The sequence below is a fragment of the Bufo gargarizans genome, chromosome 1 (genome assembly GCF_014858855.1).
Source record: "Bufo gargarizans isolate SCDJY-AF-19 chromosome 1, ASM1485885v1, whole genome shotgun sequence".
Taxonomy (NCBI): Eukaryota; Metazoa; Chordata; class Amphibia; order Anura; family Bufonidae; genus Bufo; species Bufo gargarizans.
Window position 1 is genome coordinate 695,584,967 of NC_058080.1, and position 72,089 is coordinate 695,657,055.

Consider the following 72,089-nt stretch of genomic DNA (forward strand, 5'->3'; position numbering starts at 1 on the left):
GTTACGGGACCTCTCTCCTCTGCCTGGGTGCTGGGCCTAAACTTATGAAAATGGACTGTTACAGTGGTGGGTGACGTGAAGCCTGATTCTCTGCTATGACATTAAGACTGATTCTCTGCTGACATGAAGCCAGATTGTCTGTTACGGGACCTCTCTCCTCTGCCTGGGTGCTGGGCCTAAACTTATGAAAATGGACTCTTACAGTGGTGGCTGACGTGAAGCCTGATTCTCTGCTATGACATGAAGACTGATTCTCTGCTGACATGAAGCCAGATCCTCTGTTACGGGACCTCTCTCCTCTGCCTGGGTGCTGGGCCTAAACTTATGAAAATGGACTCTTACAGTGGTGGGTGACATGAAGCCTCATTCTCTGCTATGACATGCAGACTGATTCTCTGCTGACATGAAGCCAGATTGTCTGTTACGGGACCTCTCTCCTCTGCCTGGGTGCTGGGCCTAAATTTATGACAATGGACTGTTGCAGTGGTGGGTGACGTGAAGCCTGATTCTCTGCTATGACATGCAGACTGATTCTCTGCTGACATGAAGCCAGATTGTCTGTTACGGGACCTCTCTCCTCTGCCTGGGTGCTGGGCCTAAATATATGCCAATGGACTGTTGCAGTGGTGGCTGACGTGAAGCCTCATTCTCTGCTATGACATGCAGACTGATTCTCTGCTGACATGAAGCCAGATTGTCTGTTACGGGACCTCTCTCCTCTGCCTGGGTGCTGGGCCTAAATATATGCCAATGGACTGTTGCAGTGGTGGCTGACGTGAAGCCTCATTCTCTGCTATGACATGCAGACTAATTCTCTGCTGACATGAAGCCAGATTGTCTGTTACGGGACCTCTCTCCTCTGCCTGGGTGCTGGGCCTAAACTTATGAAAATGGACTCTTACAGTGGTGGGTGACGTGAAGCCTCATTCTCTGCTATGACATGCAGACTAATTCTCTGCTGACATGAAGCCAGATTGTCTGTTACGGGACCTCTCTCCTCTGCCTGGGTGCTGGGCCTAAATTTATGACAATGGACTGTTGCAGTGGTGGGTGACGTGAAGCATGATTCTCTGCTATGACATGCAGACTGATTCTCTGCTGACATGAAGCCAGATTGTCTGTTACGGGACCTCTCTCCTCTGCCTGGGTGCTGGGCCTAAATTTATGCCAATGGACTGTTGCAGTGGTGGCTGACGTGAAGCCTCATTCTCTGCTATGACATGCAGACTAATTCTCTGCTGACATGAAGCCAGATCCTCTGTTACGGGACCTCTCTCCTCTGCCTGGGTGCTGGGCCTAAATTTATGACAATGGACTGTTGCAGTGGTGGCTGACGTGAAGCCTCATTCTCTGCTATGACATGCAGACTAATTCTCTGCTGACATGAAGCCAGATCCTCTGTTACGGGACCTCTCTCCTCTGCCTGGGTGCTGGGCCTAAATTTATGACAATGGACTGTTGCAGTGGTGGCTGACGTGAAGCCTGATTCTCTGCTATGACATGCAGACTGATTCTCTGCTGACATGAAGACAGATTCTCTGTTACGGGACCTCTCTCCTCTGCCTGGGTGCCGGGGCCTAAATATCTGAGAATAGACTGTTCCAGTGGTGGGTGACGTGAAGCCAGATTCTCTGCTATGACATGCAGACTTATTCTCTGCTGACATGAAGCCAGATTGTCTGTTACGGGACCTCTCTCCTCTGCCTGGGTGCTGGGCCTAAATATCTGAGAATGGACTGTTCCAGTGGTGGGTGACGGGAAGCCAGATTCTCTGCTATGGGACCTCTCTCCAATTGATTTTGGTTAATTTTTATTTATTTAATTTTTATTTTAATTCATTTCCCTATCCACATTTGTTTGCAGGGGATTTACCTACATGTTGCTGCCTTTTGCAGCCCTCTAGCCCTTTCCTGGGCTGTTTTACAGCCTTTTTAGTGCCGAAAAGTTCGGGTCCCCATTGACTTCAATGGGGTTCGGGTTCGGGACGAAGTTCGGATCGGGTTCGGATCCCGAACCCGAACATTTTCGTGAAGTTCGGCCGAACTTCTCTAACCCGAACATACAGGTGTTCGCTCAACTCTAGTTATACAATTTATTGACTAAACATTACCAAGTCAACTACCTATTATCATTATTTTGGGTTCCTCCATGCAAAGGCTGTGCTGAGACATATGTTAGGCTGGCGCTATCTTGGAGTAGGGTGATAATGGATAGATGACCTTGTGAACCGCCCTGTGTAGATTGTGTTATATATTGTATATGGATAACTCAGTGGTGGCTATTAAAAAAATAAAAAAAAAAGGCTGAGCTGAGTCAGAAGTCAATGTGAGGGTCATGCCACAGACATCCATGTGCCGTTAGCACATTCCCCAGAGGGGATATTTTAGGAGTTCTAACAGACCTCGTGGTGAGATGCAGGCCAAGCCAAAGATTGAGAGACAGTGCTGTAGATTCCTGCATGTAGCAAGCTAGCAGTGGAGGTGTGTGGAACCATCCAATCTCTGGGCTTAGATAGTGCTGTGTGAGAGATAGGCTTTATATCTCTATATAATGTGGTGTGAACATTCTGTAGTACACATTTTTGTCCACTAGATGGACGCAAACCATATGTAGGAGAAGGTCAATAAAAGAGGGGGATAATAGGGATTACATTACAGTTTTCAAATATACCTATGAACTTAGTTGAAGTTGCTGAAACCACTCCTATCAGGTTAAGAAGCCAATAGTCTCTTCTTAAGGAACACCCTTTTTGTGATGTCATGTCTGCTATTTAAGTCAATGTAATGTGAATAAAGCTCTCTTCTACCATGGCTCAGGGGGGAGGAGAAGATGCTTTCATGAAACCACCTAGTGTGTCTGGTCTCATTATGAAGGAAGTATGATACGTACATACTTATACTTCTAATTGATTTGGCACCACACAAACAAGATGAGAAGCGCATGAATTGCGCTGACAGCTGTAACACAGCTGAGCATCACAGAGGAGTAGAGGCTGGAGCCTAAGGTGAGAAATAGGTGCCTAGGTTCTCCATCCTGATAGCAACCTTCATAACATTGCAGGCATGTGACGAAAAACAGCCAGTCACAGCCTAGTGTGCAGAGCAGTGCAATACTGTGCCAAGGGTTTAGAGATGCCACAACCTGTGTTACCCTGTGCATAGTGTGCTGAACCATGCTACATGGAGGAACCCGCTGACATCACCATCATAATTTCTGCCAACCAAAGGATACTTCAGCCAGGTTGTCAATGTCACAAAAAAGAAAGAATATATGCCAGGAAAATAATGCCCACCATAAATAATCAAAAATACATAGAAGGCTTTATTAGACAACAAGATTAAATTAATTATAAAACAACACAGGCACAAAACAGGAAGTCTCAAGGAAAATGTGAGAGAACCTCCCACTACAGCACTGCTTCTAATAGGGCAAAATCGCCAACTGATATAAATACTGTATACATACAAGAGGTAAAAACTAAAGCGCAATGAACAAACAAATACTTGAAATCTCAGGGAAGACAAGAAAATTGCCAAATGCAATACAGTAATAATTACACATATGGATTCCCAAAAAAGATAAGGAGCTACCAAAATGTCATACAAGAAGCCACCAAAAGAGCAGAATCAAACATCCAATAATAAATAGGTACAGAAATCACCTATAATGAAAATCAGAGAGATAGCACACTATCCCTAAGTAGTTATGTGACATCACATATAACCGAATATACACTCACCTAAAGAATTATTAGGAACACCTGTTCTATTTCTCATTAATGCGATTATCTAGTCAACCAATCACATGGCAGTTGCTTCAATGCATGTAGGGTTGTGGTCCTGGTCAAGACAATCTTGTGAACTCCAAACTGAATGTCAGAATGGGAAAGAAAGGTGGGCTACAACAGCAGAAGACCCCACTGGGTACCAATCATCTCCACTACAAATAGGAAAAAGAGGCTACAATTTGCACGAGCTCACCAAAATTGGACTGTTGAAGACTGGAAAAATATTTCCTGGTCTGATGAGTCTCGATTTCTGTTGAGACATTCAAATTGTAGAGTCCGAATTTGGCGTAAACAGAATGAGAACATGTATCCATCATGCCTTTTTACCACTGTGCAGGCTGGTGGTGGTGGTGTAATGGTGTGGGGGATGTTTTCTGGGCACACTTTAGGCCCCTTAGTGCCAATTGGCCATCGTTTAAATGCCACGGGCTACCTGAGCATTGTTTCTGACCATGTCCATCCCTTCATGACCACCATGTACCCATCCTCTGATGGCTACTTCCAGCAGGATTATGCACCATGTCACAAAGCTCGAATCATTTCAAATTGGTTTCTTGAACATGACAATGAGTTCACTGTACTAAAATGGCCCCACAGTCACCAGATCTCAACCCAATAGAGCATCTTTGGGATGTGGTGGAACGGGAGCTTCGTGCCCTGGATGTGCATCCCTCAAATCTCCATCAACTGCAAGATGCTATCCTATCAATATGGGCCAACATTTCTAAAGAATGCTATCAGCACCTTGTTGAATCAATGCCACGTAGAATTAAGACAGTTCTGAAGGCAAAAGGGGGTCCAACACCGTATTAGTATAGTGTTCCTAATAATTCTTTAGGTGAGTGTATATTGTGGCAGTGGAGCTGCCAGAAGGCCATAGGAACGCCACTCAAGTGGTGTATCTCACCTAGAGCAAGCTGGGTGAGAACAAGAAAGCCTGGGAAAATAGGGTTTTCCAATTGTCTGCAGCAGCTAGGCTGGTAATGAGGTTAATTAGCAGCCAGCTGAGGAGCCCGAATAAATCTGGGCTGAGCTCCTCAATCAGGGCTCTCCCAGTCTGGGAAAGGAGCAGGCTGTGTAAGGGTAAGCACTGTGATGTGATTTGGGGAGCTGGGTGGTAGACCCAGATCCCGATAGAGAGGGAAAAAAACTGTTTAGACAGTGGTCATATGGCTAAGGGTTTATGTTTTGGTTGCTGTTTTCTGCTGATGTGCTTAAAAATAAAAGCATCTTTTGGACTTCAATCTGGTGTTCGTGGAGAAGTCTGTGAGAATGACCCCCGAATAAGAGACGATCCTTTACTATATATATATATATATATATATATTTTTTTTTTTTTTGTATTAGTGCACGTGCTAATATGTGCAAAAAATAAATAAATGGTTAGAATAGGTGATATGACCTATCATATAAGAAAATCACCAAATGTGCTGTAGGTTAAAGGGGTTTTCCAGGAATTAATAAAATAAAATCATTAAAAATACTTAAATCTTACTTTATTAAAAAAAAAATCCAAATACCTTTCATTAGTTATAATGGCTTGTTTTGTCTAGTGGGCAATCATGAATGGAAATAAAATGGCCGCTGTCCTGTTAGTACACACAAAACCTGTCCTAATCACACAGGGGTGTGTTTGTTCACAACACTGGGGTGAAGAGCTGCCTCATCCTCCTCTCTGCTCTGCTCATTAGGGATTATCATCCTGAATACAAATGATAAGCTCTTCAGCTAAATCTCTGTAGAAATGGAGTTCTTAAGGAGATGTGAGATGGGGAAATAGCTCTCATTGTTTGAACACTGTTTGTGTGGATTAAATTAAATGTTCTGGACTGACATTCTGCTGTTTGGCCACAAGATGCTGCTGTTTCCTGAACACAGCTACAGACTGCATATATATCTCCATATTCATGAGAGAGGTGGGGTCTATAGAGAAGAGAAGAGAAGAGAGGGCAGCCATCTTAGAGGGAGGTGAAAACTAAGGAACATTGTGAGAAGAGAATCTGACGGCATCCAGGTGTGAAAGCATCCCTCAGTGACCAGAGCTGCAGCTAAGTGAAGCTGATCGTATCCAAAACCCTGTTCCTGTCTAGAGGAAGGAAGATTGCTGCCAGGAATGCTGATGAGAGCAGAGGAACAAAGCAGCATACACTGCGGTACCGCATGCTTGTTGGAGAGATATTTGTTCTGTTCAGAGTCACCAGCGGATGCGGAGCAGACCCGGGTTGGTAAGATTGTGCACGCACCTCATTACAGTATTGGTGCCTAGAGACTTAGACCAGGCCTGTAGTTAGTTAGGGTTTTTGTTTGTGTCAGGCCACAAGTGTTACTACTGCTCATTGCAAGGAGACTGTTGGCACCATCAGGAATGGGGAAGGGGTACTCCAACCCTACCTCTGGCCCCGCATACCAACCCCATCTAAACCTTTTAATAACGAGACTGACACCGTTCAACTTTCAACCTTTTATTTTGTTGGGTGGTAATCGGACACAGCTTTATTCCAACGGCAAACCATAACTTTTGAACCGTGCTCTCCGCCAGCCGCTGGTCTCCCAGCGGGCGGATTCGCCCATTTTTTCTCCAACACCTTTAAGCTGTAATAACTTGCCGCCACGGAGGAGAACCGCCCTCAAACGGGGCTCCGACCACCACCCAACAAAAACATGGCCTGCTCCACCCCATCCTGAAGACCGGAAAGGAAAATATCCAAGCCGATATCCGTCAGATGCACCCCGTCAGGTCTCATCAACGAGCGATTATCGCCCTCCAGCTGTCGGTGTCTGACCACCACACCACCCCGGGACCGAACAAAACGGGAGATACGGGCATTAATCGTCCTCCTACATCTCTCCACCGCCTCCCCACCCTGCCATACCACCCGAAGGACAACCTCGGACCACACCAGTACCACCTCACGAAAGAATGAAGGGAAACGCTCCAAATCAGACCTAATGAGGGCCAACAATTCCACCAGGGGAACAGAACCTATATCGTTCCCCCCCGCATGCAAAACCAGAATCACCGGGCCACTGGCCTGCAAACCAATGTCGACCACTTGGGACAAGAGCTGAGTCCATCGCAACCCACGGATTCCTCTCCAGGACACGTCCACCTCCCGGAAGCCGAGGGACCTCCCACCGGGCCGGCAATCGGCTCTCTGAGCCGCCCAGAACACATATGAATGGCCTAGAATCCACACAGCCGGACGCCCAGGACCTGCAAGAGAATAGAATTAGCACCAAGCAAATACCACACAAAACCAAGAGATTCCTGCAAACAAAAAGACATGTCAACAAAACATCGCATAAGTACAGCACCTAGAAACAAATAAGCAGCATAAAATGATTTTTTTTTTTTTTTTTTTTTTTTTTTTTAACATAACAGAAGGTCCGGTCTAATATACCTAGCAAAGCAAGCGGACTTCCCCTGCCAATCCTCATAACCTCCGATTCGGGTAAACCTGCCCTGGCTGCTTCCGTGGCCGCCCCAATCCGGAACGAATGAGTACCGAATTCGCTGGGATTCACCCCAACCAACTCCAAACAAGACCGCAAGACCCTGGTGAACTGGAACTTGGTCAAGGGAGAACCATCCGCATGCGCAAAGAAATTACCGCTCACCGGGCGCACCGCACTATAGCTACCCACCAACCGGACAGGGCAAGAAATACCCGCCACCGGATACAGAGGAATCCAGGCACCCCTGCCGAACTGGTCAGTCTTAGACCGCCGGACCCTAATCCTCAACGAATCACTGCCTAACACCACGTCCTGATACGAAAGGCCCCCCGGTTTGCTACAAGAGGGGGAAACTAACTCGCCCAACCGCAGTGCCGCAAAGAAGGCTACGCTAAAACAACACGAGAACAACGCAGTCTCAAAGGGCGAAGCGCAAACCGCAGGAAGCCCGGCAATAAGCCTACCTAGCAAAGCAAACGAGATCGGCCTCCGGCTCTCACGAGAGACAAACTCCCTCCTCCAACCCCTCAGAGCCTGACGGATAATAAACTGCTTGGTTACATCTACCCAACCGCGCAACTTGAAATGAAAGGCAATACCTGCCAAACGCCGCTGCGCGACCGCCGCAGAAACGCGCGCAGCTCGCAAGCGCAATAGCCATTCCGTCGTGACTTCCAAGCGCAGGTCAACCCGGGAAACCACGTCTCTGCCATCCACCATTTCCAACCACTCACCCCACGCCTTACCATGCGCCTGCCAAGTAGCCGGTGTAATCGATGATCGGACCAACGACATCAGCTCCTGTCCACCAGGTCCCACAGGTACGACGGGCACGTCCTGCCCTCCAAATCCGCCCCCGGAAGAAAGGACCTGAAATCCTGCCAACGAAAACGGGAGAGAGCATCAGCAATCTTATTATCCACTCCTGGAACATGACGAGCCCTAAAATAGATGTTACATTCGAGGCACCGAAGTACAAGATGACGAAGCAAAGCTAGAACCGGGAGGGAAGAGGAAGACAAGCTGTTGACAGCATAAACCACACTCAAATTGTCAGTCCAAAACGAAACATGCTTATTAGCCAACCGGTCCCCCCATAACTCCACCGACACAATAATCGGAAACAGTTCCAACAACGTGAGGTTCTTGCACAAACCAGAGGATCGCCAAGTGTCAGGCCATTCACCGGCACACCACTCGAAACCCAAAATCGTACCAAAACCACACGAACCGGAAGCATCCGAAAACAGAGACAGCTCAGAATTAGGGGTCACCTCAGACATGTAGCAAGTATGACCATTGAAAGAGCGCAGAAAAGCCTTCCAGACCCGCAAATCCTCCTTCAGAGACGCAGTGATCCTAATGCGATGATGGGGAGACCGCGCACCCCTGGTAGCGAGAGACAAACGCCGGGCAAAAACCCGGCCCATGGGCATCACCCTACAAGCAAAGCACAAGAGACCCAAAAGAGACTGCATCTGCAGGAGGGTAACCTTCTTGACCGCCAGGAACCCATCAATCAAACCCATAAGCTTCTGAAGCTTATCACGCGGCAACCGGAAAACCATGCTGACTGTGTCAATTTCAATGCCTAAAAAGGACAAACACGTAACCGGGCCCTCCGTCTTCTCCATAGAAATCGGTACCCCAAACCGAGCCATCCTCTCCAAAAACAGATTCAGCAATACCAAGCGACCCTCACCGGACCCTGGAGAAACAAAAAGAAAGTCGTCCAAATAATGCAAAACTGACGTAGAGCCCGACTCATAACGGATGACCCATTCCAAAAAAGAAGCAAACAACTCAAAATAGTGACACGAAATGGAGCAACCCATAGGAAGACAGGTATCATAGTAAAACTTACCGTCCACACAACAACCTAGCAAATGAAAACAATCCGGGTGAACAGGAAGCAGACGGAAAGCAGACTCAATATCCGATTTGGCCAAGAGAGCCCCTTGGCCCGCCTCCCTAACCAACGCGACCGCACGGTCAAAGGAGACGTAAGACACCGAGGCATCCTCTGGGCCAATGGCATCATTAACAGACGAACCCTTCGGGTGGGACAAATGATGAATCAACCTGAACTTACCCGGTTCTTTCTTAGGGACAACGCCAAGCGGGGAAACCCGTAAATTAGGAAACGGCAACACCTCAAACGGCCCCCTAATCCTACCCAACGCAACTTCCTTAGAGACCTTTTCCCGAAGAACCTCCGGCAACTCCCGGGCGGATTTCAAGTTATCAGAATAAACCGGTAAGCGGTTAAGCACAAAAGGGATAAAAAACCCATAGGAAAAACCAAAACGGAGCTGGGCAGAAGCTTGTTTATTGGGGTACCTGTCTAACCAGGGGCCCATCTCTGCCACGCTCACCGGGGTCCTTAACTCCCCCTTGGTCAAACTGCCTGGAAGGCCTAATCGCGGGGCGGGAGCACTTACCAGCCGGGTGAGGGCCGCCACAGGCGGAGCACTCATGTTTGAATCTACACAATCCGGCAAACCTGCAGTTCCCCTCGTTGAACAACCAACAAGACCCTGGGCGGCGGACGGCCACCGGTCCATGGGAAGGTGATCCCCCTGAACCAGCGGCCGCCGCTGGAAAGGGAGAGGGCCTCTGCGCAACCATTAACCTCAACCACACGTCCGTCGCCTTCACCCCCCACCCCATCTCCGGATGTAACGCCAACCGACGACGAAACTCCTCATCATACCGCCACCAGGCGCTGCCCCCGTGCGACTTATAAGCACTATAAATAATATCCTGATAGACAAACAGCTCAGAACAACGCTCAGGGTGGCGCTGACCCATAACGCAACCCAAAACCGAAAAGGCCTGCAACCAATTATTCATGGTCTTGGCCACCCGGGGCCTACGCTCAGAAGGTCTATCCGAGAAACGCCGTTCCTTGTCAACCGTGTGTTGGTCAACCGATATGAGGGACCAAACATCCACATACTGGTTAGCCCACACCTTTTCCCTAACAGCCTCGTCCAGGTGGGAACCAAGGAGGCTAACCCCACAATAGCACGAATCCTTGTGCACCCCCGCCAGAACAGGCGCTTGTTTAACGCTGGGAGGAGGGGGATCCGGAACCTGGGCAGGCGGTTGCAAACGGTCCAACAACATCTGCAATAACTCCGCCGTGTTCGCATCACCCGCCCTCTTAGACACATCGGCCGCGCTCGCATCCCCCGCACCCGCCCCCAACACACCCACAGAATGGTACTCACCGGACTCAGAAACAGGAACCACTGGAGGAACAGGCATCGGAACCGCAGGCTGAACAATCGCCGCAGGAGCCAGGCAACGGACCCTGGATGAGTGACGCCGCGACCGTCCACCGCGACGCGAACGTGCTGCACGACCAGACTCCTCCGACGCAGCCAGCGACCCCTCAGAGGAGGACGGCGAGCGCCATCTGGAGGATCTGGAGCGCCTGCTCCACGCCGAGCCGCCTGACCTGCGGCGGGAGCGACGACTGCGGGAACCGCGCCGACCACGTCTCCTGCTCTCCGGAGAGGAGGACGACGAGCTGGATTGAACCCTGCGCCGGCGTGACCCCGGGGGAGGGGGAGGGGGGGGAGGCAGGGAGAAAGAATCGACAGCAGGGGCAGGAGGAGGATCCACCCGCGCCCCATCATTAGTGTGAGCAGGAGGGGGGGGGCACCTCCACAACTGCCGCAGATGGCAGAGCCCCATCCACCTGCAGCTGCTCATGGGGGACCGGAGGGGCCATTTGCTGGGAAGCTGGAGGAGTGGGAGGGAGACTATGGGAGGAGGAGCTGCTGGCCAGGGCACCCATCGCTGATCCGCCGCTCCACGCCGCAGTAACACAAGCGGCAGCAGGACGGGACACGAGGTGAGAGGGAACAGGAAGGGGCGGAGCCACCAAAGCCTCGGCAGCACAGGGGACATGCCGGCCAGCCTGAGAAGCAGCAGCGCCGGTGGCAGCAGACAAGGTACGGGGAACTGGAGGGGGGGGACTGTGCCTGAACCGAGCGGGGGGGCGGGTGAGCCGAGCAGACCGCCTGCCCCCCACCACAGAACCGGGATCCATAGCCATTACCTCCCCAGGGTGACACGCCAAGCCAGGGGAGGAGGAGGGCTGAGGGGAACCGAGGCTGCTCAAGAATGAGCGCAGCCATCCCTCACCCCCCTCCGCCATTCTCGCCCTCAGAGCCTCCATCAGGGGAACGTCAGAGGCGGACATCTTCATGCGGACAGAGCACAAATCGCTTCCGCTCAAAGAGGAAGAGGGGAGGCGGGACAGTGGCATATAAGCCCTCCTAGGCGCCCGCCTCCTCTCCAAAACGGATCCTCACATTAACCCCTAACTGCCCACATGAAAAAGGGGGTGCCAGCAGGAGACCAAACAAAGGGGGATAAGAGAAAAGGGGGGGGGGGACCACCAGTCCCTGCCCACCCTCCCTAAGCTGTCGGGTGGCCACCACTCTATAACTTAAAGTGACATTTCACATTGGAGAGCTGATAAACTTCTCACAAACTCAAGCCAGGCAGGCGTTTTTGCTCAGGAGGAATACTTAGACACGTGCTACAGGACCAGTTATGGCAGGGGGAATACTGTAGAGCTTGTTAAGATTGTAAGCTGTTGTGCTGCACGGCAGGCTAGCCCATACCACACACCCATAAAATGGTTCTTGTTTTTAGGGTAATAACAGGTAAGGTGTGGCAGTTTAGTTGTGCCCGCTAGTAGGTAAATTACTGCACTTTCTCCCTGCATCCATCAGAGAGCGCCGTGCTATGCAGCACAAGGGTCTCAGCCTTTGGACTGGGTGTAAGTAAATTTATTGTATGTTCCCAGCATTTGTGGTTGCGCTTGCTTAATACTCTGCTTTCTTTCTTTAAGCTGCACAAAATTCTGCTCCTTGGATGGGGTGCCGTCGACTGTTATTCCACTCCTGACACTCAGTAAACAACTTATTTTCAGCTGAAGAACTCTTCCACTTGGTGATTTCTCTTATGGTGGCCGAAGAACTATTCATCTGGCCCCTATGGCTTCCAGACATCTTTCTTCATGGCCAGCAGAGTTTAGGGTGCTCTGGCTGGCGTAGGCACACCCGTGTGTTCCCCTGCTCACACTCCTCTCCTGTCTAGCTTAGGGGCTCTTACACACCTGCGTTCTTGTCTTCCGGCATAGAGTTCTGTCGTCGGGGCTCTATGCCGGAAGAATCCTGATCAGTTTTATCCTAATGCATTCTGAATGGAGAGAAATCCGTTCAGGATGCATCAGGATGTCTTCAGTTCTGGACCGGAATGTTTTTTGGCCGGAGAAAATACCGCAGCATGCTGCGCTTTTTGCTCCGGCCAAAAATCCTGAACACTTGCTGCAAGGCCGGATCCGGAATTAATGCCCATTGAAAGGCATTGATCCGGATCCGGCCTTAAGCTAAACGTCGTTTCGGCGCATTGCCGGATCCGACCTTTAGCTTTTTCTGAATGGTTACCATGGCTGCCGGGACGCTAAAGTCCTGGCAGCCATGGTAAAGTGTAGTGGGGAGCGGGGGAGCAGCATACTTACCGTCCGTGCGGCTCCCGGGGCGCTCCAGAGTGACGTCAGGGCGCCCCACGTGCATGGATGACGTGATTGCATGGCACGTCATCCATGCGCATAGGGCGCTCTGACGTCATTCTGGAGCGCCCCGGGAGCCGCACGGACTGTAAGTATACCGCTCCCCCGCTCCTACTATGGCAACCAGGACTTTAATAGCGTCCTGGGTGCCATAGTAACACTGAACGCATTTTGAAGACGGATCCGTCTTCAAATGCTTTCAGTTCACTTGCGTTTTTCCGGATCCGGCGTGTAATTCCGGCAAGTGGAGTACACGCCGGATCCGGACAACGCAAGTGTGAAAGAGGCCTAACTCTCCCTGGAAAATTCTGCAAGCAGGACTGGCCCACTTCTGCCCAAAGGGGGGAGAATGGAATGGTAAGTTCCATTCTCTCTAACTATAGCTCTGCCATTTGCACTGCCAGCTGCTGGTGAACCAGGCACATTACATATAATAAAACAGTTGCTTAAAGATATTATCATTGCACCATGTAGGGGACCTGAACAGAAATACACAGATGACATTCAGGTTAGTCCATTAGAGATAGTAGCCAGGTGCAATAGTGGTAAAACCACTTTGGGGTGTTACAGATCCGCCAAAGTTATGTAGAGGCGCCAGCTTCTACATAACTTCGGCAGATCCACTGCCGCTTTTAAATGTAAGACAGCTTCCGAGCTGTCTTACATTTAGACCATTTTCTACGCCTAAAACAGGCATAGGAAATAGTGAATGAAACCACGCCCACTTTTTTTTATACCTGGCGTGTGGGGGGAAAAGTCACAGATTGCAGCGCAAAGGGTTTGCGCAGCAATCTGTGCCAGAAAAAAAAGTATTTCTGTTTTATATGTGACCCCCATAATTCCTGATATGTAGAGCAGAGAGGAGGATGAGGCAGCTCTTCACCTCAGTGTTCTGGAGTAACTTATCCTCCTATGTAACAGGTAAATAATAAAAGTCAAGTTCCAAATCAATGTTCCTACTGTGAGCGCTGCAGGTCTCCAGGTAAAGCACACAAAGTTTTAAACAAAAGTAGCAAAGAGAACCCGCGCTGCTCTTAATATCCAGAGAAGAGTCTCGGCCACAATTGAAGGTATAAGAAATATCCTGATGTAGTCAATCACTAAAGAAGCAAGTAAACTCCACACTCCTCTCGAATCCCATGTCCTGAAGACCACCAGAAACAGGGGAGCAAAGATAGTGAAGTACCGCAGATAAAGTTAAAAACTCCAACATTTATTGTACTTACAAGATCCTTAAAAAACAAACAGCATATCTTAGTTAAGACGGTTTCTTGTTTTTAAAGGATCTTGTAAGTACAATAAATGTTGGAGTTTTTAACTTTATCTGCGGTACTTCACTATCTTTGCTCCCCTGTTTCTGGTCTTCTACAGGATGTGGGATTTGAGAGGAGTGTGGAGTTTACTTGCTTCATTAGTGATTGACTACATCAGGATATTTCTTATACCTTCAATTGTGGCTGAGACTCTTCTCTTTGCTACTTTTGTTCTTCTATGTGAATAGGACAGGTTTTCTGTGTACTAATAGGACGGCGGTCATTTTATTTCCCCCTCATGATTGCTCCAGAGACAAAATGAGCCAACTAATGAGAGGTATTTGGGAATATATTTAGAATAAAGTATTTTTAATATAAGTATTTTTTTTAATAAGAGAACCCCTATAAGCCCTCACTCATTTGCTGCCATTAGTGATGCAGCTTCCTCAGGCGTTGTGTGGACAATGAATTAGGTCTATTAAATAGCCAAAACAATCAGTCCATAATAAAAAAAATATAACATACTCCACATATTTAAAGTATGACTGCAATTTATTTATTTATTTATTCTTTTCTTCTAATGTGTAGGGAGAGTGATAGGGAGCATTTTTTATTACACTTTATTTAGTAAATTTTACATTTATAGGAGAAAACCTGACCTGAAATGTCCCTTAGCAGTGCTCTCTAAATGAACATTGACTAAGGCATAGAACAGAGCAGTACTGACTGCCGTGACTTCTCCCTCATATACCCTGGATATTACCATCTGTACACTAAATAAAGTGTATTTAGAAAAATGTTCCCTATCACTGTGCCTACACATTAGAAGAAAATATAGATACAGCTATACGTTAGACGAAGATGTCTAAAGTCTTCAGCACATGTCCATGGTGAGGAGTGGGAGACCAAAAGGCGTTCCAGTGGAATTTATTTTTGGATGGTTGATCCTGCTATTTTGGTGTCTTTATGTATGAAATTTTGGTCGCTCCTCATCGCTTTTGGGAGCCCATATATGCAATAATTATATAGTGTGTGCTGGAAATGGTCTGAACTGTGGTAAACTGTAGCTTTAAGGCCGGACAGGCTGTGTCCTTTCTGTCTTTCATATGATGTTGCAAAAGAATGCTAACCTTGAAATAAGATGCTGCACACACTTTTTAACTACTAAGATGCTGTTAGTATGGTCAGGAAGTATTGCCTTATATCAGGGTTGCACAACCTTTTCTGGCTGGGGGCACATTGTCAGACTGAACCAAACAGAAGGGCCGAAAATAAAACTTAAAGGGTTATTACCATCTGAAATACTGTATTTATGGCATCTGTAACATTCAGTATATACCATAAATGTCTAGTTACTCACAGGACTCCCATCTAAAGAAAGCATACATGAAAGATACATGTGAGCAGCCACAACACATAGACCTACATGTTTGTTACAAGATGGTTGGGGGCTGCACAGAATGGTGTCGAGGGCCGCATGTGGCCCCTGGGCCGCAGTTTGTGCACCCATGCCTTATATGAATAACAAATCAAATTACTAGTTTCCATTTCCACCCGCTTGGCATTGTGCCTCCTTTGTATCCATTACCTATAAGACTATATGTTTTGATAATAAAGTTGGGAAATTGCTTGAGACCATAGCTGGGTCTTGTGTATTTCTCCCAAGCTCATATATTCTATTATCTAATCAGGAACCCTGCTGGGAGGGCAGAAAAGCGCAGATTGTGTCAGTTTTCTTGTCTTTCCTGAGATTTCAGGATTTTGTTTGTTCATTGCACTGTTACTGTATTTATATCAGTTTGCTATGGTGGGAGGTTCTCTCATATATTCTTTGAGACCTCCTCTTTTGCATCTGTCTATGTTTTTTTTTTCATTGATTGTATCTTGTTGTGTCTAATAAAGCCTTCTATATGCAATATATTTGTTTTAAAATATAATAGCAGCATATGTACTTATGTGCACATGGTAACAACAGACAATATTCATAGCCACCAGTAGATGGGGCTGGTGTCACCCTCTATATAAATTAGAATACTTAGAACATTGTAGGTAGTTAGCAATCTAGCCTAGTTAACGCTAAGAGAAGGAAGTGTAGTGTACGGGAGAGTAACACCCCGTCACTACAGAAGGGTCACTTGTGTGCTGTCGTTCCCCCTGTATCTATGGGGAGGTTGGTATAAAACATCTTGCTAATGTAATGCTATGTACTTCCTGTTACTGTGAAATGTGCATGTGCAGGCCGGCTAGGGGTGTTATTCCAGCTCTGAGTCACTAGAGGGAGCTAGGGAACCCTAGTTTATATAAGGCCCAGTCAGGGAGTAGAAAGCAGCAGACAGTGGGAGAAGGAGTCAGAGATGATCCTGTGTCTGAGTCAAGGCCAGGCCATGGGCCTGTGAGAGTAAAGCAGGCCTGGAGCCTGCCGACTAGGAGAGGGTAGTATAGGCCCTGTAACCGGGTTCCTGATCCGAGGAAAAGGTTCCCCTCCTGAGTCATCAGCCGTTTTAGCCGAAACGTCATATTCAACCAGCCGGGACACAGAATAAAACAGAGGCCAACCTGATAAAGCAAGAGGTACTCAAGGTAACAGAGGAGGTACTTGATAAAGACAGATTCAAGGATACGCCAGAGATAGGGCATCAGACCTTGGAGAATAGGTTCCATATTTTCAGGACCAGTTAGGAATAGAGTGCAAGCCGCCTGTACTGCAACTCCTGTGATTAACACTCTGAAATGCACCTTGCTATAACCGGCCAGTCTGTAACTTCTATGAACCAACTGTCTTCATATGCAAACCAACTGTCTTCAATGGAACTGCGCTTCCAATTATGTCCATGCATGATTACTATTGAAAATTCCAGTAAAGTTCCAGTTTTGGTTGGCTATCACGTGGTTACTCCATTATTCCACATAACATTACACGGCGTGTCACTGTTCAATTGACACTGGCGTCACGAACATTTATGAACTGCCTGTTCCAGTCGCTGCCCAGATTGAAGACGACAGTGAATCCCAGGTTAGTGGGTTGCCCTGCACTACAAAGCCCAGCATACCTAAAGCTACACTACTGACCCCCTGGGACACTGCAGAAGCACATGTATAATGCTGACACTCAAGCTCATCTTGGACCTGGTACCAACCGGACAGCGTCAGGACCACTACAAAAATTGGACCAAATGTAATGAGAAGTGTACAGGAAGTCAAGTAAAGTTAAGTGTCTAAAAAGAACTCTATGGCCTTGAAATGCATTTAAGCAGCTTGGTCCCCTGTGAGAATCTTCACATCCCAAGGTGGATATTGTAGTAGTGTACTATAAGTGCAGTAACTCTCTGGTTGCTTTGTATTATCTGAAATATACACCCCACATCTGGATGCTTCTGTCAGTGTCAGCTAGTGAAGCGCAGATGGAGAAAGAGTACCTTAAAAGACACCTCTTGTCCTGTGCATTCTGTGTATCAGCTGCTGATCCTGACATGATAAGAACTGTCCTGATCTGTTTGCATTTGAATTCCTCAGTAAAGAACTGTCTTTTTCATTACTGCCTCTTCATTGCTTCCTGCACTACTATTACACTGAACAGTGCTGGTGTAAACACAACTGGGATCCTGCTTTGCACCTCAAACGCTTCACCACCAATGGTACCTTAATTGTCATCAGGCAGGAGAACCTCAGAACCAGTGTGTGCCCTGACTGCATCACTGCACACCGGCCCAGGCAGTGTCAGAACTGTGAATACAACTACTACTACTATACCCACTCAGCCAGTCGCTCACACACATGCCGCTGCAGCCTGGTTACCACACATGGGCCTGCAGGATCTCTGTGTTCCTCTGTATAGGTTCCCTACATGCAGATCTGCTGTGTTTATGAGACAGTAACTTCTTCCAAGTTTATTCTTGGACAGTGTGCTTGGACTTGTGTTATTGCCGAAGTACAGCTTGAGAAGAGCCATGACAAAGAGGTCTCCTTGCCTGGAGGTCAAGTAGTAAGTTCAGAGTCTCGTGGGAAACCTTCCCTTCTCTAAAGTCAGTGCAGTAGGTGTAATGTTAGATTTTCTTCAGTTTACTATTTTGGTGAACTAAATACTTATTGCTTGCAAGTCATTATATGCTCCTATTATTTCTGTACATATTTTAGGTATTTTTGGGTTGGGTTATGCCACTTCTAGAAGGACCCCTCCCAGTCAGAGGTTCTCCTCAAACAGCATTGCTAGAATGGCTTGCCAATACTGATTGGAAGGTGCTCTTCCATAAGCATTCTAAAATTCCATATTGTGTCCGCTTTTCCAACTACCCTTTGTCATAGATGTCCATGTCTAAAATGCCTTTATGTTGTCATGTCTTGACAACAACACTTTAAGGCTACGGATCCGCTCATATAATGCAGACGGTGGCTCCGCTCAGAACGGATCCGTCTGCATTATATTGTAGAAAAAATTCTAAGTGTGAAAGTAGCTTCAGATGGATCCGTCCAGACTTTACATTGAAAGTCAATGGGGGACGGATCCGTTTGAAAATTGAGCCATATAGTGTCAAATTCAAACGGATTTGTCCCCATTGACTTATATTGTAAGTCTGGACGGATCCGTTTGCCTCCGCGCGACCAGGTGGACACCCGAAACGCTGCAAGCAGCGTTCGGGTGTCCGCCTGCTGAGCGGAGCGGAGGCCAAACGCTGCCAGACTGATGCATTCTGAGCGGATCCGCATCCACTCAGAATGCATTAGGGCTGGACGGATGCGTTCGGGGCCGCTTGTGAGAGCCTTCAAACGGAACTCGCAAGCGGAGCCCTGAACGCACGTGTGAAAGTAGCCTAACAACATTTCATATTAGACATCCGTACTTGAATGAATAAAACATGTTTGGCTGCTGGCTATTTCTTCCGACCTCCCTCACACATGCCTAATCAGCTGGGCATGGGGAGTGGGGAGTAAACTGGTGTCTAGGTGAATCTGGCAGCAGTTTATGTCCCACAAAAACAAATGGATTAGACATGTTGAAATGTAAGATGACCAATCATTTATGCCACTAGGGTGACCACAAAAGGGTCAACTGTACTATCATATTTATATGAATAACATACAGTAGTATAATTTCTATATAGCAGTATAGTTTTTATTATATACAGCAGAATATGGCAGTAACTTAGAGGAAGAGCCCACCATAGTGCAATCACTAGCAGTGGAATAGTTAAAGGGGTCTTCTGGCTTCAGCAAAGTAAAGTTTTAAATGCTTTGGATAATGCAAGTTGTGCAATATTTGACTGTACTTTCTGTGTCAATTCCTTACAGTTTTCAAGATCTCTGCTTGCTGTCATTTAATGTGAGCTTTTATAGTTTACTCCTAGGGGATCCTGTGCCTGTTCTGGAGGACTGCAGCCCATTCAAACAGTTGATAGGTAGGGGTCTGGCTAAGGATAGGCCATCAATATTACAGTCCCAGAAATCCCCTTAACTAAGTGAAATAACACATCTCTTAAAGCTGTTGTACCACCATAAGAAGTTAAAGGGTCATTAACTTTTCAAAAAAGCTTTCATATGTCATAAAGACATATTAAAAGGTTTTATTGTGGGGGTCTGAGTGCTGAGACCCCCACTGATCCCTAAAATGAGGGGAAAGAAGCGTGTGCATAGCGCACACTCTTTCCTTGCTGCTGAATCAAGACTTGTATGGAGCCCATCTCGTGCAGAGAGGAGAGAGAGTGCACCACTCCACCAATCACAAGAGAATGAAGTGCCATTGAACTCTATGGGACTGTTGAGGAGCTGAGTACAGCACTCGGCTATCTCCAGAGGTCCCATAGAGCTTAGAGCAGCGGCAGCACAAATTTGTGACCACTTCTTTGCTCACTCCGGAGACTCCTGCACTCAGTCTTGTGATCATTGGTGGCCAAAGCCTCCGATTAGATACTTCTTATGGTGGGACAATCCTATTAATTCCTCGTATATTTGGGTAAAGGTCAATAAAATAAAATAAAAGCATAAAAAGCAGGAATAGAAGAGTAACAAAGCTCTGGGGCTACTACTTTGTCATTTCATTAATCCAGTCTACATATTCCTTAGTTAGACGAGTATACACAGCTGCTCCTCTACGCTTCCCACACGGCTGACTTCCGAAAGAGAGTATTCCTCTGAAGATGTTGTTATATATTAGGGGGCCTCCGGAATCACCCTGTTTAAATGAAGATCATTTATTAATGTTTTTTTCAATATCCAGTGCAATTTCAGTATTCTGATGAAAGGGGTTGTGCTGCTTTTTGTAAGTGATGGCCTATCCTCAAGTGAATGGGAGCACCGCTCCAGTTAAAAGTGTTGTCTGCTACAGTTCTGACAGTACAGTCCTTCTTATACTGACCCTCTAGAGGTTAATACCTGTAATATCACAAGCGTGTTTTCATTAAATTATAGACAAAAGTCATGTACTCTACTTATTGGGGAGATTTATTAAAGCTAGTGCAAATGAAAAGTGGAACAGTTGCCATGGGCACCTGCAGTATCCGACTGAAGCCCCTTGGCCCACCAGAGGAGATGATTCTGAGGGCCCACACTCTGTGTATATAGGACCATAAGGGCCCTTTTTTTAATTAGAGATCCATTATTGTCAGAGCATGGGCCCACCGGAGGTGTCACGGCCTTTGCTGTTTTCGTCATGACACTTGTGCCATGCTTGCGTGTTGCTGTTATGACATGTGGTGGCAGTGTCTCGGCTTTGGCTGTGTGCGCTGTGACATGGTTGTCACGCATGCTGTTGCCGGTGGCAATGTGTTGCTGTTATGACATGTGGTGGCAGTGTCTCGGCTTTGGCTGTGTGCGCCGTGACATGGTTGCCACGCATGTTGCTGCCGGTGGCAATGTGGTGGCTGGTGTGTGCACTTCCCCTTTAAGTTGTAGCCTTCCCCTGTCTGGTGCTGTAAGGGTTACCTCCCTGATTGGGTGTGGTCGCTTTGGGCTATTTAGCATTTGCTGGATGCCTGTAGCTCAGTGTTCCTCCAGGCTTGGTGTGTGCTGCTGCTTCACTGCTCTTGGCTTTGCCATCTGTCCAGTGAGGGCCACCCTTGTGGTCATACTGTCACGGTGGGGAGTGGGGAAAACCCCCCACTGTACAATGTAAAGGGATAAAGGAGAAGCAGCTAGGCCTTTTGAGACTGCTGTTCATGCATGCCTGGGAAGAACAGGTTGTCTCTCCCCTGCTTCTATGTGAGGGATTATCAGGGCGACTCAGGGCCATAGGAATCCTGGTATGAGCCGTCCTACCATCCAGGTCCGCTCATATGGTGAGGAGTTAGGGTGAGGATTAGGGATGCAATAGGAGGTGACCTGCTCCCTGATTCCGGCATCCTGGCCTAGCTGCTTCCCCTTTATCCCTTTACGTTGTACGGGGGCCAGGAGGATACTCTGGTGGGCCAGTCCGACCCTGGGCACCTGATGCACTATTCATTTGCACCAGTTTGATAACTCTTGCAGATTGCCCACCATTTACTAAAGTGAATGCACTTTGACCTTGTTGTAACATCTAGATTTCTAAGGGGTATAACTTAGCGTGAAAGGACGTGTGGCATAAGATGGAATACTTATGGGCCAAAATTGGGCCAACATGTTGGCACAAAATTCTGTCTCAATGTAAATCAACCAGTAGTTGGACAAGAGTTAGGCCCCTTTCACACGGGCGAGATTTCCGTGCGGGTGCGATGCATGAGTTGAACGCATTGCACCCGCACTGAATCCTGACCCATTAATTTCTATGGGGCTGTTCACATGAGCGGTGATTTTCACGCATCACTTATGCGTTGCGTGAAAATCGCAGCATGTTCTATATTCTGCGTTTTTCACGTAACGCAGGCCCCATAGAAATGAATGGGGTTGCGTGAAAATCGCAAGCATCCGCTAGCAAGTGCGGATGCGGTGCGATTTTCACGCATGGGTTCTAGGTGACAGTCTATTTACTGTATTATTTTCCCTTATAACATGGTTATAAGGGAAAATAATAGCATTCTGAATACAGAATGCTTAGTATAATAGTGCTGGGAGGGTTAAAAAAAATAAAAAAGTTAACTCACCTTATCCCCATGATCGCCTAGTTCCCGGTCGGTCTCTTCTTTAGCTGTGACTAAAGGACCTGTGGTGATGTCAGATCACATGCTCCATCACCACGGTGATGGACCATGTGATTGGAGCATGTGATCTGACATCACCAAAGGTCATTCAGCCCAAGCCCACAGCTAAAGAAGAGACCGACCGGGAACTACACGATCATGGGGATAAGGTGAGTTAACGTTTTTATTTTTTTTTAACCCTTCCAGCGCTATTATACTAAGCATTCTGTATTCAGAATGCTATTATTTTCCCTTATAACCATGTTATAAGGGAAAATAATAGAATCTTCAGAACATCAATCCCAAGCCCGAACTTCTGTGAAGAAGTTCGGGTTTGGGTACCAAACATGCCCGATTTTTCTCACGCGAGTGCAAAACGCATGACAATGTTTTGCACTCGCGCGGAAAAATCGCGGGTGTTTCCGCAACGCACCCGCACATTTTTCCGCAACGCCCGTGTGAAACCAGCCTTAGACAAAAGTGTCTAGTCATGGACCAGATTTAGTATCCATCCTGAGCCCATGAAATAAATCTGGTGCAGGTCTAGACAGCCGGTCTACGCCATCTATATGATTAGTTTTCTAATTTGTCCCTTATGTTTGTGGTATTTTCTGATCTCTTACATATCCATATACTGTAACCATCTCTCTGAACTTACTTCACAGGAGTCCTCTCCTCTAGGTCCCACACTGGTACAGATCCTGTTCTTTGTGATTTTCACAGCTTTGAAAAGTTCCTGACATTCAGTCCTATTCATAACTGAGACACTAACTTCCATCAGAGATTCTGCATTTTCTTGCTTCTCGGTCATTCCCCATCCCGCTGTTTCACAGATCGTCCCGGCTTCCACATCTTCATATGTGTTTGGTAAAGAGATAACCTGTACTTTATTTCCAAGCTTTGCGGCCTTTGATAACTGAAATAAGGAATGTAGGATAAATAAGCCCTTATCTGAGAATCCTTCATGTTGTCTCAGTTGGAAATTTTTACATTTCTATCTCAAAGACTTAAGCGGAGAAGATAGCTTGGTTATTGGTGTATGTTGTGTTGTGTTCTTGGTGTGAAGTATAATGTGAAGGGCAGCATGGTGGCTCAGTGGTTAGCACTGATGCCTTGCAGCGCTGGGTTCCTAGGTTCAAATCCAACCAAGGACAACAGCTGCATGGAGTTTGTATGTTCTCCTTGTGTTTGCATGGGTTTCCTCCTACACTCCAAATGCATACTGATAGGGAACTTAGACTGTGAGCCCCATTAGGGACAATTGGATGCTTATGTTTGCAAAGTGCTGTGGAATGTAGTAGCACTAAATAAGTACATAAAATAATTAATTATAAGATTTTTTCTAATGGCATGAACGGTCTTATTAACAGATGAATGAGTACTTCACTCATTCATCAGGTAATCAGCAGCACCTTTATACAGGTGTTCCTATGAATGCTTGGTAGCGATGATCTGCTGAATGCTTGGGCAGTGTAAAGGGGCCATGGGTGATAGACTAATGCGCTCTATTGAGTCTTCTAGTCTGAGTGGTGGTATAGATCATCATGCCTGATATTGTGTCATTGTCAATATCTATATTTTATGATAAATAGCTTTTAGGGAAAATGAGTGAAAACGAAGAAAGGACGAGGGTTAGTGTTAGATAGGAAACTTATAGCCAATTAAGAGTTAGAAAGTGTACTAAGAGGTGTAGCTCCTCTTATGCCTATTAATGTTTGGATGTTGTCATATAATGTCATAGAACTTTTGCCCAATCAAGAATTAAAAAAAAAAAAGTTTTCTAAGAGGTGTAACTGGTCATGTGAATGAATAATAATGAATTGATGATGCAATGTATGAACGACATTGAAGTGAGCGCGCCGCAGTAAACCGCGGCATTGTAATAATATGTCTTCTGGGGTATAAAAATCTATTGTATGAGAGACGTTACCATTTCATTTAAGCATTCTACCATCCAAGACCATTTCATTCAAGAATATTCTATTATTTTACCAGTTTGTCTGAATTTTCCAGTTACTCTGTAACCTGCTCTGTCTATCTAAAAAATAAACACTTACGTATCTTCCAGAGAAGAATTGTCTCAAGAATCTGCTTTAGCTGCATGCTAAAACTCTTTTAAGAGAAATGTAAACTTGCGTGTCAACTTCCGTGAAAAACTTTTGATATGTCACAGCGACATATTAAAGGTTTTGATAGGTCAGTGTCCGAGTGCTGAGGCCCCCGCTGATCACTAAAATAAGGAGCATTCAGCTGAGTGCTGTCTCTCCTCAATGCTGAAGATGAAAATGAAGATGGCCTCGATAGAAAGTCTGTGAGCCCATCTTCATTTCCGCTTTCAGCAGTGAGGAGAGACTGCGCCTCTAACTGTTTATTTTAGCAATCGTTAGGGGGTCTCAGTATTTGGACGCCCACCGATCAAAACCTTGGATTAAAATTATTAAGACCTTTCATCATTTTTTTCTGGTGACAGGGAGACCAGTCTATAGTACTGCAAAACCAATGGGGCAATACTAGATGGAGTCTACAGTCTAACACATAACATGTGACATGACGTGGTTACAGTTTCTTAATATTTAGGAATTTAGGAGGTTATCGTATAAATTTCTATTTTCTTTTTATTGAACCGAAGCATTTTTAACCCCCTTAAAAGCTATGGACAACTTAGTAGTGATTTTTTTTTATTGTTTATTTGCTTCCTAAATGCAATATTAAGCAATATTCAAAAAAAGTTTTCATTGAAGATGACCTTTCATGGGATTATTTCCTAGAAACTGGTATGCTTACCAGATAGGGTGTTCCCTACAGATGCACTTTTTTTTCTAAAATACTCCACCGTTCCTGCGCTGTGTCCCCCGCTGTTTTTGGCGCCTCATATGTTAATTTATAGTATCGGTATAGGGAGGAGGAGACGCGTCTCCTCCTCCCTGGCTGTAGCGCAGTCCAATCGCAGCGGAAAGCGTTACAGCCAGGGAGAAAAAAACATAGAGACATAGAAGAGGAGACGGCTGGGTTTCTCAATGGGGGTCTCCTTCTTGCTGGCTGTAGCGCGGTCCAATCGCCACGGAAAGCGTCACAGCCAAGTAGAAGGTGAGCAGTTTTTTCTCCCTGGCTGTAACGCTCTCCACTGCGATTGGACTGCGCTGCAGCCAGGGAGGAGGAGACGCCTCCTCCCTATACCGATACTCTAAATTAACATATGAGGCGCCAAAAACAGCTGGGGACACAGCGCCGAAACGGAGGGGTATTTTAGAAAAAAAAAGTGCTGGCATCTGTAGGGGCCGCATGCATGCCAGTTTCTAACAAATAGTCCCATGAAAGGTCCTCTTTAAAGGGAACCTGTCACCATGAAAATGCAGTGTAATCTGCAGGAAGCATGTTTTATAGCAGTAGGAGTTGAGCAGATTGAAATATAGTTTTATAGAAAAAGATTCAGAAAAATGTATAATTTAATCTATCTATCTATCTATCTATCTATCTATCTATCTATCTATCTATCTATAGTATGAGGATAAAATGATAGGTAATTACTTTCATGAGTTGAATGTCATTGTCGTAAGTATTCTTGTCATAATTTGGATGGCTGATGTACTTCACAACAGAAAAGGACTGTCTTCTAGGTTTATATTCATATGGATCAATCTCTCCAAGTATGACCATTGCTGTACATCTGGGCCTAAAAAAACAATATATGGTGAAAAGATCATATTATCTGGAAAAGAAAATTGGTAATTTTAGAACAGTCTGGATTCACAACATGCGTTTTCTCTGCGGTCTACCTGTTCTTTTAAACCAAAGTTGTGAGCAAACCAATATGAAAGAAGAATGAAGAAAAATGTATGGGGACTGGGCCGCAAACACACTGTGTGACCCTGGCTATATGGCCCATGCACAGGACACTCTTGTGTGCATAGACCTGTGCAGTAGCCAAAAGTGGCGGTACTCTATATCAGGGGTACTCAACTGGTGGACCATTTTCTGAATTAGGACCGCAGTAGTCAGATATCTGGACCTATGCATGTCTTGCTCTCAATTGTATCTGTGTCCTCAGGATGCAGATAGAGTTAAATACAATGGGGTAGCAGGAGGCTGTCAGCTCCCTGCTTCACCTTCCCCTGCCACCAGTGTTCAGTGCTGGCAGGTGCGAAGCGGTGACACCATTGCGCAGGCTGCAGAGCACAGAGCGGTCGCAGCAGACATGATTACATGGCACCTGCCAGTGCTAAATCACAGATGGCAAATGGAGAAGCAGGGAGATGACAGTGTGGCAACATTAGGTAGAAGAGTATTTAAAGTGGAGGCATCGCTTAATGTGGGACACAAAGGAGCATCATTCTGCAAACTTTAGGGGGGGGGGCAGTAATGGGGGTATTACTTAGGGTGAACATAAGAGACCATCACTGTGAGGGGACATATAAGAGGGCATCATAATGTGGGAGAGCCACTTAAGGGAGCATCACTCTGTGAGGGAAGCACTTAAGGAGCATCACTGTGTGGGGGACGTTTAATGGGCCTCATTCTGTGTGGGAGTACCTAAGGGATTAGCCTGTTGTGAGGGGGGCACTTAAAGGGTTTGTGTCACTTTAGCAAATGGCACTTGTCATGTAGACAAAGTTAATACAAGGCACTTACTAATGTATTGTGATTGTCCATATTGCCTCCTTTGCTGGCTGGATTCATTTTTCCATCACATTATACACTGCTCATTTCCATGGTTACGACCACCATGCAATCCAGCAGCAGTGGCCGTGCTTGCACACTATAGGAAAAAGCACCGGCCTGTGCACACTCCTACCGTCCTGGCAAAAAGAGAGATTGGCACCTTTTCCTATAGTGTACAAGCACAACCACTGCTGTGGTATTACAGTAGTATCACTATTGTGAGGTGGTACTAGAGGGATGTTCTCATTGTGCTGAGGCCTTAAGCGGATTGGGTGAAATTAGAGGCATGGCTTATTGTTAGGAAAAAATAACTTGCCACAGTGCACTACAAGCCACTGGTTTTGTCCCTCCTTACTTTTTTTTGCAGGCTTGGACCTTCACCTGATGGCAGACCCAGGTGGGTGAGGCTGCACTAAATATTATGGACCCATGGGCACTCCATGTTCTGCCATTTGCTGCCTACGTTGGGCACTTTTTTTTTTTACCCCTAGAAGCTATGGTTTTGATTGATGCATTGTAGCATGCCATAATTTTTCTTCTTCGGGATTCCTCTGCATGCCTTTGCACACGCATTATCCAGCATTATCCAGCAGAAAATACAGAATAATGTTTCCCATGTTTAATTTCTTTTGCCTTCATTCTTCATTTACTTCCATTTGTATCAGATACAATAAGATTTCTATTTACTTACATTTTACAATGAGCTGCAGTCACCACCCATTCTTTTTTTATCAAGCTTCCTCCACATATCATTTCATGTGTCCGATTTTCAACTTTTATGTAAGCCATGTAGGGTCTGGAGTTCTCACCGGCTTCATGTCCATTTATGATCCTTAATTTTGAACCTGTGTAGTCAAGGTAGACAAGTTTTATTGCTGTAAAAAAACATGTTCCCCCTACATATAAGTACCGCGTGTGTGTATACACTTAAGGCTACTTTCACACTAGCGTTCGATCGGATCCGTTCTGAACGGATCCGATCATATTAATGCAGACGGAGGCTCCGTTCAGTACGGATCCGTCTGCATTAATAACTTAGAAAAAATTCTAAGTGTGAAAGTAGCCTGAGCGGATCCGTTCAGACTTTCAATGTAAAGTCAATGGGGGACGGATCCGCTTGAAGATTGAGCCATATGGTGACATCTTCAAGCGGATCCGTTCCCATTGACTTACATTGTAAGTCTGAACGGATCCGCCCGCCTCCGCACGGCCAGGCGGACAGCTGAACGCTGCAAGCAGCGTTCAGCTGTCCGCCTGTCCGTGCGGAGGCGAGCGGAGCGGAGGCTGAACGCTGCCAGACTGATGCAGTCTGAGCGGATCCGCATCCATTCAGACTGCATCAGGGCTAGACGGAGGCGTTCGGGTCCGCTCGTGAGCTCCTTCAAACGGAGCTCACGAACGGACCTATGAACGCTAGTGTGAAAGTAGCCTAAGGTGCGCCTACACATTAGACTAAAATTTATGAAAATGGACAATCTCAACATTCCAAATGTTCAACGGGTGAAATTGATCAATGACTGATTGCTTTAGCTGACTGATGGTAGACCATCACCTGGAGGAAGTTGCTCATGTTTGAATTTTTTATTCGATAGTCAATGAAAGATCTTTCATTCTTACAAAACATCTTTCATCCATTAACAATCTTTCGTCCACCAGATGTACCATGTATGGCCAGTTTGAACTATTGTAATGGGCATCATTGACAAGAATGTGGCTCCGTCTGCGAAATGATGGATCACCAGATGATCCTTCATTCAGCAGCTGTTCAACCATCAACCTACCTCTATACAATGTATATGGCCACCTTTAGGGATATACTGTATCTATAGGGTCACACTTGAGCCCTGGAGCCTAATGAGATTTATGGACTACACATGGTAGATAGGAGGCTTTGTAACAGATTTTCCTCCAAGTCACATCCTTGGGGATATTCATGAAACATAAAAAAAACTATCTTATTTCTATATCACAGTCCATACTATTTTCCAACATTCAGTTTTAACAAGAAAACGACTGCCCTAGGAAACATAGGCCAGCCACACGCTTGTTTGGCAGACGGCTATCTTTCCCAACCATCTGTACACATATACCTCTAGATGGAGACCTCGGATAGGCACTGCATAGTCATTGTGGTTAGAGCCTTATTTATGAAGGCATTTGCCTGCAGAATCAATACTACATGTACGTAGAAGCAATGCATGGGACATTCCATTATTTTATTTCTCTCAGATTGTTTATAGAACTACAAATAAAGTCTCCACTTGAAAATAATCCTACTCAGGTACAGTGTGGGCCCCATAGACCTATATTGGTGCATAGGGGTTTACCAATAATCAACTGGATAAGTGACAAATGTATGATTGCTTTGTCCTCCGGGACCCCCACCGATCAAGAGAACAAGGGAATCCTAGTGTAAAGGTAGTGGTGGTGCTCATAGGACTGACAGAGATAGCCAAATGTTCTACCTGGCATATGGACCATGACTCCACTGACACAGGGGACTCAGGGACCCCAGTTTTTGTGATTGATAGGTTCCCAGCAGCTGGACCTCCAGCAATCATACATTTATCACCTCTCCTATGGAGAGGTGATAACTGTTGATAATGGAAAAAAAGCCTTTAAGGGTCCATAGAACCCAAGAGCTTGTCCAGATGAAGCACAATTCCTAATTGTATAAGGATACGGCGATTTCAGTAGGTTATCAATCATATAGTTCTTACCTTTAGAGATGAGCAGACAAGCTGCAGAGAGAAATAGAAGTAGAAAAAGTTTCATTACTCTTACTGGACAGTCTATGTGCCTGTGTCGGGCTGTAGGTCGTTAAATACTGTAATATTTTTATCTAGACAATCTACCACAGAGGTACTGATTAGAAAAGGAAATGGAAAATATGCTATGTGCCCAAATACATGCTGGTTTCAGTCTGTGACTTTTATGGTTAGTCCTAAAAGTTCAGAGAAAACCCACCTACACAAACGCCAGTGAAGACACCTAGACAAATATTGTACAAATTGTACCGTAAAAATACTAAAATATAATAACATCATAAATTAACATATAAGTAGTGATGGACGAACATCTGCCGGGACGGTTCGCGAACTGCAAGTTCGCGGCGGGTCCCATTCATTTTAATTGGAGGCGAACCTGAAAAACCTTCAGCTCATATTTGCAGCCAAGAAATAATTACTAGAAGTGCACAAATAGTCCCACAACATGGACAGTGACATACCAGATGTATTCATCTCCATTCATTAGTTTTTCAATGCGAAATATCGGCAATATAATTTTCGCGTACCGCACATCGCCGGCACTAGAATAGAAAATGCCTAATCCTGTCTGCAATTGCGGACCAGAATAGGACATGTTCTATTTTTTTCCGGGAATGGAAGCACGCACGTGGAAGTGCGGATCCGCAAATGCGGATGTGGATCCGAAAATGCGGATGCGGACAGCACATTCCGGCCCCATTGAAAATGAATGGGTCTGCACCGGTTCCGCAAAATTGCGGAACGGATGCGGACCCATTTTGCGGATGTGTGAATGGAAAAGATATCCCTCAAAATGAAAATAAATAAAATGATTAAAGTTAAGCAAAAAGCATAGATGTGTAGGCAATAACAAGTGCTCGGCGGCACTAAATCAGAAACCATATGTGCTATCACAATCCGGGGGGTTCCAGTGCACATCCATGAATCCCGTAGGGAAAGCAAAAAACACCTATCCCTGGGCTAGATGATGCTGTGGTATTGAAGGACAGGGTGGGCAAAGAACTGTCCCTGATATTGCCCTACAGGGGGGTGCTGATAGACTAACCACAGACCACCCTCCCTGATAAGAGCGACCCCATCCGGAACCTTACCCTATATAAAAATGGCCCCTAGGCTCCTAACTTCCAGGTGATCATTATATAGATCTATGTGTTTTTGACTCATTATAAAAGTATATTATAAGTATATCACAACCCTCTGTGTATCACACATATGGATAGCACAGCTATACCAGTCCTTAAAAAGACTTTTGTGGCCCTATTAGCTAGCATTTGGTGTCCATAACAGCCTGTCCCTGCTCCACACAGCAACCTCTCCCTACACTGGCAAAACACTGAATGTAAAATGGTAGCCAGATCAGGTTTATTTATAAGGTAGGGGGGGTGTCCATGTGCAGAAACGTCTCAATTGGCTGTCCTGTACCACCTGATGGATGTGTCATGGGTCAAAGTTCTTCACAATGTAAAAGAATATGGTGGGCGCGAATATCTCCATATGTTCGCATGTTCGGCGAATTGCGAACACGCAAAGTTCGCCGCTAAATGACCGCCGGGTGAACCGCAAGGCCACCTCTACATATGAGCACAAGTCAACCTAAATGGACATGAAGGGGTCTTTGGTGCTATGAAAATCTAGTGGCAATCAGTCCACTATATTTAACTAGAGATGGCCTTGCGGTTCGCCCAGCAGTCGTTCGGTAAATTTGCTGAACATGCGAACATATGGCGATGTTTGCATGAGCCATATTCTTTTGTATTGCGCCGAACTTTGACCCATGACACATCCATCAGGTGGGACAGGACAGCCAATTGAGACGTTTCAGCACATGGACACAGCCACACCCTATAACAGAACCCGATCTGGCAGCCATTTTACATTCTGTGTTTTGCCAGTGTAGGGAGAGGTTGCTGTGTGGAGCAGGGACAGGCTGTTATGGACACCAAATGCTAGCTAATAGGGCCACAAAAGTCATTTTAAGGACTGGTATAGGTGTGCTATCAATAGGTGTGATATACTGAGGTTTGTGATATACTTATAATATACTTTCTAACATAGAAGAAGTAGCAACGGCCGCCACCCAGCGGTCTGACGACTTTACCCAGATCAGCCCAAGGAGGGTGATCCCCGCTATTGCTGCCTACTCCGAGATCTCTAATGTCAGTGGTGGTGAAGGTGACGATGATAACGTGTTGATGGACGTCACGTGGGTGCCCACAAGAGAGGAAGAGGAGGGGAGTTCAGAGTGAGAGACAGAGCAGCTGATAGGGAGGAGAAGGAGGAGAAGCAGGCAGAACTCGCAGTGCACAGGAGACAAAAAGCAGACTGCAAATCTGGAGCGAGCCATCCACCTTACACGGTCACACCTTGCGCTTCCAGGACACCGGCACATGGCTCTGCAGTGTGGGCTTTTTTTAACGTGTTAGCTGACAATAGTGTTGCTATCTGCAGCCTGTGCTGTCAACACATAAGTCGCGGTAACCCAGGGACGACCACCTCAAGAAGGCACCTGGCCTCCCATTACTGAGCCCAGTGGGAGCAACGCCGTCATAACCCACAAAGCCACACTCCCGGCCCTCCACATCCTGCCTCTTCTCTCCTTCAATTTGTCTTCCACTCCACCTTACACCGTCCGTGCCGTCTTTGCGTTAATGTGAGAGAAGGCAGGCTTTCGTGGCCCAAATGTTCGAGTGTAAAAAGTTGATGATGCTGGATAACCCTCTTGCCCACGGCTGACCACTGGCTTGTTGGAACTGCCAGCCAGCCAACTACTGCCATATAAACTGGTAGACTCTGAGGGTTGTAGAAAATTTTTGGCCATTGGCACACCGCAATGGAAGGTCCCCGGAAGGAAATATTTCTCCCCGAAGGGCACCCCAGAGCTATATGGCCACGTTCAGCGGCAAGTTAATGTATCTCTGGCACACAGTGTCGGTGCCAAGATACATCTGACCACAGACACGTGGTCTAGCAAACACAGGCAGGGAAGGTACATAACTTTTACTGCCCACTGGGTGAACCTAATGACAGCCACTGCTTTCCACTGCTACCGCTTCTTCCGCTGCACCCCCCCAAGCTCCCCAGAACCTATTCGACGTGCCAGGTGAGACATTGCCATGCTGTGCTGTGGCTATTGTGCCTGAAAGCCAAGAGCCACACCGGTCCTGCACTGCTTTCAGCTCTGGGGTCACAGGCTAATCAGTGGCTAACCCCACTCATTTTGACAGTTGGTAAAGTGGTGTGCAACAACAGTGCCAATCTGCTGAGTGCGCTGAAACAGGACAAAATGACACACGTGCAGTGCATGGCTGCCATCCTGAACTTAGTCGTGCAGCGATTCATTGCCAAATACCCCGGGGGCCAGGATGTCTTGCGGCAGGCCAGGAAAATTTCTGGCCATTTTAGAAGATCTTACACGACCGTGGCTCGCCTTGCTGACGTTCAGCAGCGACACCACCTGCCCGTCAGATGTCTAATTTGTGACAGCCCGACGCGCTGAAACTCCACCTTGTATATGCTTGATAGGCTTCTCCAGCAGAAACGTGCCGTTAACGACTACCTGTACAAACTCTGCGGCAGGACAGGTTCTGGGGAGCTTGGTTTCTTTTCACCGTGCCAGTGGCTGCTCATGCGCGATGCATGCAGACTTCTGCGGCCATTTGATGAGTAATGTAGAAATTGCAAGAGCAAATGGAACACCTACAAACCAATTGTAATGAGAATTCTATGAGAATTGCAGGCCTCCAGAAAACTAGAGACGAAGGGGTGGGCCGTTCACACCAAGAAGGTCAGAATCACCCACAACCCTACTGGAGGGGTGAGGATAGGACCTACCGAAGGGGTCCCAATAATGTAGTACAACTCTCAGGAGAGAACGATGGGGCTTACTGAAGGGGCCCAAACCGATGGCCAGAGCGACGGGAAATACGCTGCTGGGATTGTGGACGCGTGGGCCACATTGCTGCTAGATGTCCAGAGCAGCGACAAGCTTATGAGAGACCGCCGTTAAACTGAAATCCCCTGCTGCAGTAGGGCGGGCAGTAGGGGAAACTGAGAAGGAGTCTATGAGAGGAGAATGCCCTGAAGAGGATCTGATCGCTGCAAGTCCCATCATACAGATGGAATTGGAAGGTATTCCGGTTACCGGGATGATTGACACGGGTTCCCAAGTAACGACCCTGAGTAGAGACTGTTACGAACGGTATTTTCAGCGACATGTGAAATATGATCCCCATACATTCATACGAGTGGTCGCAGCTAATCAGTTACCCGTACCGGTGGTGGTCACGGTTATTGGAGAGAAACCACTAGCCATCGGTCTACTCAAACGGCCTTCCAGCGGCTGGTCCGAACAGCCGGAAGAAGTGTTGATCCACTAGTAGCCCGTTCCTTGGCAGTAGTCCGCAATGGGAGAGTACCCCTCCGATGTGTGAACACTCAGGATCAGAGTGTAGACCTAGCCCCAGGAAGGCTGCTGGCTAACCTCTATGTGACTCCGGAGGAAGTGAGGAAAGCGACCCCGATGCAGTTGAGGCCGGCTGAACGAGGTGAATGGGCCGTAACCGTGTCTATGGGGGAAGGCGAGAACCCCATCCCTAAATGGAATGACGGTGCAATTCGAGAACAGATGAAGATAGAGACTTCTTCGTGTTCTCTGGAACAGATCGGAAGGTAGATGAATTGTTATGGGAAAACCGCACAACCTTTGCACGTCATGCTGAAGATTTTGGATGTACAACAGGGATCTACCATGAGATTCCCACAGGAGACACCCTTCCAATCAGAGAGCGCTACCGACAAATTCCTCCACAGATGTATCAGGAGGTGAAAGAACTGTTGACCCAGATGCTACAGAGTGGGATCATTCAAGAAAGCCAAAGTCCCTGGGCAGCTCCAGTGGTACTAGTAAGGAAGAAAGATGGGTCCATTCGGTTTTGCGTAGACTATCGAAAGTTGAATACCTGCACCGTACGAGATTCCTACCCGTTACCTCGGATTGAGGAGTCCCTTTCGGCACTAGGAAGAGCGCGGTACTTCTCGTCACTAGACCTGGCTAGTGGGTATTGGCAGGTGCCAATGGCCGAGAAAGATAAGGAAAAGACAGCCTTTATCTTGCCCATGGGACTATACGAATTTAACCGGATGCCCTTTGGGTTGACAAATGCACCTGGGACGTTTCAACGATTGATGGAGAAATGTCTTGGTGACTTCAACTTTGAATTCACTCTCATCTACTTGGATGACATTATAGTGTACTCTGCAACCTTTGAGGACCATCTCCACCAGTTGGGACAAGTATTTCAACGATTGCGGGAACATGGGCTCAAACTGAAACCCAGTAAATGTCGGTTGTTCCAATCTGAAATTGATTACTTGGGTCATTGTGTATCAGGAGAAGGGGTGAGGCCGTCAAGGGACAAGATAGCGGCTGTTCAAGACTGGCCGACACCGACTACCCTGCGAGATGTGAGGGCATTCCTGGGAGTAGCCGGCTACTATCAACGGTTTATTAAGGACTTTGCTAGAGTAGCAGCACCACTTAATGCTCTCCTACGAGGCACCGCCGGGGGTCCGAAGAACCGGTCCGTGAAATGGGGCCCTGAACAGGAACACGCCTTCCAGGCATTAAAGGATGCTCTTACAACGGCCCCAATCTTGGCGTATGCTGATTACCACTTGCCCTTCCAGCTATATACCGATGCAAGCCTGTATGGTCTCGGAGCGGTGCTCTCTCAGTTCCAGGATGGCCAAGAGCGTGTCATAGCGTATGCCAGCCGATCCTTGCGAGATTCTGAGAGAAACCCTGACAATTATAGTTCATTTAAGTTAGAACTGTTGGCACTGGTATGGGCCATGACTGAGAAATTCTCTGAGTATTTGACCGGAGCTGAAGTCTTAGTACTGACTGACAACAACCCATTGGCTCACCTGGAAAATGCCAAGCTCGGGGCTTTGGAGCAGAGGTGGATAGCCTGAATGTCTAAGTTCAATTACCGCATTAAGTATCGGTCCAAGACAGAGAACCAAAATGCCGATGGACTTTCTAGGGTAACTACCCAGGCCCCCAGCGGAGACATGGATCATGAGTTAGAGCATGTGGAAGTGCCTGACTTCAGCAGATTTTCACAAGCCTTGGTCACTGCTATGCAGTGTGCAGTGGAAGGGACCGAAACGGCTCCTTTCTTTGGCCCCTCACTACAGGAATGGGTGCAAATACAGCAGGCCCATGAGGGGCTGGCGAAAATGATCAAGTGTGTTGAGAAAGGCAAGAAGCCCTGTAAAGAGGAAAGAGAACGACTGACACATGAAATGCTATCAGTCCTGAGTCAGTGGGAAAAGTTAGAGATGAAAAATGGAGTGCTATGCCGAAAGGTATATCTACCTTCTGAAATCAACATTTGTTACCAAATCGTAGTGCCTAGTGAACTGGCTCAATCATTGGCTCTTGAGGCTCATAATAAGAATGGACATTTTGGTCATGAGAAGACCTTTCATTGGCTACAGCGACTGATTTACTGCCCAGGCCTCCGTCAAATGGTCGAAGAAGTATGTCATAGATATCGAACTTGTGAGATCCATAAGGCAATAGAACAAAGAGCTCCCCTGCAAACCATAGTGACCCAGGAACCTTTGGAGATCGTCATGATAGACTACCTAATGGTGGGCCCATCCAACAGTGGGCACCAGTACTGCCTCGTAATGGTGGACCACTTCACCAAATTTGCGGTGGTGACCGCCACCAAGGACCAGACCGCTGAGTCGGCAGCTCGAGCCCTATGCCAAGATTTCATCCGAGTGTACGGGTGTCCACAACGCATCCACTCTGACCAAGGGGCTTGCTTTGAGGGACATGTAATGAAAGAAGTTCAACGTATCTATGGGATAAAGAAGTCGCACACGACTCCATACCATCCCCAAGGAAACGGAGCCTGCGAACGATTTAATAGAACTCTGCTACAGATGGTGCGGACTTTGGAGGGGGACAAGAAGTTACAGTGGCCTCAGTTCTTGTCTGAGATGGTGTGGGCCTATAACAATCAGGTCCATTCTACAACGGGGTATTCTCCTTATACTCTCCTCTTTGGACGGTCTGGGCGAAGTGTCGGAGAGTTACAGTTAAATGATGTGGATGGGTTCCCTCCAAGAGATCCAGCCTCCTGGGTGCGAGCACACCGGCAGAGACTTGAGACAGTTCATCGATTGGTGCGACAGCGTCTGCAAGAAAATTCTCATCCTGATAAGACCCCGGTGCAAAGGGCACCATTGCAGCCAGGTGACCTGGTGCTGGTACGTGTCAAGAAGCCTCAAGGAAAATTGGAAAGCAGGTGGGAGGCTGTGCCATATCGTGTAGTTGCCCGCAAGTATGCAAATGAGCCTGTGTACGAAGTCCAGAAGGAAGGAACTGATTGTGTTCGAGTACTTCACAGAAATATGTTGTGCCTGTGTCAATCTGAAGAAGCAAATTGTGATGGAACTGATAATGTCAACGAGCTCCCACAGTCCGAGACTGGTGGTGTGGAATGGGCTTACGATGATGAAGATGATTGTTGGCCAATCCCCACTCCTGAGGATGTTCCACCTGTGACTATTGTGCCCCCAGCCTGTGCCCCCTCTGGTGCGGAGTCTGCTGGTCCTTCTCAGCCTATGGCTACAGTACCCCAGAGTATACCAGTGGCTCTCAGACGCACCACTAGACCAAATGCTGGCACTCCCCCTGTTCGGTATGCGCAGGACGAGTTTATTTGGCCTGCTATACAACGGTACATTACCACTCTACGTATAAGAGTACAGCCCTCTGGATATTCAGTCATTGGCAGGGACTGCCAATCTTAAAGTGGGGGGGAATATGTAAGAAACAGTCATGTAATGTCTCTAAGTTTCAGTATCCTGGTAAACTGTGTTAAAATTTAATGTATAATGCTATTTCAGTAATACAGATAAATGTAAAATGCCTGCAGTATTCGTTTGGTCAGTAGATGGCAGCATAGGACCAATTTGCATTTAAGTTTACCATAGAGAAAGTGTATTAATGTGATACTGGCTCTTTAAGGCAGCAGTTAAGTGTTGAAGTGACACGCCCCTTATGATGTCAGCCTGCCTCAGTGTGAGCAGGAAGAAAGAGAAAGAAAGACTGGAACTATAACGGCTGCCATATTGGCTAGATAGAAAACAAGTTCTGTGCTGTGTAAGACGTGTGTGGAGATGCTAAAGGACTTTCCTGTGCAGCCAAGCTGTGTGAACTTCAGTCTAGAGACGGATGGAGTATAAAGGAACCGTGCATTTAGTGAAGCAAAGTTAAAAAGGACTGTGCAGCAACTAACCTGTGGAGCCGAAATTGGGCTGAGTGGATTGCCCCAAACAGTAAAGAGACTCACAGTGCTGTCGAGGTACCGGACAGTAACTGTAAAATTCTGGATTATATTAATCTGGTTTTCCGGCCTGCTGAGGAGGACTTCTTTGTTGCGGATCCTGCGCTGGTTAAAGGAAAAGGACGACATCGGGCCCCACCGTGCACTTCCACAAACTGTAAGAGGTCCACTTGGACCACTGGGATAAGGGGGTGCGCACCCGCTTGAAAGTTAGGGTCAGTTAGGGATAGTTCCTGGGACTGTTATTTCTTAGTGTCTGCACTGCGAATACGGACACAGTAAAGGTGAAAATTGTTGCAGTATCTGACTTGTATTGTTTATACTGTTTTGAATATTTTGCTTGTCTTTATCTCTGTAACTTCACTGTTAACCTGCTCTTATTAATTTATAGTAAATGCAATTTTCTTAATCTTGACTTCTGCGTACGCACTCTTTTCTGGTTGCGGAGTCAAACCACCTGCCTTGCTCTCGGTTCACAGTGGCTTGGAAGAGGAGGAGGAGAAGCAAGAAGAGCAGGCTTTAAGGGGGAATTTACACTTTTCGGGGATCCCTGGTGTTGTTTGTGGCTGGGGGGAGGAGACAGAGGACGAAATTTTCCTGGACGATGAGCAGGAGCCAGGGCGCTTCACTGCTTCCAATTTAAAGCAAATGGGGGCTTTCATGCTCTAGTGTTTGAAGAGGGACCCCAGTATAAAAAGCATAAAGGGCAAGGACCAGTACTGGGTGGCAACGTACTTAGACCCCCGGCACAAACGCAAAATGGCGGACATGTTACCAGCATCACAGAGGGCTGTCAGAATGCAGCATTTCCAAGCCTTGCTGTGAGAGATGCTGCATTCTGCTGTTGTAGGTGCTGGCAGAGGAATTTCCACCCACAGCGAAACAGGTGTGGGTACCAATCCCACTGTGCCTGCAACAAGAGGGCGGTTTGAAGATCTGGTGGTCACTTCGGATATGAGATCATTCTTGCAGCCAACTCATCGACAGCCGCCCTCCGGATCCAGCCTCAGGGAAACCCTAGACCGACAGGTGTCCGACTACAACGGGTTAACGGCCGATGTGGATGCTCTGAGAAGTAAGGAACCCCTGGACTACTGGGTGTGCAGGCTTGACCTGTGTCCAGAGCTGGCACAATTTGCCATGGAACTCTTGGCTTGCCCCTTGTCGAGTGTCCTGTCCGAAAGGACGTTCAGTGCAGCAGGGGGGATCATGAGCGATAAGGGCACCTTCCTATCTTACGACAGTGTGGGCTACCTCACATTTCAAAAAATGAATGAGGCATGGATCTCAGAAGAATTCAACACTTGTGACGACCACGTGTAATTGAATTTCCTTATGCCAGCCCACACATATCCGCCACCACCCAGAACAAAGAATGGTCCTTGTCTTATGTACGTATATACAGCAGCATAAAAGGCCTTTTCTGTCAGGTGAATGCCTAATGTTTGGGGCCTGTACTCCAGTGGCCTACAATAAAATTGTTATCCACTGACAGTCTAATATACCTCCAGCCACATAATCACTTGTTCTTTTCTGTCCGGTGAATGCCTAATGTTTGGGGCCTATACTCCACTGGCCTGCAGTAAAATTGCTATCCACTGACCGCCTAATATACCTCCAGCCACATAATCACTTGTTCTTTTCTGTCGGGTGAATGCATACATTTTGGGGCCTGTACTCCACTGGCTTACAGTAAAATTGTTATCCACTGACCGTTTAATATACCTCCAGCCACATAATCACTTGTTCTTTTCTGTCAGGTAAATACCAAATTTTTGGGGCCCATACTCCCATGGCCTAAAATAACATTTTTCTAGGCTCCAGCAGGGCATATTTTTGAGAGTTTCCCTTTAAGATGCATAAAAATTGCCCCTGATTAAAATACATATTTTTTGTGCGAATTTTTGCTATTGATCCCCCTCTGGTATGTCACTGTCCATGTTGTGGGACTATTTGTGCACTTACAGTCATGTGAAAAAATCAGGACACCCTTTGAAAGCATGTGGTTTTTTGTAACATTTTTAATAAAAGGTTATTTCATCTCCGTTTCAACAATACAGAGAGATTAAAGTAATCCAACTAAACAAAGAAAACTGAAGAAAAGTCTTTTCAAGATCTTCTGTAAATGTCATTCTACAAAAATGCCTATTCTAACTGAGGAAAAAGATAGGACACCCTCACATGTATTCCCTCTTAAATTGGCTCAGATCTCACACAGGTATATCACACCAGGTGCACATAATTAGTAGATCGTTACTCTGCATGTTGAATGAGGCTTGCCCTATTTAAACCTCAGACATTTAGTTTGGTGTGCTCCTGACTGTTGAAGTGAGAGTGAGCACCATGGTGAGAGCAAAAGAGCTGTCAGAGGACTTCAGAAAAAAGATTGTAGCAGCCTATGAGTCTGGGAAGGGATTTAAAAAGATCTCAAAAGATTTTGAAATCAGCCATTCCACTGTCCGGAAGATAGTCTACAAGTGGAGGGCTTTCAAAACAACTGCCAACATGCCCAGGACTGGTCGCCCCAGCAAGTTCACCCCAAGAGCAGACCGCAAGATGCTAAAAGAGGTCTCCAAAAACCCTAAAGTGTCATCTCGAGAACTACAGCAGGCTCTGGCTACTGTTGATGTAGAAGTACATGCCTCTACAATCAGAAAGAGACTGTACAAGTTTAACTTGCATGGGAGGTGTGCAAGGAGGAAACCTTTGCTTTCCAAGAGAAACATCGAGGCCAGACTGACATTTGCCAGAGATAAAGTTGACAAAGCCCAGGACTTCTGGAATAATGTTCTTTGGACAGATGAGTCCAAAATTGAATTATTTGGACACAACAGCAGAGGACATGTTTGGCGTAAACCAAACACAGCATTCCAAGAAAAGAACCTCATACCAACTGTGAAGCATGGAGGTGGAAGTGTCATGGTTTGGGGCTGCTTTGCTGCAGCAGGACCTGGTCAGCTCACCATCATAGAATCCACGATGAATTCTACTGTGTATCAGAAGGTGCTTGAAGAACATGTGAGACCATCAGTTAGAAAATTAAAGCTGAAGCGGGACTGGACCATGCAACATGACAATGACCCAAAACATACTAGTAAATCAACCAAAGATTGGCTGAAAAAGAAGAAATGGAGAGTCCTGGAATGGCCAAGTCAAAGTCCAGATTTGAATCCCATTGAGATGCTGTGGGGTGACTTGAAAAGGCCTGTACGTGCAAGAAACCCCTCAAACATCTCACAGCTGAAAAAGTTCTGCATTGAGGAGTGGGGTAAAATTTCCTCAGACCGATGTCGAAGACTGGTAGATGGCTACAAGAACCGTCTCACTGCAGTTATTTCAGCCAAAGGAGGTAACACTCGCTATTAGGGGCAAGGGTGTCCTATCTTTTTCCTCAGTTAGAATAGGCATTTTTGTAGAATGACATTTACAGAAGATCTTGAAAAGACTTTTCTTCAGTTTTCTTTGTTTAGTTGGATTACTTTAATCTCTCTGTATTGTTGAAACGGAGATGAAATAACCTTTTATTAAAAATGTTACAAAAAACCACATGCTTTCAAAGGGTGTCCTAATTTTTTCACATGACTGTATAGTAAGTATTTGGTGGCTGCAAATATGACCTGAAGGTTTTTACGGTTCGCCTGCCATTAAAGTGAATGGGGCCCGCTGCGAACGCGTGGTTCGCGAACATTTGATCGCGAAAAGTCCCCACCGATGTTTGTCTATTTACTACATTTAACCCCTTGTCATAACAACTGCTTAAAGGTTCCAAAACCGCTCGCATAGTCCAAAACCATAAATGACTATTACATATCTAATACTCCCAACCACTTTGGGACCAATTCCAAAAATACTCTAGCTCCATGCAAAACACAAAAGGACTCACTGCAAACATGCAACTATTCTTGATGGTCACCAACTGAGAAATGGAGGCAGTACTGGATTCTTATTCTTTAGACCCACCAGAGGACACCATTCTTGGGGCTAGGGTTCATCCACATCTACACAGTGCATGCCCAATGACTATAATTTTTGTTCATTGCACACAGTTTAGCCAGTCCAACCTTTTAAGGGGAGGGATATTTTTTCTACTCTGCTTCTACAAAAACGGAGTGAAGGCCTCTTTTATATTTACGTTTTTTACCGACAGTGGAAAATGTGGACAGCACAAGCACCCATTGATTTTTATGTGTTTGTTCACACATCAGTTTTTTTTTTTACTGATCACAGACCCATGCACTACTTTGGTCCGTGGTGCGGACCAAACACATTCATTTAAGGCCTCATGCACACGACCGTTGTGTGCATCCGTGGCCGTTGTGCCGTTTTCCGTTTTTTTTCATGGACCCATTGACTTTCAATGGGTCCGTGGAAAAATCGGAAAATGCACCGTTTTGCAGCCGCATCCGTGATCCGTGTTTCCTGGCCGTGAAAAAAATAGGACCTGTCCTATTTTTTTCACGGCCAATGGTTCACAGACCCATTCAAGTCAATGGGTCCGTGAAAAATCACGGATGCACACAAGATTGTCATCCGTGTCCGTGATCCGTGTCCGTGATCCGTGTCCGTTTTTTCCTATCATTTCAATGGCAAACTTGACTTAGATTTTTTTTTCATTTTTCATGTCCATGGATCCTCCAAAAAACAAGGAAGACCCACGGACGAAAAAACGGTCACGGATCACGGACCTACGGACCCCGTTTTTGCGGACCTTAAAAAAAAAACGGTCGTGTGCATGAGGCCTAAGGCCTCATGCACACGACAGTTTTTTTTCACGGCCCGCAAAAACGGGCCTGGCCGTGCGGAGCCAAACGGATCCGTCCTGAATTACAATGCAAGTCAATGGGGACGGATCCGTTTGATGTTGACACAATATGGTGCCATTTCAAACGGATCCGTCCCCATTGACTTTCAATGTAAAGTCTGGAGTTCTTTTATACCGTCGGATTGGAGTTTTCTCCAATCCGATGGTATATTTTAACTTGAAGCGTCCCCATCACCATGGGAATGCCTCTATGTTAGAATATACTGTCGGATATGAGCTACTTCGTGAACCTCAGATCCGACAGTATATTCTAACACTGAGGCGTTCCCATGGTGATGGGGACGCTTCAGGTTAGAATACACTACAAACTTTGTACAAGACTGCCCCCTGCTGCCTGGCAGCACCCGATCTCTTACTGGGGGATATGATAGCACAATTAACCCCTTTAGGTGCGGCACCTAAAGGGGTTAATTGTACTATCATATTCCCCTGTAAGAGATCAGGGCTGCCAGGCAGCAGGGGGCAGACCCCCCCCTCCCCAGTTTGAATATCGTTGGTGGCACAGTGTGCCCCCACCATCGCCCCCCCTCCCTCCCTCTATTGTATTAAATCGTTGGTGGCACAGTGTGCCAACCCCCATCGGCCCCCCTCCCTCCCTCTATTGTATTAAATCGTTGGTGGCACAGTGTGCCAACGACCATCGTCCCCCCCTCCCTCCCTCTATTGTATTAAATCGTTGGTGGCACAGTGTGTCAACCACCATCGGCCCCCCTCCCTCCCTCTATTGTATTAAATCGTTGGTGGCACAGTGTGCCAACCACCATCGCCCCCCCCCTCCCTCTATAGCAGTAACATTGGTGGCAGTGTGCGGTCTCAAAAGTAGAAGATTCATACTTACCTGCTTGCTGCTGCGATGTCTGTGTCCGGCCGGGAGCTCCTCCTACTGGTAAGTGACAGGTCTGTGCGGTGCATTGCTAAAGAACTGTCACTTACCAGTAGGAGGAGCTCCCGGCCGTTCACAGACATCGCAGCAGCAAGCAGGTAAGTATGAATCTTCTACTGTTGAGACCGCACACTGCCACCAATGTTACTGCTATAGAGGGAGGGGCGATGGTGGTTGGCACACTGTGCCACCAACGATTTAATACAATAGAGGGAGGGAGGGGGGCCGATGGTGGTTGGCACACTGTGCCACCAACGATTTAATACAATAGAGGGAGGGAGGGGGGCCGATGGTGGTTGGCACACTGTGCCACCAACGATTTAATACAATAGAGGGAGGGAGGGGGGCCGATGGTGGTTGGCACACTGTGCCACCAACGATTTAATACAATAGAGGGAGGGAGGGGGGGCGATGGTGGTTGGCACACTGTGCCACCAACGATTTAATACAATAGAGGGAGGGAGGGGGGCCGATGGTGGGGGCACACTGTGCCACCAACGATATTCAAACTGGGGAGGGGGGGGTCTGCCCCCTGCTGCCTGGCAGCCCTGATCTCTTACAGGGGAATATGATAGTACAATTAACCCCTTTAGGTGCCGCACCTGAAGGGGTTAATTGTGCTTTCATATCCCCCTGTAAGAGATCGGGTGCTGCCAGGCAGCAGGGGGCAGTCTTGTACAAAGTTTGCAGTGTATTCTAACTAGAAGCGTCCCCATCACCATGGGAACGCTTCTGTGTTAGAATATACTGTCGGAAATGAGTTTTCACGAAGTGAAAACTTAGATCAGAAAAAGCTTTTATGCAGACGGATCTTCGGATCCGTCTGTATGAAAGCAACCTACGGCCACGGATCACAGACACGGATGCCAATCTTGTGTGCATCTGTGTTCTTTCACGGACCCATTGACTTGAATGGGTCCGTGAACCGTTGTCCGTCAAAAAAATAGGACAGGTCATATTTTTTTGACGGACAGGATACACGGATCACGGCCTCGGCTGCAAAACGGTGCATTTTCAGATTTTTCCACGGACCCATTGAAAGTCAAAAAAACGGAAAACGGCACAATGGCCACGGATGCACACAACGGTCGTGTGCATGAGGCCTTAGTCTATGGGTCAGTGAAAAATCACTGACACAAAATGGATGGCATCTGTTTTGTGTCCGTGTTTGGTCAGTTTTTTACAGACCGTTGGTAGGAGATGCTCTGGACATTAACTTCCAGCTGGGCAGTGTCTGTGGAATATGGATGAGACACTGAACACGGACATCTTCATGGATGAAACACATACAGATTTTTTTCACGGAAATGTGAACAAGGCCCAGTATATATCTCAAATCTTTCTCCTGGCAGTGCCTTAATTCCTTGAAGACCATATATTACAATTCTGATAGGTTGTATAGCTTTCAAACATGATTTAGGCTACTTTCACACTAGTGTTGAGCGCGAATATTCGAATTGCGAATTTTTTTCTCGAATATCGCAATTTCGAGATTTCGCGAATATTTAGAATATCGTTCTATATATTCGCGAATTCGAATATTCGTTTTTTTTTTTTTATTATTATATTTTTTCTTTCCCACTTCTCTAAAGTTGTTCTTACCTGTCCTTTGGATTCCTGGCTTCCTGGCTGCTCCAGTCAGTGGCGTTTTCAACTTACTGCTATATTCCATATTAGCTAAATTACAATCTAATCTATATGTGTATTTTACGAAATTTCGCAATAGTCGAAATTGCGATGCAAGTAATATAACACGAAATAATCGCATGAAGATTTCAACTTAGCACTGCTATATTCCATATTCTAGCCTAGTATGGAATATAGCAGTGCTAAGTTGAAATCTTCATGCGATTATTTCGTATTATATTACTCGCATCGCAATTTTGGCTTTTGCAAATGTTCTTAATATTGCTCTAACTTCGTCTTTTAGAATATTACGAATATTCTAAAAGACGAAGTTAGAGCAATATTACGAAATTTCGTAAAATACACATAGATTGTATTTAAGCTAATATACTGCTATAGTAATATTTTTTAATAGTGTACATATTTTACAAAACTTAAGTTCAGAAGAGGCAAAAAAAAATTTGAGGAAAAAAAAGGGATTATAGCACTATATTAGCTAAATTACAATCTATATGTGTATTTTACGAAATTTCGTAATATTGCTCTAACTTCGTCTTTTAGAATATTCGTAATATTCTAAGAGACGAAGTTAGAGCAAATCACGAAATTTCGTAAAATACACATATTAGCCTAGCCATAGTCAATTAGCATAGGAACGTTGCCTTATACTATCAAGATAAATAATCGCAATACGCGGAAAAAAAAATTAGTATATTATTCGCGATAATTGGAATAATTACGAATATTCAATTTCGACGAATATAACACGAATATTCATTCGAATATTCGCGAAATATTGCGAAATCGAATATGGCACCTCCCGCTCATCACTATTTCACACTAGCGTTCGGGTGTCCGCTTGTGAGCTCCGTTTGAAGGGGCTCACAAGCGGCCCCAAACGCATCCGTCCAGCCCTAATGCATTCTGAGTGGACGCGGATCCGCTCAGAATGCCTCAGTCTGGCAGCGTTCAGCCTCTGCTCCGCTCAGCAGGCGGACACCCGAACGCTGCTTGCAGCGTTCGGGTGTCCGCCTGGCCGTGCGGAGGCGTGCGGATCTGTCCAGACTTACAATGTAAGTCAATGGGGACGGATCCGTTTGAAGATGACACAGTATGGCTCAATTTTCAAACGGATCCGTCCTCCATTGACCTTCAATGTAAAGTCTGGACGGATCCGTCTGAAGCTACTTTCACACTTAGAATTTTTTTTACAATATAATGCAGACGGATCCGTTCTGAACGGAACCACCATCTGCATTATATGAGCGGATCCGTCTCAGACGGATCCGCTCTGAACGCTAGTGTGAAAGTAGCCTTATAAGGCCATTTATGGGTCAGTCAGTAGATTTTTCAATAACTAGAAATGCAGTAGGGAAATGTAATCTTAATTAACATATAAGGAAGATGATTCTTTTTGTAGGTATTTTGAGGTATTTAACAATTTACCATTATTTTCTAATTCACTATAACATTTAGATTTTCGATAAATCTGGTAGCAATGTACAATAATACATTATTTTAGGTAAATGGTGATAATGAATAAATGGCAATAATGTGTACAAGGTTGACGGGTTTATATGTGCAGGGGCGTAACTAGAAAGGACTGGGCCTCAGAGGAGGTTTTTGAATGAGCCATCCCCTTCCCAGCTACTTTCCCACAACCCCCTCCTCCTAAGCGTTTTTTATTGGTACATATGACTTTTTGATAGTTTTTTTATTCAATATTTTTTGAGGGACAAGGAGACAAAAAATGGCCAATTGCCCATTTTTATATATATTATTTTCCATAAATGCATTCACTGCACATGATAAATATTTTTATATTTTAAACTTTTGTACATTTGCATACTGATTTTTTTATTTTATGGTTTGTTTATGTTACACCTATACAAAATGGCATGCAAAGGGTAAAGTGCATGTGCTAATCATCCACAACGTGAGTGCCTAATAGGTTTAAAATCTCAAATTGCAAGAAATGGACACAAAAACACTAATAGTACAAGTGACATGCATAAAAAAGGGGTATCTGTGTGTGTCACATTTGGGACTGTATTATGTCTATTTATTGGTTGGACCTGGTTAATTTTTATGCATGTAACTTGTTCTATTAGTATTTTCAGTCCATTACATGCAATCTGAGATTCTGACCCTAAATATGATATTTATTTTTAATACATTTTTGCAGTGTGCTACTTTGATCGGTATTGCTTGTTTATTTATGTGTAAAATTGGAAAAGGGAGGTAACTTGAATTTTTATTATTTTTGTGTTGTTTACTAGGGATGAGCGAATCGACTTCGGATGAAACATCCGAAGTCGATTCGCATAAAACTTCGTTATAATACTGTACGGAGCAGGAGCTCCATACAGTATTAGAATGTATTGGCTCCGATGAGCCGAAGTTATTACTTTGCAAAGTCTCCTGCGAAGTCTCCGGACAGTATTAGAACAAAGTTCGATTCGCTCATCCCTATTGTTTACAGATCTTTAGTAATTTTTTTACCTTAATTTTTAGTCCCTTTAGGAGACTTGTACTTCTGATTGCTTATACTATAGACGGCAATAGAATATTTTTACTATATACTACTACGCAATGTGTGGTGGTTTGGAGCAGAGATGCGAAGTGGAGAGGATGGACAAGGTAGTCATTGTGTGTCAATAAGGGTGGTAGTGGCGATCCTCCTCCAAGCAGTGCACACACACAGTGAAGGGAAGGGTACATCCTTTCTTCCCCTCTTGGTATATCCTGTTTGGGGGTGTCCATCCTGGTGGTGGATTGGGTACCCTTGGTGTCAGAGCATTGCGGGATGCAACTCAGATAGACAGTCAAAAGGAATTACAATGATGAGTCCAGAATTTATTGAAAACCAGTAACCAGTTCTTTACTGAAAACAGTCTATACATACATGTACTGTTAGCAGTATATAGAGTTCTTATTAATAGTTTCCCATGAACTTCTGGCAGAAACAATTTGCCACATCCCACTTTCTCAGTATAGCTACGCTTCTGATCTATTCCAGCCTTGGCAGTGGACTATACTCTTAAAAGGTAATATCCTCTCCTTTAACAGACTCTTGCAATCTGCCTATTTACAATATGACTAGGGGCCTGAGGTTTCTATTGCTAGTCAAAATGCTGTGAAGTCCAAAGCCAGTATTTGTGTGTTACCTTCACATGTAGTCATCCTTCACCAACCATTATGGCTGCTAAACCTGCGATAGAACTGCTTTAAACGTTCTCCGTGTGGATGGCTGTCTGATGTGAAGACCTTAATAGGCCTCAATTACCTGGTAATTTTTCACTCAGGTTTCTGCTGAGCTGCTTCATGCTTGCTTTCCAACTCTAGACTCACATGGGAGGAGGATGAACCCAAGGGGCTGCAAGAGTTAACCATTGATGTGCCTGCCAGGAGTTAACAAAACATTGCCGAACCCCATTATCACATATAAAGAAATATAACTGCTTTCAAACTTGGTAAGGAGGGACAGTAGGACAATTCTCATATTGAGCAGTTACCTAAAGGTCACTGCACTATTGCAGTCTACGGGGGTTTTATTTGCTGCCTGTCAAGCTATGGCTTAATGGGTATCTTGCTGGGACAGGCCTGGGAGCCTTCACAAGGTCATGTTTTGCGGATCTGTGGTTTGCGGTTCAGAGAAAGGATATGGTTGTGTGAATGCACCCTGTCACATAGTAACTGTTTGCAGTATATACAGTATTTTAAAAATACATTTGTAGATGACAGGCAAATATGGCATGGCCTATGTTTCAGCTCTTGTTGAGGTAGATGATTGTGGCATATATGACCTTTGCACACCTTTATCTATGACAATTATATTATTTTTGTGTGTAAACCTCTGCTTTTTATGTTTAAGAGTCTAAATTTCTGCTTGGAACAAACTGTTAGCCACAAATATCTATTCTTACGCAATTTGTACGAAAAATGGCACTTGGGCACAAAAGTGAATGAAGGTGCCCACATGTACAAAGTGCTGAGTGGCATTTTATCAATGTACCATGTGTTTACTTTCAGTAAAAAAAATGGTGTGGGGATTTAGTATGATTTTTTTTAAACCGTACTACCGTATTTTTTTTCTACCGTATTTTTGCACTATAAGACATACTGGACTATAAGACACACCTAGGATTAGGAATGAGGAAAATAAGAATAAAATATATTTTCCATTAGACTTCAGAGTAGACCCCCAAATCAGACCCCCTTTCATCCCTCAAAATACCTCCAATCCTCATCAGACCCCCAAATCAGCCCCTCAACCTCTATCAGCCTCAGATCAGCCTCCCATGAAACCCCCCAGCCTACATCAGCCTCAGATCTGCCCCACATCAGACCTTCTAGTTCCCATCAGACTTAAATAGGACCCCCAATCAGTCTCATATGAGCCCCAATCAGCCTAAGATCAGACCCCCCGACCCATCAGCCCCATCGGACACCTACCACTCCCATAATGGAAGAGGTCATTAGCATTCGGCGGGTGGGTTCACATCACTTTTTTCCCCATCCTTTTAAGGCCTCTTTCACACTTGCATTGTCCGGATCCGGCGTGTACTCCATGTGCCGGAATTACACGCCGGATCCGGAAAGCATTTGAAGATCCGTCTTCAAAATGCGTTCGGTGTTACTATGGCAGCCAGGGTGCTATTAAAGTCCTGGTTGCCATAGTAGTAGTGGGGAGCGGTATACTTACAGTCCGTGCGGCTCCCGGGGCGCTCCAGAATGACGTCAGAGCGCCCCATGCGCATGGATGACGTGCTATGCGTAGGGCGCCCTGACGTCACTCTGAAGCGCCCCGGGAGCCGCACGGACGGTAAGTTTACTGCTCCCCCGCTCCCCACTACACTTTACCATGGCTGCCAGGACTTTAGCGTCCCGGCAGCCATGGTAACCATTCAGAAAAAGCTAAACGTCGGATCCGGCAATGCGCCGAAGCGACGTTTAGCTTAAGGCCGGATCCGGATCAATGCCTTTCAATGGGCATTCATTCCGGATCCGGCCTTGCGGCAAGTCTTCAGGATTTTTGGCCGGAGCAAAAAGCGCAGCATGCTGCGGTATTTTCTCCGGCCAAAAAACGTTCCGGTCCTGAACTGAAGACATCCTGATGCATCTTGAACGGATTTCTCTCCATTCAGAATGCATTGGGATAATCCTGATCAGGATTCTTCCGGCATAGAGCACCGACGACGGAACTCTATGTCGGAAGAAAAGACGCTCAAGTGTGAAAGAGCCCTAACATATACAAAAAAATTTAAATGTTAAACGGATGACTCAAACTGATGCCATACAGTGGCATCCATTTACCATAGAGTTCCATTGTAAAAATTTACCGGAGTGTGCAGGATACAAGAGCGTGGTGTGCTGCCTTTTTGTATCTTTTTTTTGTGACGTATACATCAGACGGAGGCATAAAACATCATGTAAAAGAATGGAGGTGGGGCACTCACTAAAAGTATAGGGATCTTTTATTGCACATATCACAAAAACAATCACAGTATAATGTCAGCAATAAAATAGAAGGAGAGCAGATAAAATGTTGGTACTAGCAATAATATAAATAGTGAAATAAAAAAGATAAAAATATATTAAATTCAACAGTATCAATATAAATATAAATATAAATAGGATCCCAATATATATATGAATAATTGAGGATAGGATGTTATATTCAGATATTAAATAATAGCGATGTTCACTGATCTTATTCTGATCAATAGTTCCATATGTAGTAATCCACTCCGGCAACCAATCCTTATAGCAGGTCTCTAATGTATAATGTAATTGTAAATTAACTTCGTTTCCTAAAAAAATAACGGAAATTAGATCAACAACAAATAAACATTGCCACCAAATTAATGAATTCCTTACATGTAGCACAGAGGATGTAATTTATGTGATAGAATGCCCCTGTAAGCTCCAGTATGTAGGAAGAACTAAAAGAACGCTGAAAAAACGTATTGCGGAGCATGTCGGTAATATAAAGAAGGGTTTTGAAAATCACTCCCTGTCGCATCATTTTAAAACAACACACAATCAAGATCCCTCCTGCCTGAAATTCTCAGCAATTGACAAGGTACACAAAGATTGGAGAGGAGGTAATCACGTAGAGAAAATGTCACGTTTAGAAACCAAACGAATCTTTGAATTAAACACATGGTGTCCCCATCGACAACTAACAAACCCCTTATAACTAATTCCTATAATAATGACAGACAACCAACTGTGGATAAATAAGGCCGCGGTCTTTATTAAAATCTGGGGGTTAACCAATAAATATTACCACAATAAATTAATCATACTGAGTTTTAAATTAAATAAATAACTAACAATCCCTTAAGTTAATATCCGTCCACCCAAAAGACTGGGCGACTAACCCCCCCCCATATTCCAAAGACCGCGACATAAAATTGGGAGGGCGGGCGGGGGATGCTTCCTTCTTGCTTGCAGATTCTAACAGCCCGGACCAGGTGAGTGACCGACCTTAAATAGTGATTCCCTTCCCGCCACAGCACCTCCTGGCCAATCCTTGCTTCAGGCTAAAAATAGTCTAAGCCCAGCAACCGGACAGCAACCCTCCTGGGCCAATCACCTGCTGTCCAGTTGCCAGCTTACCTGAGGAGAAAAAACAAGGAGAGAAAAGAGAAGGGGGGGGAGAAAAAACATGGCCATAACATAAAACGTGTCTCAGTGACACCATGAGGGGCAAGCGCCAATTTCGCCTTGCCCCTATCATTACAACCGTCGGGCCTAAATGCTGACTTTGAATTATTTGGCTTCCTATAGGATGGGTGCCATCTGTCGATGATTAACTGCACGATATTTTAAAGTCGTGCAGTTCTTCCTCTACACTTAGTCCCCATCTACCAAATCTTCTTTAGTGTAGAATATATTAGAGAGAAATACCAACAAAACAAAAATAAGGGACCCATTTTGAGAAATCCTAGAAAAGCATATTGGAAGCGTACTGAAGTTGTGAATGTTTTTGATGTGTCCCCCACAATATGTGATCTCAAAGATGTACAAATGTACAACACTTCACTATGCCGATGTCTGCCACTATTATAGCCATACCAATATAAACTTCATCATTAACATATATGTAAATAATGAGAAGACTTCCTCAGAGATCTGAAGAGGTACCCATTCGGAAGAATTTTTGAAAAATATAAAAATATCAAATTATCATAAAACGCACCGTAGTCGCATTGAGATCATATGCGATACCAGTGCGTTTTCTACACGATGGGACCCCAAAGGAGGCATTAGAGTTTTAAATGGTATCTTTTGTGTGTATATAGAGACCTGCTATGACCACTTGGATGTCCGTATTTGGTTGTCTCTATATAGACACTCTTTATGGGTTTTCTCTTATGGTTTTTTCTTATGATTATTTTATTATTAAAGCCGCTTGTGACTGCAATGTACCGTTTAGGATATAAAATTCCTTTGTGCAGACATTGATTTTCTCTGTAACCACATCAGCAGACAATGTGTCGTTAAAAAATAACCATACATTGAATAGATTACTTAGATTAATCGAAGATCTGTTTTGCAGAACTTATAGTTGTCCACCAAGACGCAGCAGAGCCGCATTGATACATTTGCGACAATGATGCGCACTCTATTTGATGTGATTCTAGAGGAAGTGTTATATAAAAAAAATGGAGGTTTTGCAGGTGGAGACCTTATCACCACGTATTGATAATATATTTTTATATATTTTTACTTTATTTGGATATCCCCTATATATATGATGGACTTATGCTACTCGTTCCATTACAAGGATGATATTGCTGATATATTTCAGAAGGATAGTATGCCGAATATATACCTTAAAGTCAGCTCCGATATCTATAGATCCCAATCCTTAAAAAGATCCGGATTCCGAACCAGTCTTTCCTTCATTCCTTATCCACTATAAAGGTGGAATACGAGCAGGGGGATGTTAACCACTGAGGAAGGGGTCTTTCATGTAAATCCCCGAAACGCGTCTGGTATCCCCCCCACCAAGAGGAGTGGGACTGCAAGTCCGAGGAAGCCTGGAGAATATATTTTTTTGGTCAGCGAATTGCCGGAGTACACTAACGTCACTACACGTAAGGCAATCTAACCACGTGTAGCAAACATCTCTACTGGCGCCAAATTCGAATCTGAATACCAACCCTTGAGACCGGAGTCAGACACAACACGCCGAGTCGAGGGGCTATCATCCAGCACAAAGGATCCTCGGGTAAGACCTTGCACATCCCACCTAAAGCGATCGCTCCCTATCAATACAGCGGGACGCCGCTGTGCGTATCAGCAGCTGAATTATTGTCTAAGCAAACCCTCAAAGCTGCATACGCTTGGGACTCTGACCATTATACATTAGAGACCTGCTATAAGGATTGGTTGCCGGAGTGGATTACTACATATGGAACTATTCATCAGAATAAGATCAGTGAACATCACTATTATTTAATATCTGAATATAACATCCTATCCTCAATTATTCATATATATATTGGGATCCTATTTATATTTATATTTATATTGATACTGTTGAATTTAATATATTTTTATCTTTTTTATTTCACTATTTATATTATTGCTAGTACCAACATTTCATCTGCTCTCCTTCTATTTTATCGCTGACATTATACTGTGATTGTTTTTGTGATATGTGTAATAAAAGATTCCTATACTTTTAGTGAGTGCCCCACCTCCATTCTTTTATATATTTATTCTTATCAGACTGGGTGCTGTCTGTTAGTGGGTGCACCTCTGTTGGATCCCCATCTCATTTTAGTGCGACATTACCTATATTTATCATAAAACATCATGTGAACCCACCCTAAGATACACTGCCACTTTTCCCCCCACTTTTAAAACAGTAGGTTTTATTTGTATTGTATGAATTGCCCTGGACACCAGAGGTGCAAAATGTCGAAAAAACCCTGGGAGTAAAAGGTTTATGGCATCCTAAAGAAGCACAGAAAATCCCATTAAATTACACAATTAAATTGCCTATGCATTCTCTCAGCACAAGACACATGCCCTTAATAGCCTTAGCTAATTGAATTTGATGAATTTGTTCATTGGCATTATAAAAACACAAAAACAAATATGTTTAAAATAAAATCCAGCACAAAATGTTGAAGATTATTAAAACATCATGACCTGCACTGAAAAATACTTTGACGGATTAAAAAACTTTGACATAAACAGGGTATATGTTACATTATGTACAGGGAACCTCAATATCTGCTGATGATCTTCTTTCTCAGTCCAATAATGACTACATTTCTCAAATGTAAACCCACATGTGACAGCTAAGCAGCCAGAACATATTTCTGAAAATCTGTTAATTTCATGAAACTGTTCTGTGATTGCAGTTCAACTGAACCATGATTTGGAGAGGTCTTATTTTAATTGGTTCAGTCTTTTTATTCTTTCTGAGATAAGAGGACCACTGATACCCTGTGCATGTAGAGCCAGGATTGTGTGGAGGCATAGATCTGGAAAAGGGTACAAAATGTCTGCCACACTTAAAGTTCCCAAGAGCACAGTGGCCTCCATAATTCTTAAATGGAACAACCAGGAACCTTCTGAGAGCTGGCTGCCCCACCAAACTAAGTATTCGGGGGAAAAGGGCCTTGGTAAGAGAGGTGACCAGTTACTCAATGGTCACTCTTGCTAAACTCCAAAGATCCTGTGTGCAGATAGGAGAAACCTCGAGAAGGTTAACTATCACTGCAACACTCCACCAATCTGGGCTTTATGGCAGAGTGGCCAGAAAGAACCCTTTCTTCAGTAAAAGACACATGAAAGCCTGTCTAGAGCTTGAAAATCAAAATATCGCCAATAAGAACATAACCCTGTCACTCATGTGTGGACACATAAGAACCACTCTACCAAATTACATAGACCACACATGTAATATAACAAAACATCATTTTATTGAAACATAATATAACAATGACAAGAAACAGAAGAAGCAGTGTCCCTGTCAGGGTACCCAAGCACAATGGAAGTCAATGAGAGACCCCGAGCTTTAAACCAGGTATCCCCTGCTCTGAAGAGGGGAGGGTGTCTGGTTCATAGGAAAAGGTCAGAAATTGATGGAAACACCACTGAAATGGTTTGGGAACAGCATGGAGAGGATGTCTGAATGCATCTTGTACTCCCAGGTCGCTGCTGGGAATGATGTTGTCCGAGTAGTACGCCACTTTTACAGACTGATAATAATATGCACAAAAACGAAGATAAAATCGATTTTAGAGGAAAAATTGTTAGGATTTTTTTTTCCTGTATATTTACTTGTATATAAAGTGCAAGAGCTTCCAAAAATTACAAGGAAGAAGCACTTCGATATAACCTGTATATCACATAAAGGAGGGCCTCATTCACATTGTGGTACAATTGTTCAGGTAGTGGGACTCCTACACTCATAAAGCCTATGCACTAAGTGAAAGGGCTGCCAAAAATTACAAGGAACCGGCACTCCAATACACCCTTTATTACACATAAAGGAGGGCATCATACACACCCTTGAAAAATTATGATTGATGGCCTGCTGGTGACCCTCTAAAACATTAGGGGCGAGGGTCTGTTGCTGATCTGACCATCTAAAAAATTAGTGGTGAGGGTCTGCTGCTGATCTGACCATCTAAAAAATTAGGGGTGAGGGTCTGCTTCTGAGCTTTCCATCTAAAACATTAGGGGTGAGGGTCTGATGCTGATCTGACCATCTAAAACATTTGGGGTGAGGGTCTGCTGCTGAGCTGACCATCTAAAACATTAGGGGCGAGGGCCTACTGCTGAGCTGACCATCTAAAAAATTAGGGGCGAGGGCCTGCTGGTGAGCCTCTAAAACATTAGAGGTGAGGGCCTGCTGCTGAGATGACCCTCTAAAACATTAGGAACGAGGGCAGTCTAATAAGCATGTTGATACGATGGAGGAAGAGGAGGACAAGAAAAGGAAGATTGAACCATATACCCTTTTTTTTTGTGAAAGGGGTGCATGGGAATACAGTGTATTCAATACACTATAAAAGCCACATTTAAAGTGCCTTTATGTTCAGCCGCTTTCCTCTGGTGGAGTGGAGAAGTCAGGGGCAATCCAGTCCTTGTTCATTTTGATAAGAGTCAACCTGTCAGCATTTTCAGTTGACAGTCGTATGCGCTTATCAGTTATTATGCCCCTAGCATCACTAAATACCCGCTCTGACAAAACGCTGGCAGCAGGGCAATAGACACCCAATAGTTGTAAGGCACAGAGGGATCATTGAGGACACTGACACGGTGTGCTACGTACTCCTTCACCATCTTCCAAAAATTTTCCCTCCTTGTGACACTAGGCTGCACATCAGGGTGAGGGTGCTGGCGGGGTGTCATGAAACTGTCCCAGACCTTGAAAAGTGTTGCCTTGCCTCTGTTGGATCTGCTGTGTGTTCCCCTCGTCTCCCCTCCTCGGTTGCCCAAGGAACTACGTACTCTGGAGCAAATTTTCCACAAGGACCTTCTAGTATTGCACCATTTTGCCAGTCCTCTCCACCACAGGAATGAGAGATGAGAAGTTCTCTTTGTAGCGGGGGTCGAGAAGGGTGAACAACCAGTAATCGGTGTTGGGCAAAATGAGTATAACGCGAGGGTCACGGAAAAGGCAGCATAACATAAAGTTAGCCATGTGTGCCAGAGTCCCAACAGACAAGACTTCGCTGTCCTCATCAGGAGGATGATTCTCAATATCCTCATCCTCCTCTTTGGCCAATCCATGCTGAACAGATGGAATAAACCTGCTATGGGTACTACCCTCTGTAGCAGAGGCAACCATCTCCTGCTCCTCCTACTCATCATCCAATTCGCGCTGAGAAGATGAACGGAGGGTGGTCTGGCTATCATCCTGTGTACTGTCTTCCCCCATTTCCAAAGCGTCCTCCTTCATTGTGAGCAGCAAGCGTTTTAGTAGACACAGAAGGGAGATGGTTACGCTGATGGCTGCATCGTCGTTCACCATCTGTGTTGGATCCTCAAAGTTGCGTAAAACCTCACAGAGGTCAGACATCCATGCCCACTCGTCGCTTGTGAAGAGCGGAAGTTGACTGGAAAGGCAACGACCATGTTGCAGCTGGTATTCCACTACTGCCCTCTGATGTTCACAAAGCCTGGCCAACATGTGGAATGTGGAGTTCCAGCGCGTGCTCACGTCGCACAACAGTTGGTGAGCTGGCAATTGCAAGCGCTGCTGCAGCGTTGCCAGACCGGCAGCAGTTATAGATGGCTTTCAGAAATGGGCACACACGCGGCGCATCTTCACCAGTAGCTCAGGCAAATTGGGGTAGGTTTTGAGAAACCGCTGAACCACTAAGTTGAACACGTAAGCTAGGTATGGTATATGTGTGAGCTTGCCGAGCTCCAAAGCCGCCACTAAGTTACGGCCATTATCAGACACAACCATGCCTGATTGTAGGTTTAGTGGCGAGAGCCACAGCTCAGTCTGGACCCTTATACCCTGCCACAGCTGTGCGGCGGTGTGCTGTTTGTCACCTAAACATATTAGTTTCAGCTCGGCCTGTTGCCGCTTCCCCACTGCAGTGCTACACTGCTTCCAGCTACTGACTGATGGCTGACTGGTGCTGTGAGATGATAATTCAGAGGTGGAAGTGGAGGAGGAGGTGGAAAATGAGAAGTGGGGGTTGCAGCCACTAATCCTTGGAGTAGGTAGCACCTGTGCCATCCCAGGGTACTACTCGCTCCCGGCTTCCACAATGTTCACCCTGTGTCTCATCCTCATCATCAACCTCATGAGACACTAATTGCCGTTTACTTATTGGCAACTGTGTCTCATCATCAATATCCACCTCATAAAACACTAATTGCTGTTCCCCACCGTCATCTTCTTGTGACTGTGGATGCTCAAGAGTTTGGGCATCAGTGCACACAATCTCCTCATGTCCCTCTTCAAGTGGGCTTGGCGAGAGGCCCAAATCAAGGAATGGCGATGAAAAGAGCTCCTCGGAATATCCGAGTGTGGGATCACTTGTTTGGCAAGACTCTGCATGGTGGGAGAAAGGAGGATCAGGGTGAGGATTCTGTTGACCAGACTCTTGGCTACCGAGACTGGACTTTGTGGAAGACAGGGTGGTGCTTAACCGACTGGAAGCATTATCTGCTGCAACCCAACCGTCCACCTGGTTGCAATGATGTGACTTCGAGAGTGGTGTCCTGCACCCCCCTGCAAACTGGGACATGAAGCTAGGTATCTTGGATGAGTGTGTTTCTTGTGATCTGGCAGCAGGCACAGTTTCACGGCGCCCAGTGCCATGGCCTCTGCGTGCACCATCAGCAGCATGGCCACTTTCCTGTCCCTTACTGCTCGCCTTCAGCATATTAAATGGTATATATGCTTGCAAGTATGTCACACGTACAGTAGCGCAGGTTTTGTAAGTGTATGCACAAATAAATTAAACTAAATGTCACTGATATTTAGGATGTGTAAACGTTATACAGGAGATGTAGTGCAGGTAATGTCACTGTCACTAGCGGCAAAAAAATGTAACTGAATGTCACTGATATTTCTGATGTGCAAACATTATTATTTTCAGGCCTTGCAGCATCAAGAAATGAAATTCCAGGGATATATACTGCTGTCATATTCAGTTATTAAACTAACACCCGTTTGGGCAAATAAAAAATTAGTTGGCAGCCTTTGCAGCAGTTATTTGAAATACAGCCATTTTGTGCACAAATCTTTAATTGCGGCCTAGTGTTGGACAGGGCGTCTGAGATAAACCTTTTAAATACAGGGCTTCTATTCAGGTATTTGAAATACAGCCATTTTGGGCTAAACAAATTAAATTGAGGCCTAGTCTGGTTCAAGGCGTGAGAGATACACCCTGTACATACTGTTGTTCTATTCTACTATTAATTAAACACCCATTTAGGGAAAGATCCTGAATTCGAGAAATATGAGGAGAGCGTCAAATAAGGGACGTGGCCCAGGTCATGGTGCTGCTGGTGGAGCTCCTGTTGCAGGGAGAGGACGTGGTCGATCTGTGTCAACTACACGCACAAGTGAAACCCCATCCTCAGGTGCGAGTAGGCGACAGAACCTGCAGCGGTATTTGGTCGGGCCTAATGCGGCTCTACTAATGCTGAGGCCTGAACAAGTGCAGGCGATAGTAGATTGTGTTGCTGACAGTGGCTCCAGTTCCTTCACATTGTCTCCCACCCAGTCTCATGCTGAAAGACCACAGTTGGCACCTGCAGCCAATGTCCATCAGTCTTTCACCAGCTTGGCTGATTTTCACCCCCTTAAAAATCAGCCAAGCAGTCTGAGCCCCAAGTCATGCAGCAGTCTCTTCTGCTTTTTGATGACTCTGTTAGCAGGGTTTCCCAGGGACATCCACCTAGCCCTGCCCCAGAAGTGGAAGAGATTGAATGCACCGATGCCCAACCACTTATCTTTCAAGATGAGTACATAGGAGGACCATCGCAGCACGTCTCGGATGATGAGGAAACACAGGTGCCAACTGCTGGGGCTTTGGAAAGTATGCAGACCGACAAGGGGGGCAGGGGTGAAGACTGGGTGGAAGATGATGTGGAAGAGGATGAGGTGCTCGACCCCACATGGAATCAAGGTCATGCGAGTGACCTATGTAGTTCAGAGGAAGAGGCGGTGGTCGCACAGAGCCACCAGCACAGCAGAAGAGGGAGCAGGGTGCAAAAGCGGAGCGGCTGTCCCCTAGACAGTACGCCTGCTATTGCCCACCGCAGCAAGGGACCGAGCACACCAAAGCCAGCTCCAAGGAGTTCCCTGGCATGGCAGTTTTTCAGACAATGTGCTGACGACAAGACACGAGTGATTTGCACGCTGTGCAATCAGAGCCTGAAGCGAGGCATAAACGTTCTCAACCTGAGCACAACCTGCATGACTAGGCATTTAAGTGCAAAGCACGAGCTGCAGTGGAGTAGACATCTCAAAAACCAAGAAAGGTATCTGGCTCCTCCTGCTTCCTCTTCTGCTGCAGTCTCAGCCTCTTCATCCACCTCTGGAGTGACAGTGCCACCTGCCACCCCGCAAACAGAGGATCTTCCAGCAACACCACCACATGGGTCACTAAGCATCTCCACAATGTCCCACGGAAGCGTTCAGCTCTCCATCTCCCAAACGCTGGAGAGGAAGAGGAAGTACCCCCCTACCCACCCGTGATCCCTAGCCCTGAATGCCAGCATTTCTAAATTACTTGCCTTTGAAATGCTGTCATTTCGTCTGGTGGAGACAGATAGTTTTAAAGGCCTTTCGGCGGTGGCTGTCCCACAGTACGTTGTGCCCAGCCGCCACTACTTTTCCAGGCGAGCCATTCCTTCCCTGCACAACCAAGTAGGGGACAAAATCAGGTGTGCACTGCGCAACGCCATCTGTGGCAAGGTGCACCTCACTACGGATACGTGGACCAGTAAGCACGGTCAGGGACGTTATATCTCCATAACAGCACATGGTAAATGCAGTGGCGGCTGGGCCTGAGGCGGATAGCAGTTTGGCGCATGTCTTTCCACCACTGAGGATTGCAGGGCGCTTCAGTTTGCCTCCTGTTGCTTTCTCCTCCTACTCTGCTTCCTTATCCTCTACCAGCTCCTTATCCGGTCAGCGTAACACCTTCACCACTAACTTCAGCACAGCCAGGGGTAAACGACAGCAGGCAGTTTTAAAACTTATCTGTTTGGGGGACAAACCCCACACCGCACAGGAGCTGTGAATGGGCCTTGAACAACCGACTGATGAGTGGTTGGTGCCAGTGAGCTCCAAGCCCGGCCTGGTGGTGTGCGATAATGGGCGAAATCTCGTAGCAGCTCTGGGCTAGCCGATTTGACGCACATCCCTTGTCTGGCGCATGTGCTGAATTTGGTGGTGCAGAGGTTCCTTAAAAATTACGCCGATATGTCAGAGCTGCTGCATAAAGTGCTCGCTTTCAGTGTTCTCACCCTGCTGCTGCTTGCCTGTCAGCGCTGTAGCATAACTTCGGCCTTCCAGCTCACTGCCTCATATGCGACGTGCCCACAAGGTGGAACTCCACCTTGCACATGCTGGCCAGACTGTGCGAGCAGCAGCAGGCGATAGTGGAGTTTCAGCTGCAGCACGCACGGGTGAGTCGCTCGACAGGACAACACCACTTTACCACCAATGACTGGGCCTCCATGCGAGACCTGTGTTCCTTGTTGCGCTGTTTTGAGTACTCCACCAACATGGCCAGTGCCTATAACGCCGTTCTCAGCGTAACTATCCCACTTCTATGCCTCCTTGAAAAAACGCTGCTGGCGATGATGGAAGAGGATGTGGCACAGGAGGAGGAGGAGGAGGAAGAGGGATCATTTCGTAGGGTTTCCGGCCAGTCATTCCCAAGTGGCTCCGAGGGTGGGTTCCTGCACCCACAAACGCCAGGTACACAATTGTCCAGCCAGGGCACAGTTCTGGAGGATGACGAGGTGGAGGATGAGATGGAGGAGGAGGAACCATGTTCACAGCAGGGTGGCACCCAGACCAGCTCATGGCCATCACTGGTGCGTGGCTGGGGGGATACAGAGGACACAGACGAGACATTTCCCACAGAGGACAGCTTTTCGTTGCCTCTGGGCAGCCTGGCACACATGAGCGATTACATGCTGCAGTGTCTCAGCAACGACCGCCGAGTTGCCCACATTCTAACTTGAGCTGATTACTGGGTGGCCATGCTACTGAATCCCCATTACAAGGACAACATAACGTCCTTAATTCTGTCACTGGAGCGTGATCGTAAGATACGCGAGTACAAGTGCACGCTGGTAGACACGCTGCTGGTGGCATTACAACCTGACAGCAGGGGCACAGTGGAAGCACAAGGCAAAGGCAGAGGATGAGGAAGAGGTCGCCAACGCAGCTGGGGCACCGCCAGCACCTCAGAAGGCAGGGTTAGCATGGCCGAAATGTGGAAAAGCTTTGTCAGCACGCCACAACAACCAACACCACCAGCTGATATGGAACGTCTTAGCAGGAGGCAGCATTTCACCAACATGGTGGAGCAGTATGTGTGCACACGCCTACACCTACTGAATGACGGGTCTGCCCCCTTCAACTTCTGGGTCTCCAAATTGGACACATGGCCTGAGCTTGCCCTTTATGCCTTGGAGGTGCTGGCCTGCCCTGCAGCCAGTGTATTATCTGAACGTGTGTTTAGCACGGCAGGGGGCGTCATCACAGACAAGCGCAGCCACCTGTCCAGAGCCAATGTGGACAAGCTCACGTTCATTAAAATGAACCAGGGATGGATCCCACAGGACTTGTCCGTACCTTGTGCAGAATAGACATGTATACCGACACTAACCAGCCATTGTTATACTGCAGCGCAATTGCTCATTCTTGTATTTTGGATATTTCACACTCTTTTGGAGTGTACCCTAATTTAAAAAAATAAAATTAATACCAAAAACCTGTGTTGGCTACCTTGTCCTCCTCCACCAGCGCTTCCACCTACACCGCTACGTCCACAGCCTCCTCAAATTCCGACTCCATATGGAACTCCACCTCATTTCACTACTTTGTCAGTTACATTTTCTGGTGAAATTCAACAATTTTTGGGTGTGAAGTACCACTGCTATACCTAGTAGACCGGTAAAAAAATAAAAATAAATTGTCAGTTACATTTTCAGTTGAAATTCAACAATTTTTCGGTCTATACCTAGTAGACTGGAAAAAAAATAACAATTTGTCTGTTACATTTTCAGTTTAAATTCAACAATTTTTGGGTGTGATGTACCACTGCTATACCTAGTAGACCTAAAAAATAAAAATAAAAATTTGTCAGTTACATTTTCAGTTGAAATTCAACAATTTTTAGGTGTGAAGTACCACTGTCATACCTAGTAGATCAGTAAAAAAATAATAAAAAATTGTCAGTTACATTTTCTGGTGAAATTCAACAATTTTTGGGTGTGAAGTACCACTGCTATACCTAGTAGATCGAAAGAAAATAAATAAAAATTTGTCAGTTACATTTTCAGTTGAAATTCAACAAGTTTTGGGTATGAAGTACCACTGCTATTCCTAGTAGACCGGTAAAAAATAAAAATAAAAATTTGTCAGTTACATTTTCAGTTGAAATTCAACAATTTCTGGGTGTGAAGTACCACTGTTATACCTAGTAGATCGGTAAAAAAAAATAAAAAATTGTCAGTTACATTTTCAGTTGAAATTCAACAATTTCTGGGTGTGAAGTACCACTGTTATACCTAGTAGACCGGTAAGAAAAAAAGAAAAAATTTGTCTGTTACATTTTCCGGTGAAATTCAGCAATTTTTAGGTATGAAATATCACTGCTATACCTAGTAGACCGGTAAAAAAAATGAAAAAATAAAAAATTAAATTGTCAGTTACATTTTCTGGTGAAATTCACCAATTTTTGGGTGTGATGTACCACTGCTATACAAAGTAGACCGGAAAAAAAAAAAAAAAAACATTTTGTCTGTTACATTTTCAGTTGAAAGTCAACAAATATTGGGTGTGATGTACCACTGCTATACCTATACCTAGTAGACCGAAAAAATATAAATAAAAAATTTGTCAGTTACATTTTCAGTTGCAATTCAACAATTTTTGGGTGTGAAGTACCACTGCTATACTTACAGTAGTAGACTGTTAAAAAAAAATAACAGGGGTCAGCCCCTGCAACTTCTGGGTCTACAAATTGGGCACATGGCCTGAGCTTGCCCTTTACCCTTTGGAGGTGCTGGCCTGCCCTGCAGCCAGTGTCTTGTCTGAATGTGTGTTTAGCACGACTGGAGGGGGTTATCACAGGTTATATTTCCCAATGTTTTGGGGTGTACCCTGATTTAAAAAAATAAAAATAAATTTAAAACCAAAAAGCAGTGTAGGCTACCTCCTCCTCCTCCACCGCCGCTTCCACCTACACCGCCTCCTCAATCTCCTACTCCATATGGACCTTGTCCTCCTAGATCAAGATTATTATTTTTTATTTTTACGTATTTTATGTTATTTAAAGTAATTTCCCTATCCACATTTGTTTGCTTTTGTTTTGATGCCATTTGCAGCCCTCTAGCCCTTTCCATGACATTTTTACAGCCATTTTTGTGCTCAAAAGTTTCGGTCCCTATTGACTTCAATGGGGTACGGGTCCTGAACTCGAACTTTTTTCTGAAGTTCGGCCGAACCCGTCGAACTCGAACATCCAGGTGTCAGCTCAACTCTAGTCAGCATCTAATCCGCAAAAAAACAGATCCGCATTTTTGCAGATAGCATATGGCCATCTGAATGAGCCCTTAATAGTAACATTATTAAAGGTTGAGTTTTATCTTTATGTATATTCTAATATATTGCCTTCCTTGTAGAATGTTATAATATACTTTCTAAAAATACCACATGATCTAACCTGTCAGATGAACATTGTAAATAATGAAAAATAAAAACTGTGCCAAAACAGCTATTTTTTTGTTACCTTGCCTCACAAAAAGTGTAATATAAAGCAACCAAAAATCATATGTACTATGTGACACAGTTGAGAGGTTTTGTCTGGGAAAACAGGTATTTTCCTCCCAACATGTGCTGCTGGGCTGATTTAAAGCCAGGTGAGTTCAAATACCGGACCGGATTTTAAGTGCCGGTCCGAGTTTTGGTAGCACCTGGCTGTCCTTAAATAGGCAGCTGGGCTCAGAAGCCAGGTCTCTGTGTTGGGATCTAGGAGATTTGTGTCTGGATGAAGGCTTGCTACCTTTTTGGCGTGAAAACAGGTTGGTGCTGCTATGGTCAAGGACTTTTTGAGGCAGAATTGCCGCATGGTGTGAATTACCACCAAGACCGCAAGGTGACTTTTTCTTTGATTATGACTGCTTGTTTTGTCACTTGCCTAAAGTGTGAATAAAACACTGAACTGTTTGATCCAAAGAACTTGTTGTTGCCTCTATACTGGGTCTGCTAATCCTGTTTACCAGAACGAAACCCCACAACCCTAAAATAGCACCAAAAAAACTGCCACCTTATCCTGTAGTTTCCAAAATGGGGTATTTTTTGGGAGTTTCTACTCTAGGGGTGCATCAGGGGTCTTCATGGCAGCTTAAAATTATCCCAGAAAAACCATATAGTGTTTGTTTCCTTCTATGCAATGCCGTGTGCCTGTACAGCAGTTTACGACCACATATGGGGTGTTTCTGTAAACTACAGAATCAGGGCAATAAATATTGAGTTTTGTTTGTTTAAAATTTTTAAGAAAATTTCCAAAACCCAATTTTTAAGGACCAGTTCAAGTCGGAAGTCACTTTATGGGGCTTACATAATAGAAACCACCAATAAATGGCCCCATTTTAGAAACTACACCCCTCACAGTATTCAAAACAGATTTTACAGACTTTCTTAACCCTTTGGGTAGTCCACAAGAATTAAAGGAAAATGTAGATGAAATTTCAGAATTTCACTTTTTTTGCAGATTTTCAATTTTTTTTCGTTAACAAGGCAAGGGTTAACAGCCAAACTCAATATTTATTACCCTGATTCTGTAGTTTACAGAAACACCCCATATGTGGTCGTAAATTGCTGTACGAGTACACGGCAGGGCACAGAAGGAAACGAACGCCGTATGGTTTTTGGAAGGCAGATTTCACTGGGATAATTTTAAGTTGTCATGTCACATTTGAAGACCCCCTGATGCACCCCTAGAGTAGAAACTCCAAAAAAGTGACCCCATTTTGGAAACTACAGGATAAGGTGGCAGTTTTATTGGTACTATTTTAGGGTACAGATGACATGATATAACATTCTGTCCAGGGCAATGATATGTTTTGACCCATTTCTTAATACCCCCTATTATTAAGGCACTAAAGAGAGGAGCATTAGAACTGGACCAGTGAAAAAAAATGGCTTGATCTGGCGAATCATCTTATGGCCTCTTTCACATGGTCAGTATTTTTGTATCAATGTTTGGAAGCCAAAACCAGGAGTGGGTCTAAAATACGGAAGAGGTACAAATATTTCTATTATACCTTTCTTCTGTAGGTTTAATTCCTGGTTTTGGCTCATAAATACTGTCCAAATACTAATGCTAAATACTGTCCCGTTACTGACCGTATGAAAGAGGCCAAAGTTTGACTTTAATAGCTGATACCAACTGCTGTGGGTATGGGGGGGGGGGGGGGAGGTAAATGATGAATACTCTGTCATGGGAACACTTAAGAATTTAAAAATGTGCAAAAACACAAGTATGGGAACCTTAGTCATTTCTTCATAGAGAAACAACAAATATGAAAAAACAGAGAACCTCATAATGGAAATTATAGTTCTGCTGTAACATGAGGTTAGCACATGCAGACCGCAACTTCATCCACAAGATAAGGCTTAATATTATGTCTGATATTTCATTATGAGGATGAAGGAGGAGATTAAAGGATAAAAAATAAGCACACAACACTTCTTCCAGATGCTCAACATGATATCTTGTGGTCAGTAAGCAAACGTGTCCCAGCAGATCATGAGGCCATGTCCACAGTTTACAACATAGATGAAAAGAGAAGAAAGCTGTATCACTGTTACAAATAAAAAAAAAAAAACGACTTTTCTATTATATTGCAGAAATTCCCATAGCTGGAGGTAGTTCTCCTGAGAGGCGCAGGCCTCCCCATAACTTTGGGGCATCCAGCGCCAGTCTAAATGTAAGAATCTTCCTAGCTGAAAAAACCTACCGTAACTAAGAATTAACTAGATAGTGTTGTAGGTAGATTAATGGGGGTTCACTGGACTAAACCTATTTAAAACATAACTTTTAATCAAATATTACTCAAATAAAATCCCATTAAACATAAATACATATAACAATCATCTATCACATATGGACGATAATAGGTTGTCGATACACTATGTATGGTAGGAGGGTCATTATTCAATACATTTTTTGAGGGTTATTTGCCACAGCTGTGGCTACTCATGATTCGGTAGTCAACCAAGATAGTAGTTAAGCCAAAGCATTATCCAGATGAAATATCAGGTTCTGTGTGACATCATCAGTTGGAATAGGCTGCCTCCGATCACAGAGAAAAATATCTTCTATTCTGGATAACATCCACCTTGTATAGCTCCTTGGGGGCGCACATGGGTTTGCTTTTGGGATTCTTACCCTGTAATACTAATATTCCCTGCCTATAAGCATAGTAATCGCCACGAAAGGGGCGGCCCCACTTCTCGTGGCTGACCCTCAAGATAACTATCCCTTCCTACATTAGTATCCCATCATCCATATGTGATAGATGATTGTTATATGTATTTATGTTTAATGGGATTTTATGTTAGTAATATCTGATTAAAAGCTTCCTATCTGGTTTATATTCACACCATTTTCTAAGCCTAAACCCGCCACACCCATAATTTTAGACCTAGCATGAGTGGGACGAAGTCGCAGATAGTGGCATAACTAACTAGCATCTAGCGCCAGTTCTATATGTATGACAACTTCCTAGCTGTCTTACATTTAGACCTTTTTCTATGCCTAAAACGGGCATAGAAAATGATAAATGAGACGGGCCCGTCTCCTTCCCCAGCCATGCCACACCAACAATTTTAGACCTGGCGTGAGTAGGGCGAAGTTGTAGATAGCAGTGCAACTAACCGTTGCGATGCCATCTGCGCCTGCAATACATCAAATTTAGGCATATTTCAGTAGAATAAATAACCCCTTTTGTTTGTCAAAATATCAAGTCAAAGAAGCCAAAAGCATTAATGGGGTTTTCTGGTAAAAAAAAAAAAAAAAAGAATAGAAAATATTGAAAATTAAAAAGAAGCATTACTCATCTCCATAGATCCCTTACTTCTGCCTTTCTGATGACATCACCGAAAGAGAAGACGTCATCGGCGCAGGCGCACTGAGGGAGTTCTGAGGAGACGAGCCTCCTCATCTCAGAGCGCCTGCGTCGAATGAACAGAGGCGCGCGATTTTTAAAATGCTGACAGGGCCGGCCGGAGGAGGAGATCGCGGCTGGCCCTGTCAATCAACACGATGAGGGGGCGGTTTTTTGCGGCGGCTACCAGCAAGTAGACGCCCTACTTGCTGGTAGAGACCTGATTTACATATTATAAAACTTTGTTTTTATAAGAAACGGCTGAATGAAAGTAAGTAACACCATTATATTTTCATATATCGCACTATAAGGAATGTAACTAGCCCAAAAAAAAAAAATGACTTTAGTGGGGTGACAGAAGCCCTTTAACCTTTTCTCGAGTCCACCATACATGTACATGCAAGTGACTTCCCGACAGCTGCTGTACAGGTGAGGTACGCTGATCGGGTGATATATATTTTTCCTTAATTTTTTATTGGTGCCATTTTTAGGTAAATACAACTTTTCCCTTCTTCATTCTGGGTTTTCTGGTAGACGGAATTAACAAAAACCACCAATTTTGACATTGATTTTGTATGCCCTTTTTTTTTTTGCAATCCTTCCTCCTTGTTTTTTTCCCAGGCTAGGGTTTTGTGGAACAATGGTGGTTCTCCCTCTTTTGGCAGGAACCACCTGGTTTCCCCTTTTTCCAGGGTGAAATGTGCTGCGCTTGTGGTGAAAGATTTCCAAGAATCGCAGAGCACTAAGTCACAGCTCCACATGCCCTGCCAGACTATGGTGTCACTTCACATCCAGCAGGAATGTCTAATTTCTTCTTCCTCCAGGAACAGCAGGCTGGAGCTTTGGTTCCTTCTAGGTAGGCCCATGGGCGTAGGGATCACCATAGCAGCCATAACAATGGCTATGGGGCCCTACGCCACTTGGGGCCCGGGCTGCTGGCTGAGGATTATGTTTTTTTTTTCATGTGGCGTAGCTACAGGGGTTGCAGGCCCCTCCAGGACAGACAGAGAAAGCGCTATCTGCAGGGTCTGCAGGCTGTGGGCGGTGCGATAGGGGTTGGCTGGAGGCAGAGAGGCGTACCTGCAGTGAGGAGAGGGAGTGGTCCCGCTCCCAGTCTGGGCGGCAGTCCTACTGGCTAGAAGTGGAGGACATGGAGCGTACAGCAAAGCTGCGTGCTGCTGGGCCTGGCAGCACTGCTGGAGTGTGGGCGTGCAGACGTTCAAGTGGCTGTCTGGTGAGGGCTGGCTGACTCTGGAGTCCTGGACCATTATATCTGGGGAGGAGGGGGGAGCAGGACCCTGGAGGTCTGGACCAGTACATTAAAGGAGAAGGGGGAGCAGGACCCAGGATGTCTGGACCAGTACATTTAGGGAGAAGGAGGGAGCAGGACCCTGGAGGTCTGGTCTGGACCATTATATAGGGGGGAACAGGACACTGGAGGTCTGGACCATTATATCTGGGGAGGAGGGGGAGCAGGACCCTGGAGGTCTGGACCATTATATTTAGGAGGGAGCAGGACCCTGGATGTCTGGACCAATTTATTGAGGGGGGAGCAGCAGGATCTCCAAGGTCTGGACCATTATATTGAGGGGGGAGCAGGACTCTGGAGGTCTGGACCATTATTTCTGAGGAGGAGGGGGGAGCAGGACCCTGGAGGTCTGGACCAATATATTTAAGAAGGGGGGAGCAGGACCCTGGAGGTCTGGAACATTATATAGGAGGGAACAGGACACTGGAGGTCTGGACCATTCTATTTAGGGGGAGCAGGACCCTGGAGGTCTGGACCATTATATTTAGGGAGGAGGGGAAAGCAGGACCCTGGATGTCTGGACCATTATATAGGGAGAAGGGGGGAGTAGGACACTGGAGGTCTGGACCATTATATTTAGGGAGGAGGGGGGAGCAGGAAGCTGGAGGTTTGGACCATTATATATGGGGAGTAAGGGGAAGCAGGATCCTGGAGGTCTGGACCATTATATATGGTGAGTAGGAGGAAGCAGGAACCTGGAGGTCTGGACCATTATATAGGCAGGAGGGGGCACTTGATGAAGAGGGGATATCTGTGACATCAGGGGGTTATATAGTATATGATGCTATTATATGTCATGGTATTATACACAGATATTTGGATACAGTTTTAAGTAAGTATAAAAGAACAGATGGGTTGTATTGTGTGTTTAGATTAAATCTTAAAGCTTTCCCCTTTCCCCTCTCCTTTAAAAGGTAAAGTTTAATGATTACACGTCAGGAAGTTAAAAAGAAAAAAAAAAGTATCCAGTATCCGTAGTTTTAGGTGCTGCACATCTCGTATCTTCACAGCATAGACAATTGCCTTCAGATGACCCCAAAGATAAAAGTCTAAGGGGGTCAGATCAGGAGACCTTGGGGGCCATTCAACTGGCCCATGACGTCCCCAGACATCAACACAATTTCTATCCGCTCCGGTCGTGTTAACCTCGGCGACATGTCAATGGCTGTAAACAAAGAGAAACTTGTAAATAACTCATGAAAGAATAAAGTTACGTTAAAACCAAGCACACCATTGTTTTTCTTGTGAAATTCCCAATAAGTCTGATGTGTCACATTACCCTCTTCCTATTGAAAAAACAAAAGTTGGATTCAAAATGGCCGACTTCAAAATGGCCGCCATGGTCACCACCCATCTTGAAAATTTTCCCCCCTCACATATACGAATGTGCCACAAACAGGAAGTTAATATCACCAACCATTCCCATTTTATTAAGGTGTATCGATATAAATGGCCCACCCTGTACCTCTGTAGCAAACAGAAGTACAATCCTATTCTTGATGCCAATACGATGGAGTGTGTTGGGCCACAGGGAGTGGTGGCTGTGGAGACAAGGATAATTGTAGTCCTCAATGTAGCTAATTCCTCTCCCTCTAGCGCTGCCTGGGTCACATGTACAGCGATGGGAGGGTGCACCCTTTCTTCCCTTGGGGCACATCTTGGACTTTCTTGGGCTCATGTCTGGTGGTGGCTGGGGTGCCTTTGATGTTAGGTAGATGGATAGGCAGGAGGGATAACAGAAGGACCTTAGGATGGAAGTTTGAGTCAAAGACCAGGCTTCTTTGGGAATAAGTTTAACTAAACTAGGCATCTCTTGAGGCCTACTTTTCAGTAGCTTACACTAAGGACATCTTGCCTCTTGCTCTGCTGTCTAGACACTCATTATCTGAAGGGGTGGGACCAGCCTGTCTCCCAGCAACCTAACCAAGACTGACAGATTCAACTAATTGTTGCCCATAGACAACCAGTGGGAATACATAGTGCAGACAATAATACTTTAAACATAGTGAGTAGTAGTGTTCCTTGTAGTTATCCTTGACAACTTTCACCCATTTGCAGTGATCCGAATAGGATATCGATAAAAAAGTAAATAAAAGCAAAGTCATGTGACAGCTCAGGCACCATTTTGTTTGGTTCATCGCGTCGTTCAGAGCGCTGTGAGAAAACTTTACTTGACAAGATTTTTTTTTTCTAGCATTCTCTAAAACGATAGTCATGCCGAAAGATATCAATGTAGTTTTCTTCCATTGGCTCCTATCTCAGCGATTTAGACAGCAAGCAGCGATGCTGGACGAAGAACCGGAGAGAAGGAGGTGACAGTGGGTTCATCCTGTTGTCGCTCAGCATCATCGGAAGGGACAGTTCCACACATTATATAGCGACCTGCGACAAGACTCCATAAAGTTCCAGAGTTACTGCCGTATGTCCATTGAGGCTTTTGATCATCTGCTGGTGTCTCTACATCCGGACCTGAACTTCCTGGACATGAGTATGAGGCGCAGTATCTCTGCAGAGCAAAGGCTTATAGTCATGTTGAGGTAAGAACTATTGAAAACGTATATTTTGTAATGTGTATAAAAAAATAATACATAAAATAGTTTTTTTCTTCCCACAGATT

At 45.3% G+C, this 72,089-nt stretch overlaps 1 protein-coding gene across 1 annotated transcript; it reads right to left on the bottom strand.

Moving 5' to 3' along the window:
* Positions 1–19,174: 19,174 nt before the first annotated feature.
* On the bottom strand, positions 19,175–29,649 carry LOC122936392 (granzyme A-like). Its single transcript, XM_044292586.1, has 5 exons — positions 29,556–29,649; positions 27,527–27,680; positions 25,705–25,849; positions 22,835–23,092; positions 19,175–20,255 (listed from the first exon to the last, which is right to left on the bottom strand). The coding sequence occupies exons 1-5, from the start codon at positions 29,608–29,610 to the stop codon at positions 20,106–20,108; spliced, it is 762 nt and encodes a 253-aa protein (XP_044148521.1). The 5' UTR covers positions 29,611–29,649; the 3' UTR covers positions 19,175–20,105.
* Between the last annotated feature and the right edge of the window lie 42,440 nt (positions 29,650–72,089).

What these genes read in the sequence shown, in the direction of transcription:
- LOC122936392 (XM_044292586.1), bottom strand. Translation starts at nt 29,610, where the DNA reads ATGAAACTTTTTCTACTTCTATTTCTCTCTGCAGCTTGTCTGCTCATC. An exon ending in ATGACATTCAACTCATGAAA is followed by an intron (nt 23,093 to 25,704) that starts GTAATTACCTAT and finishes TCCTTATTTCAG; the next exon opens with TTATCAAAGGCCGCAAAGCT. An exon ending in GAGGAGAGGACTCCTGTGAA is followed by an intron (nt 20,256 to 22,834) that starts GTAAGTTCAGAG and finishes TCATTTAAACAG; the next exon opens with GGTGATTCCGGAGGCCCCCT.